General features: G+C 41.1%; 1 protein-coding gene and 1 long non-coding RNA gene across 2 annotated transcripts; one reads left to right on the top strand and one right to left on the bottom strand.

Moving 5' to 3' along the window:
• Positions 1–1,738: 1,738 nt before the first annotated feature.
• On the top strand, positions 1,739–10,544 carry LOC124142076 (putative ankyrin repeat protein RF_0381). The gene is made up of 4 exons (XM_046510343.2): positions 1,739–1,865; positions 6,607–6,735; positions 7,226–7,315; positions 7,780–10,544. The coding sequence occupies exons 1-4, from the start codon at positions 1,862–1,864 to the stop codon at positions 10,443–10,445; spliced, it is 2,889 nt and encodes a 962-aa protein (XP_046366299.2). The 5' UTR covers positions 1,739–1,861; the 3' UTR covers positions 10,446–10,544.
• Positions 10,545–24,553: 14,009 nt separating this feature from the next.
• On the bottom strand, positions 24,554–62,470 carry LOC124142077. The gene is made up of 4 exons (XR_006862127.2): positions 62,405–62,470; positions 56,222–56,351; positions 43,419–44,206; positions 24,554–25,746 (listed from the first exon to the last, which is right to left on the bottom strand). It is a non-coding gene; the product is annotated as an uncharacterized LOC124142077 (long non-coding RNA).
• Between the last annotated feature and the right edge of the window lie 9,619 nt (positions 62,471–72,089).

Genomic DNA, 72,089 nt, shown 5'->3' with positions numbered 1-72,089 from the left:
GTGTTCAATCTCATTAACATCAGACCTTAGTTCTCGCTACCGCGAAACAAAGATCTGAAGACATCCCATTTGGGGTCACGTCAGAACGACCTTTCATCCGACCAATCAGAGCGTCGCTTACCAGATTATGAAAGTGACAGTCGGAATGTGATTTATAATCATGCAACCTCGAAAACTTTTACACGGGGTATTCCGAACGATAGTTACGGGTTTAACGACTGAATCAATACAATCGGGACTATCTATTAGCCATTCCAGAATGTTCTTTTGTTCAGGTTTCAAATTTGTAATCGAGAATTTGTCAAAATATGTTTCGAAGCGTAGTCGACAATTTGAAATAAGTGCCGTAAAGCACAAGAAAACCGCCTTCTGATTGGTCATTTCATTGGTCGGTCAAAGTTAGCCCAAGGTCGGTCTGACGTGACCCGTAATGGGATGTCCTCAGATCTTTGTTTAGCCGTAGCGAGAACTAAGATCTGATTTTAATGAGATTGGGAAGTGTTCACATTCTGATTTGTTGCAATGAAATTCGCAATTTCGGAATCGTCACAGCAGGTTGGCGGAACAGGTATATCACCCCCCTTTAGAGGCACAGGCACAATATTAAAAAAGTCATCTTTGAATAGATCGAACAAACTGTAGTCATCATCAACAAAGGTGGGTGGGAGTAACATGGCCGAAACTGTCTCCGGAGTTCGTTGCATTCGATAGCGAGGTACCTGTTTCATGGAACCATCATCCAGTTTAACGTTGAGTGAGTGAGTGAGTTGGGTTTAAATCCGCTTTTAACAGTATTCCAGTTATATCGAGGCGTCTCAGCTTAATGTGGGAGGAAAGCCCGAAATGATGCAGGTCTCAAACGTTTACCACTTCGGTGAAACCCACAAGCGGGTATGGTGCTGACAAACCTAGAAACATCATCGGGGCGAACCGGGATTCGAACCCACAATCAAGCTTGTTGTAACGGGATCGGTGGTCAGGCTCGCTGACTTGGTTGATGCAAGTCATTGTATCCCAATTGCGTTGATTGATGCCCATGATGTCAATCACTAGATTGTCTGGTCCAGACTCGATTTTTTACAGACAAACGCGTCACACCATGCACGTGTTTCACGATTTGTTTTCCAAGAGAGAATGACCGCCTCCGTGGTCTAGTGGTAGAGCGTCCGCCCGGAGAGCGGAGGATCCGGGGCTCGATTCCCGGCTGCGTCATACCAAAAGACGTTAAAAGATGGTATTTGTTGTTACCCTGTCTGGCGCTCGGCATGAAGGGGCTAAAACAAGGACTGGTCGGCTCGGAGTCAGTATACTGTGTCTGAGTGGGGTATTCATGTTAAACTGCGGCATGGTATCTCAGTGAGCTAGCACTATAAATCGGCATCAGTCCGGACTAGTACAAGCAACCACACAAACACACACACGTGCATGCACGTCGCTATATAAGTGCTATAATCTTGGACGCGACGTTAAACCCCATTTCACCTCACCTCCAAGAGAGAATGAGTCGAAACTGAATGAGTCACACGTAAAAGGTAACCCTTCACTTGGCTGCTAAACCGGTGGCTGTTCTGCAAGACAATATTCAACTAATTCTCATTGATGCGATAGTTGAGGAACATAACAAAGCGCATCCCATCAAAAACAGCCAACTGTATCCTTCGGGGGGAAATACTTACTTTGCTGGTTCGAAACTGCTGATGTAGATGAACCGCCGGGTTTAAACTAAAAATAGATCTTGGGTCTTCCCAGCGACGCATACGTGGCAACTGCGCAATTCGACTTGCTAGTGCTACATTTAGCTGACTTTCGATGGATTATTTCCTTAATTACACCGTGTGATGAACTGAAGGATTAGCTGATTATGGGTAAGTTAACCGTGACAGGGTCCGGTTGGCTTCATGTTATAAGAGGTGTGCAATACGTTAGATCATAGTTACCTCCTTCCTTTAATCATAAGGTATACCTGCCATGTTACATAAAGTTGTTTGTGCATCAATCTCATTAAAATCAGATCTTAGTTCTCGCTACCGCTAAACAAAGATCTGAGGACATCCCATTACGGGTCACGTCAGACCGACCTTGCATGAACTTTGACTGACCAATGGAATGACCAATCAGAAGGCAGCTTTCTCTTGCTTTACGGCACTAATTTCAAATTGTCGACTACGCTTCGAAACATATTTTGACAAATTCTCGATTACAAATTTGAAACCTAAACAAAAGAACATTCTGGAATGGCTAATAGATGGTCTAGATTGTATGGACCCCGTGTAAAAGTTTTCGAGGTTGCATGATTACAAATCACATTCCGACTGTCACTTTCATAATCTGGTAAGCGACGCACTGATTGGTCGGATGAGAGGTCGTTCCGACGTGACCCCTCATGGGATGTCTTCAGATCTTTGTTTCGCGGTAGCGAGAACTAAGGTCTGATTTTAATGAGATTGTGCATTTAATTACTTCTCCAGCAACCCCCCCTTTGATTTAACAAATTAAAGAGCTGTATAAACAATGCTAACAGAGTTAGGACCACTGCACGCAGGCTTGGAGCACTAAAAATAGACAACGGGGCCACTGTAAATATGCATAGGACCATTTCACATACATATAGGATCACTATGGAAACACATAGGACCAATACAAATATACAGTCGACCACTACAGATAAACATTGCACCACTACAGGAAGACATAGGACCACTACAGACATAGGACCACTGCACACAGACATAGGACCACTACACACAGACATAGGACCACTACACACAGACATAGCACCATTGCACATAGACATAGCACACAGACATAGCACCACTGCATAGAGACATAGCACCACTACACACAGACATAGCACCACTACACACAGACATAGGACCACTACACACAGACATAGCACCACTACACATAGACATAGCACCACTGCACACAGACATAGCACCACTGCACACAGACATAGGACCACTGCACACAGACATAGAACCCACTACACATAGACATAGCACCACTACACACAGACATAGCACCACTGCATAGAGACATAGGACCACTACACACAGACATAGCACCACTACACATAGACATAGCACCACTGCACACAGACATAGCACCACTTCACACAGACATAGGACCCACTACACACAGACATAGCACCACTGCACACAGACATAGCACCACTGCACACAGACATAGGACCACTACACACAGACATAGAACCACTACACACAGACATAGGACCACTACACACAGACATAGAACCCACTACACACAGACATAGCACCACTACACACAGACATAGAACCCAGAACCCACTACACACAGACATAGGACCACTGCACACAGACATAGAACCACTACACACAGACATAGGACCACTACACACAGACATAGGACCACTACACACAGACATAGAACCACTACACACAGACATAGGACCCACTACACACAGACATAGCACCACTACACACAGACATAGAACCACTACACACAGACATAACACCACTGCATAGAGACATTGGACCACTACACTACACACAGACATAGGACCACTACACACAGACATAGAACCCACTACACACAGACATAGCACCACTACACACAGACATAGAACCCAGAACCCACTACACACAGACATAGGACCACTGCACACAGACATAGAACCACTACACACAGACATAGGACCACTACACACAGACATAGGACCACTACACACAGACATAGAACCACTACACAAAGACATAGGACCCACTACACACAGACATAGCACCACTACACACAGACATAGAACCACTACACACAGACATAACACCACTGCATAGAGACATTGGACCACTACACTACACACAGACATAGGACCACTGCACACAGACATAGAACCACTACACACAGACATAGCACCACTGCATAGAGACATAGGACCACTGCACACTGACATAGGACCACTACACTACACACAGACATAGGACCCACTACACACAGACATGGGACCACTACAAACGGACATAGGACCACTACACACAGACATAGCACCACTGCACACAGACATAGCACCACTGCATAGAGACATAGGACCACTGCAAACTGACATAGGACCACTACACTTCACACATAGGACCCACTACACACAGACATAGGACCACTACACAAAAACATGGGACCACTGCACACAGACATAGGACCACTACACACAGACATAGAACCAACTACACACAGACATAGAACACCTACACACAGACATAGAACCACTACAGACATAGGACCACTACACACAGACATAGAACCCACTACACACAGACATAGAACACCTACACACAGACATAGAACACCTACACACAGACATAGACCCACTACACACAGACATAGAACCACTACACACAGACATAGAACACCTACACACAGACATAGAACCACTGCACACAGACATAGGACCCACTACACACAGACATAGAACCAGTGCACACAGACATAGGACCACTACACACAGACATAGGACCCACTACACACAGACATAGAACCACTACACACAGACATAGAACACCTACACACAGACATAGGACCCACTACACACAGACATAGAACCACTACACACAGACATAGGACCACTACACACAGACATAGGACCCACTACACACAGACATAGGACCACTGCACACAGACATAGGACCACTGCACACAGACATAGGACCCACTACACACAGACATAGCACAACTGCACACAGACATAGGACCCACTACACACAGACATAGAACCAGTGCACACAGACATAGGATCACTACACACAGACATAGGACCACTGCACACACATACATAGAACACCTACACACAGACATAGAACCACTACACACAGACATAGCACCACTACACACAGACATAGGATCACTACACACAGACATAAGACCACTACACACAGACATAGGACCACTGCACACAAACATAGGACCACTGCACACAGACATAGGACCACAACACACAGACATAGGAACCACTACACACAGACATAGCACCACTACACATAGACATAGCACCACTGTACACAGACATAGCACCACTACAGGAAGACATAGGACCACTACAGACATAGGACCACTGCACACAGACATAGGATCACTACACACAGACATAGAACCACTGCACACAGACATACGATCACTACACACAGACATAGGACCACTGCACACAGACATAGGATCACTACACACAGACATAGGACCCACTACACACAGACATAGGATCACTACACACAGACATAGGACCACTGCACACAGACATAGGACCACTGCACACAGACATAGGACCACTGCACACAGACATAGGACCACTACACACAGACATAGAATCACTACACACAGACATAGGGCCACTACACACAGACATAGGATCACTACACACAGACATAGAACCACTGCACACAGACATAGGACCCACTACACACAGACATAGGGCCACTACACACAGACATAGGACCACTACACACAGACATAGGACCACTACACATAGACATAGGACCACTACACACAGACATAGGACCACTACACACAGACAAAGGACCACTACACATAGACATAGGACCACTACACACAGACATAAAACCACAACACACATACAAAGGATCACTGCACAGACATAGGACCACTGCACACAGACATAGGACCACTAGAGACATAGGATGACTGCACAGAGGTAAGACCACTTCACAGACATAAGACCACTGCACACAGACATAAGACCACTTCACAGACATAGGACCATTGCACAAATATAGGACCATTACAGATATGGGTCCACTGCAGAAAGGACCACTACAGACGTAGGATGACTGCATAGACATAAGACCCATTCAAAGACATAGGACCACTGCACAAATATAGGACCACCACATACATAGGACCACTGCACAAATATAAGACCACCACATACATAGGACCAGCACAGACATAGGACCCACTACACACAGACATAGGACCACTACACAAAGACATGGGACCACTGCACACAGACATAGGACCACTACACACAGACATAGAACCCACTACACACAGACATAGGACCACTGCACACAGACATAGGACCACTGCACACAGACATAGGACCACTACACACAGACATAGCACCACTGCACACAGACATAGCACCACTGCACACAGACATAGGACCACTGCACACAGACATAGGACCACTACACACAGACATAGAACCCACTACACACAGACATAGGACCACTACACACAGACATAGAACCCACTACACACAGACATAGGACCACTGCATAGAGACATAGGACCACTGCACACAGACATAGGACCACTACACACAGACATAGGACCACTACACACAGACATAGGACCACTACACACAGACATAGAACCCACTACACACAGACATAGGACCACTACACACAGACATGGGACCACTACACACAGACATAGAACCACTACACACAGACATAGAACCACTACACACAGACATAGAACACCTACACACAGACATAGAACACCTACACACAGACATAGGACCAGTGCACACAGAGACATAAGACCACCAGACATAGGACCAAGGAGGATTGTTTTAGGATTGCAGCATGCAGCATATAGACAACACTCTCATTGCAGAAAACGATGGCAGAGCAAGACGGAGGCGCCCAAGGCACAGTCAGGTGGGGGCTGGGTACAGGGGGGACAACTTGAACATCGATGCTGAGAACGTCTCTGTGTATGGGACGCAGGTCATCAACACTGAAGGTCTGTAGACTTTGTTGTTGTTTATCACAGTGTCTGACGGTGAATACAAAGTTTTGAAATTTACAAACTTGTCCATATGTTTAAGAGATAGTTACAGAAATAGGCATATAGGAAAATGTTTCCATATTACAAGTCAATGTCTCAAAACATGGTATCATGCAGGACTGTTGGAAGGAATTTGATGGTGGGACACTGATGGTACGGTCTCCTCTTCAAAAACCACTGACCCGAGCAGATCCGGGGTCTTCAGATACCCATGCTTTCCTTAAAAGGCGACTATGGTTCTCGTAAGAAGCGTTTAACGGGATCGGACCATCAGGACTTGATTGATGCATATCATCGTATCCCAATTGCATGGATTGATGCTCATGATGTCAATCACTGGATTGTGTGGTCCAGACTCGATTATTTACGGACCGCCGTCATATAGCTGGAATATTGCTCAGTGCTGCATTAAATAACAAACAATCAAAAACATCTTCTGTTTCAGGCAGTGCACAGCGTGATGAGCTGGATGGCCAGAACGTGTGCTATGGTGGGACACAGATTGTAGTTTCTCCTCTACAAAAACACCAACAAGGTACACAGTACCCTTTTGAGATCTTTTTCGCAAAATATTTTAGTTTTGACCTCATGTTGATAGACTTTCTGCCATCTCTGTCTTTCTGAAATACTGCCAAGGAATGCTCACTTCTATTCTCCATATTATGGTTCATAGTTTTGGTTCAGTTGGTTGTTGGTTGTTTAACGCTGCACTCAGCAATATTCCAGCTATATGACGGTGGTCTGTAAATAATCGAGTCTGGACCAGACAATCCAGTGATTGACATGACCATCGATCCACGCAATTAGGATACGATGATATGTATCAACCAAGTCAGTGTCGCTCTTATATCTAAAGCACCACAGCCCAAAATGATTCTAACAATTTTGAGCAGTACTCAGGAGCCATCTGTGCTGAAAAAATCTGCGTGACTCAGGTATGTTGATAGGTATGCAATACTAAAATCAAATAAATATTCAGTAAAAATATTTACTTTGCAGATCGATGGGACGATGAAGTGAGTACTCATGTGAAGGGTCGCGCGTGGACAAGTGTTTGCACTGCAGCAGACCAGCACCTGCAACTCCACTCCACAGTGGCCATCACTGGGTGCCCTGGAGAAGGCAAGACTACGCTGGGGTACCTGCTGCTACACAACTTGAGGAAGCTCAGTTGGACAGTCTTTGTGCCCAAAACACCAGAAGAGTACTTTGCATGTAAATTCACCAACAATACAGTTGTCATGATCAATGATTTATGGGGCGCGTTTGAGTTTGACGAAAGCACTGTCAGGAAATGGATTCCTGTCCTGGAAGATGTGAAAGCCAGGCTGGACCAGACGAACTCAGAAGCAATGTTTGGCACTGGTGAAGACAGGACGCAAGCCCGGCTTGTGAAACTCGTCTGTGTCAGTCGAGGATATATCTGGAAGGATGCCAGGCCCAAACTTGGCAAATTTGTCAACAACATTTTCAGAAATGATTCCATAATCGACATCTCCAAAGATAAGCAATTGCAACCAAATGACAAATTAGACATTATTAAATCATTCGAACACAAGTACAACCTGACGCTACCAAGGACTGTTTCTCAGAGGATGATTGACATTCACCTTCCTCACGGCTTCCCTCACTGCTGTGAGCTGCTCTTCAACTTGCAGGGTGCTCTGTCTGATCCCGAATCATTTTTCCAGCATCCCATCGCGTTTCTGAACGAAACTCTAGGGCACATTATCCAGGACAAATCAGTGGAAGTTGTCTTTAGCCTTCTACTGAAGCACGATGGGAGGTTTAACATGCATTCGCTTGGCAAGAAGGTTAGCATTGACGAACCCGGACTGCCGACCATCAAAACGAAGAAAATAAGAGACATCTTGAAACGTTTTGAAGGCAGTTACTTCAGGAGAGAAGGGAGATGTGTTATATTTTCTCATCCATCAATATATGAAAGCGTTGCCTCGACTATTGGATCGACAAACCCTGCATTCCTTGTGGAGTTCAGTAGTATGGGTTGTCTGAAGGATTGGTTGGTGATAGGAAGCGACAATTTGCACCCCGAGTTGCAAGGTAAAGTTATTTCTGTGTCGGAGGAAATACTTCCTTTACTCATAAACCGTTTTCTCACAGAAATAAACTCAGGCAATCTATATGAGGTTCTGTCACACAGTATTTTTGGAAACGAGGACTTTGTTGCAAAGTTTCTCGAAAAGACAAACATCAATGACCTCATGAACTCAATTGATTTTCAGTCAGACTTGAAGTTTCTCTTCTTAGTCTCCAGCTGTGGGAAGAATACCTTTCTCAGGAAAATCATCGCAAATAGACATTTATCTTCTGAAGAGTACACTGAATCTTTGTGCGGCTGCTGTCACTATGGAAATGAAGAAGGTGCAAGACTACTGCTGTCACGAAAGTTTATGGGTGTTCATAATGTTAGCTCGAAGAACAGCAAGGGCGACACGCCACTGATCTGTGCAACAAGAGCAGGCAATGTGAGCTTATGTGGACAACTGTTGGAGAAAGGAGCCAATAGGACATCAGTAAATGGAGAAGGAAACAGTGCCCTGCATCTGGCAGTAGAGTCTGGAAATCAGGACCTGACTGAACGGTTGACCACCAGAGAAACGGTAAACTTGAAGAACAAAAAGGGTGAAACGCCTCTTCACAGAGCGGCATCGGTTGGCCATGAAGGAACTGTCGACATCATCTTAAATCATGGCGCTGACTTGAACCTGAAATCAAATGATGGCTTAACTGCTTTGTATATTGCCAGTCAATCCAATTCAGAGAATATTGTGGAGTCACTTCTTCGAAAAGGAGCATCAGTACATTTGGAGAACAAGGCAGGAAACACAGCTCTTTTCCCAGCAGTTGAAGGAGGTCATCGCAGGAATGTCGAAATGCTTCTGCAACATGGATGCGTGGTGAACCACCGAAATATGTATGGAGTTGCACCAGTCTACTACACCTGTAGAAACAATGATGTGAAATTGTTCCATCTGCTGGTTGCCCATGGCGCCAACGTGAATGTTGAGAACAAGCAGGGTGTGACGCCAATCATGGTGGCAGCTCTGTATGGGAACACCAAACTAACAAACGAAATGTTTTCAGAAGGGGTACAGATGATCCATCACACGAACAAGGAGGGATCAAGTGTGTTACATTTTGCAGTGCGCAGTGGCTGTGCTGAAACCGTCAAGTTGATTTTGAACAAAGATTGCAAGGTAGACAGTCAGGAAAAAGGGCAGAAGACACCACTGCACATCGCGTCAGAATTAGGCCAGACGGAGATTGTGTCAGAACTGCTCTTTAGGGGTGCTGATTGTCGCAAGGTAGATTATGACCGCAGAAGTGCGTTACACTTTGCCTGTTTTGGAGGACTCACTGAAATAGCAGAACTGTTGCTTGATGCAGGATCTGATGCTAATGCCGTGGACTTCAAAGGCAATACCGCATTACATATTGCATCGGCTAAGGGGTTTGCCGCCCTTTGTGAATTGCTCCTGGAGAGAGGTGCAGACGCCAACATTCAGGACAAACAAGATCGGACTGCTTTACACTTTACTGATGAAGATTTCCTCCTCTTATTATATGTGTTCGTATTCACACACTATTATTTCTTGAAATTTATCTTCGAATATGGACAACAGATTTCATCAGAAACATAATGAGGTGATCCGTGAATCAAACCAACAACCATACACACTTTGGCCACCCATGCCCCCAGGGTGATAGGCCTTAATATAAACATTAACATTTAAGAATTGACCTTCACTTTGTGTGAGTTCATTGGAGTATGAACCTTCATAGAGTGAGGGCCAAACTGAATGAACGTCGGAATGTGTCCGTCAGTGTTTACATCATTTCAAGAACACTAATGAACGTCAATTTCGCGGTCATGTGACCGACCTCTCATCCAATGGAAAAGCCGTACATCATGTAAACTACAAATTAAAAAAATTATACTTTTTTGTTAGACACAGCCAATTTCATGTTCAACCAATTTCTTAATGCCAAAGACTTAATCCTACTTAAAGCCATGATTATTGACCAAGTTTCATCGTCCAAAGCCTTCTGGTTCTCAAGACTAAGATATTTAAACTAAGACTAAGATATCGTCCAAAGCCTTCTGGTTCTCAAGACTAAGATATTTAAACGTTTAAGGAAGTTTTCTATTGTTTTAGTGAGTGAGTGAGTATGGTTTTACACCGCTTTTAGCAATATTCCAGCAATATCACGGCAGGGAACACCAGAAATGGGCTTCACACATTGTACCCATGTCGGGAATCGAACCCAGGTCTTCGGCGTGACGAGCTAATGCTTTAACCACTAGGCTACCCGACTGCCCCTCTACTGTTTTAAGCCAGGTCATGACATTAGCCTACTTATCTTTCCCTCGGGTGACCAATGTGTTCATCGGGAACATCACCATCAGGTTGTTATCCCCTGCCACCAAGTCCGTCCTTCAACATCTCTATGTGGACAAATTTTCTCAAGTTAGAGGAATGAAATTTTACACACTGATCATTTACTGGTCATGATTTCACATGAGTTAAGGCCCTTACTCTATGCTTTTCAACTTTGTGCATACTGAGTGAAATAGGGACAAGTTTTCTCAGAGACTACTGAAGTTACATGAATGAAACTTTGCCAGCTTATCAGAGATACCGTTAATTTCTTTTTTCCACAGTTACGTGCCTTGCTACATGTTTTTAGAATTTGTGTATTCTGTCTTCCAAGGGGAACTACTACAACAAAGAAAAACCACTATGCCTCATTGTTCAACAATAAATTACAGTGCCATATGACAACATGTATGCTTCAAACAGTGTTTCAATTATGGTTTCTGTGTCCTATTTTGAAACAATCGCATTATATTACATTTTGAAAGTCAGTGTCAAGTTTCTTTTTTTGAAGAGTATATAATTGTATGAAATGATGTATAAGTATTACACTATGATAACTTATAAAACACTTGATCTAATTATTATAGGAAAACTTAGTATAAATGTTATATCATGATAGTTACGTGCATTGCTACATGTTTTTAGAATTTGAGCATTGTCTTCCAAGGGGAACTACTACGAAGAAAAACCACTATGCCTCATCAACAATAAATTACAGTGCCATATAACAACATGTATGCTTCAAAAAGGGTTGTGGTGGGCGTGCAACAGTGGATCCTAACCCTTCCAAAACGGCGAGGTGAAATTGGGTTTTATCCCCTTAATGCTGAGCGACAGGCAGGGTAACAATAACTGCCATCTTTTAACATCGGTTGGAATGACCAGACCGCGGATCAAACCACTGACCTTCAACTCTCTGGCCAGAAGTTCTATCCACGAGACCACGGAGGTGGTCCCTTTCCCAATGACAAGAGTACCAAGTTTAACATCGCTTTTGAAAATATTCAAGCATTTCCCTTCGTCTACCTCATCCTTCCCAGCTCTTTTTCATTTCAACACATGCAAGCTCAGACTTCTGATAAGATCAATTACATAAGTATGTCTGAAACAAGTGAAAATGACAATTTTCCCAATTTAAAAGAATGCTTCCCGAAAACCTTAAAAACAACTCTTTTGACAAATCATCAAGTGTGTTGTATATGAGTCGTGCAGGACTCCCATGTTCAGTTTTTAATTTTCTCGTCTGCGAAGGTTAAATCAGTGACCAGTGGCCAGCATACTTACAACCATTTTATAATTTTGGTATCAAGGGAACTTGCTGTACCCTTACATACGTTCAGTTGTAATAAACATTCTTTCACAAGTGAATTATATATTTTTTTAAATTGTAGACGGGGTTCACTCAAACAACATGACATTCTGCAGGCCAGTTTTATTTAGAAGTTTGGGGGGGCACAGGTGGCCCAGTCGTCTAAAGCACCGCTATTAGCTGTGAAGAGTTGCGTCCCTTGGGCACGCCAGAAACCCATGATTGTGGGTTCGAATCCCGGTTTGCCCCAATTGTGTTTCTAGGTTTGTCAGCCCATGCCCGTGCTTGTTGGTTTCTAAAGTGGTAAACGCCTTAGACCTGCATCACTTTGGGCTTTCCTTCCACATTAAGCCGACACGCTTAAGCTGACAAGTTGCCATGGAAATGTAAACAAGAGTTTGCCACTAAACTCTAACATAGCTATATCCCCCGCCCCTGTTGCAGAATATGACATAATTAAATCTAAACAAACCCACACTTTTTTAACCAAGGTGGAACTTGTCATGGAAATTGTAAACAAAAAGAAGAGTTTGCCACTAACATGGCCAAGTCTCCTTCCCAGCAAATGAAGTGTATATTATGTCAACAATAGTGAAATTTGATCACACAAACACATACATTTGAAAATATTCATAATGTTGTAAGGAGTAAAAGGCAGCAGGGGAGCATCTACTTGATGTAAATGCAAAATATCCTGAGAAACAAAATAAATTGCTGCATAACACAATTTCTATGAAGTTCAAGAAAAATATGAAACCTTCTCCACAAAAACTTGATGGAAGTACAAACTGGCAAAACCAGTAACTACATTTACTACTGAATTCATTAGGGTGGGAGAAAGAAAAAACATTAAAAGTCACATTTTGTTAACATATTTGTTAACATAATGGTATTCGTTTGTGATATGTGACTATGGTCATTACCAGTTCAAACCCAAGATGTTGCTTTGGACATAGTAGATAAAATGCAAAATATTAAGATTCAAAAAGTTCAGTTCATTACCACATTGATTAACATACAAAGACATAATGATAGTCACTTCAATATACTACACCTATTCCGCCACACCCCACACAGGATGATGGTCAGTGTATGGAACTGGAAAGACTCCTGTTGAGATGGGCTCATTACAGAAGATCAAGTCTTGTGAGTGAGTGAGTTAGGTTTTACGCCGCTTTTAGCAACATTCCAACAATATCACGGCAGGGTGGTCACCAGAAATGGGCTTCACACATTGTACCCATGTCGGGAACCGAACCCGGGTCTTCGGCGTGACGAGCGAACGCTTTAACCACTAGGCTACCCGACCGCCCCTCAAGTCTAGTGAACCCCCATAGGTTGTGGGTTGGTTTGTTGATAAACTGGGCCAATGTAAACTGCTCCATGAGTTTGAAAAGTGCATTGTTGTCACGGACAGACTGCTCCATATTGAAGTCCCCAGTGATAACAAACCTATACTGATTGAAAGGCAGCTGCTCCAGCAGACTTCGCAAGTGAATGAGGAAAGTTCTCCAAGATGATGATGTCGTGGCTTTTCAACAATATGGTCATGTGATATTATAAAGTGAAAAAACAAACAAGAAAATATTATAAATATGAATGTTAAATCTCCAAGCCTTCATATCAACATGTGCTGAAAACGGTAAAAAGTTTCATAGAGAAGTATGCCATCTTATTGCACACTCATTTGTCATAATCAATGCAGAAGTATTGATTTTATAATGAAGTCATTAAACGAAAGTTACCCTCAACCATTATTGAGGCACATACTGACAACTTGGTAGAAGGCATGCACGGTTTCCCCAACTATGGGAGACACCTCCAAATGATGACAAACACAAAATGTCGGCACACAAAAAAACTTTATTATCACTTAATAATAACAGGTTAAATGGGTATCAAGTTGAATTTTTTGGCATTTAAAAGAAGAATTCATAAATTTCTAAATGTTCAACTTGTTGCAATGGAAAAATAAAAAAATAAAAATTTCAAAAAGATTTAAATAGCAAAAGGCACCAGTTGAGCATGTACCTGATAAACATGCAAAGTTTCATGAAAAAATATTTAACAATTTCTGAGTTATGCCCGGAAACGAAACGTGACGGACGGACTTCGTTGGGCGGGGGATAAAAATAAAATTTTCTAAAAGTGCTAAATATCAAAAGGCACCAGTTCAGTATGTGCCTGGTAGACATGCAAAGTTTTGTAAGAAAGTATTTAACGGTTTTTGAGTTACGCTCCGGAAACAAACACCACCCTTATAGAACCTAAGTCCAACTTGTTGCCATGGAAACAAAAAAATATAAAAATTTCTAAAATTCCTAAATAGCAAAAGGTACCAGTTCAGCATGAGTCTTGATAGACATGCAAAGTTTCGTAAAGAAATATTTAACGGTTTCTGCGTCATGTTCTGGAAACGATTTCGGGACGCACACACGCACACACGCACACGCACACACACACACGCACACACGCACGCACACACGGAAGGAACCCATTTCTATATCCCCGCCAACTTCTTTGGGGCAGGGGATAAAAATAAATTATGTCATGTAAATTTCTGTTTGCCAATATTTCGTCAATTGTAAATGGAGTATGTTTAAGCCTCAATATTTCACGTCCGGTAAAAGCCTGGTGATGACAGATGGTAGTTCTGCAGGCCGGGACGAGTGCAATTTGATCAAGGAACAAATATTGCAAACATCACGACCTAGACACCTACACACACAGCAACCAGGGCAGCTGTCAAGATGACGACGACGACGACGGTTGTTGATCCTGTTCATTTTCCAACATTTTCCTTCCTAAGTAATTCAACTGACAATATGACTAGCTTCCACATCATTTTAATCCTCCACACTTAGTTCACTGACAATGAAAGTGTAAAATTAAAAGAAGAGTGAAACCTCAGATTGTTTTGTCTTTTGTTCAACGCTGCACTCGGCAATATTCCACTTCCACAACGGCGGTCTGTAAATAATTGAGTCTGGGCCAGACAATCCAGTGATTGACACTATGAGCATTGATTTGCACAACTAGGATAGAATGACATGCATCAAACATGTCAGAGAGCCTGACCACCCGATCCTGTTACTCGCCTCTTACAAAAAGCATGAAAAGCTGAAGACCAATTCGAACCCAGATACAAAGCTCTTAGCAAGATATCGTTGCAGGTGACAAGAGTTTACTCATTGTACCCATGTGGGGAATCAAACCCAAATTCTTGATCTTACAAACACTTAACTATTCATCCTCACGTGAGTTAGTGAGAGTGAATTTGGTTTTACACTGCTTTAAGCAATATTCCAGCAATATCACGGCTGGGGACACCAGAAATGGGCTTCACACATACTCCCCATGGCACAAGAGTGAGTAGTTATCACAAAGAGGTATAGTGAGATATTATTAAAAAGAATGTTGTCCTCAAAGATTCATATCTTTCCCAACAACTCCTCAATCAAGCTCCTTCCCAGCACGTAGCACCCTCCTGGTATTAACGCTGCCACCAGTGTGCACTCATTACAAGAATCTTTAAATTGTCACCTCAAATTCCAAACATAGTGACATGTATATTGTGTGTCTTTCTTCGAGAGTGATAGTATTTGTAGTTTAACGCTGCACTCAGCAATATTCCAGCTGTATGACGGCAGTCTGGAAATAATCAAGTCTGGACCAGACAATCCAGTGATTGACATCACAAGCATCGATCCACGCAATTGGGATGCGATGACATGCAGCAACCAGGTCAGCGAGCCTGACCACTTGATACCTTTTGTCACTTTTTACTGCAAGCATGCGTTGCTGAAGACCTATTCTACCCCGGATCTACACAGGTGGTTGTCTCGGGGAGGGCTCTCATAGTGAATTGGGCAAAGTTTTACAATCAACTTTCTATTTCCCAGACCAATTTACATTTGTTTAATCAGATTGGTTTCCCTAATTCCCTGCTTTCATTCTCACTATAATAATAATTAAATAGCTAAAAAAAAAAGTGCCATGTTCAGGTCTGTTGAGGTCGCTGGGTAGTCGTTTTGAAGTCGCTGGGTAGTCGTTTTGAAGTCGCTGGGTATTCGTTTTGAAGTCTCTGGGTAGTCGTTTTGAAGTCACTGGGTAGTCGTTTTGAAGTTGCTGGGTAGTGGTTTTGAAGTCGCTGGGTAGTCGTTTTGAAGTCTCTGGGTAGTCGTTTTGAAGTCGTTGGGTAGTCGTTTTGAAGTCGCTGGGTAGTCTGTGTTCGCCGTGTTTAGTCGCTGTGTTCAGTCGCCGTGTTCAGTCGCTGTGTTCAGTCGCCGTGTTCAGTCGCCGTGTTCAGTCGCCGTGTTCAGTCGCCGTGTTCAGTCGCCGGGTAGTCATGTTGAGGTCGCCGTGTTCAGTCGCCGTGTTCAGTCGCTGTGTTCAGTCGCCGTGTTCAGTCGCCGTGTTCAGTCGCTGTGTTCAGTCGCTGTGTTCAGTCGCCGTGTTCAGTCGCCGGGTAGTCATGTTGAGGTCGCCGTGTTCAGTCGCCGTGTTCAGTCGCTGTGTTCAGTCGCCGTGTTCAGTCGCTGTGTTCAGTCGCCGTGTTCAGTCGCCGGGTAGTCATGTTGAGGTCGCCGTGTTCAGTCGCCGTGTTCAGTCGCCGTGTTCAGTCGCCGTGTTCAGTCGCCGTGTTCAGTCGCTGTGTTCAGTCGCCGTGTTCAGTCGCTGTGTTCAGTCGCCGTGTTCAGTCGCCGTGTTCAGTCGCTGTGTTCAGTCGCCGTGTTCAGTCGCCGTGTTCAGTCGCCGTGTTCAGTCGCCGTGTTCAGTCGCTGTGTTCAGTCGCTAGGTAGTCATGTTGAGGTCGCTGTGTTCAGTCGCCGTGTTCAGTCGCCGTGTTCAGTCGCCGTGTTCAGTCGCTGTGTTCAGTCGCTAGGTAGTCATGTTTAGTCGCTGTGTTCAGTCGCCGTGTTCAGTCGCCGTGTTCAGTCGCTGTGTTCAGTCGCCGTGTTCAGTCGCTGTGTTCAGTCGCTGTGTTCAGTCGCCGTGTTCAGTCGCCGTGTTCAGTCGCTGGGTGTCTTGAGAGGCAGGCCGGGACCAGTGCAATTTGTTTCAAAACAAAATATTGCACAGGTCACACCTGTCTCTCAACACACAAACTTGTCCATCTCTGGGATCTGGGATCTGGCAAACAGAAAACAGTTATGTATCACACCATGGTGGGACACGACTCCGATGTTAAGGGACCAACCAACCATTCCATATTCAGCCTCGTGGTTTTCATTAAAAAAACCATCTGTTTTTGCAGCTGTTTCTGAAAGAAAAAAACATATCCCGTCTCTATCCCAAATCCCAGAATCCCAGACCCCCACTGCACTGAACTGTTATTATGTGTGAGTTCAGAGAGTGAGTGAGTGAGTGAGTGAGTGAGACAGAACATTTACTAGCAGTTGGAAATATACTTAAATAGCAACGTGCATGCTAGCTTATTATTGCTTATGCTTATATTAGCTGACGTGGAAATTTGTTTCTTGCATTTTCTTGCTTTGTTTAATGTTAGGGTCTGGGACTGTTCATGCTGCAAAAGACTGAAATCAGTTATGCCAGATACTGCAGGACTTTTCATTTTGGTTGGTTGGTTGGTTTTTTAACGCCGCACTCAGCAATATTCCAGCTATATGACGGCGGTCTGTAAATAATCGAGTCTGGACCAGACAATCCAGTGATTAATATCATGAGCATCGATCCACGCAATTGGGATCGATGACATGCATCAACCAAGTCAGCAAGCCTGACCACCCGATCCCGTTAGTCGCCTTTTACGGCAAGCATGGGTTGCTGAAGACCAGTCTACCCCGGATCTTCACTGGTCTTTTCATTTTGGTTGATATGCTCTTAACATAATGTGAGGTGATGTGAAGCTTAACATCAAGTTCAACATTATTGCACTCATAACGATGTGTGCACGTGTGTGGGTGCATGTACTAGTCCAGACTAATGCCGGTTTTATAGTGCAACCAACTGAGATACTGATGTAACCAGTCGACAGTTTAACCTGGCTATACCTTTATACATCATACAATTCCGAGTAGACCAGTCCTTGTTTCATCTCTTTAATGCCAAGAGCCAGGCAGATAAGCAACAAGGAGTGAGTGAGTGAGTGAGTGAGTGAGTGAGTGAGTGAGTGAGTGAGTGAGTGAGTGTTGGGTTTAATGCCGCTTGTAACAGTATTCCAGTTAAATCTGCACAGCAAATTGCGCCGCCTTAGCCGACTGGGCCACAAGGGAGTGAGTGAGTGAGTGAGTGAGTGAGTGAGTGAGTGAGTGAGTGAGTGAGTGAGTGAGTGTTGGGTTTAATGCCGCTTGTAACAGTATTCCAGTTAAATCTGCACAGCAAATTGCGCCGCCTTAGCCGACTGGGCCACAAGGGATTAATTTCAGTATAACCCCTGGATCCATTCCTGTGCTCTCGCGACTGATTTTTGCAATGCTACTCAGTCTAACGGACCAATCTGAACAGGTTTTACAAACCAGCCTCAAGGTTGGGTTGGGGGATCATCTACATGGCAGCCAGTCCGTTTTTCACAAGAGAGTTTGCAAGAAATTCAACACTGAAAACCCACTGCCAGTTTCAGTGACAATTGTCATGTGAAACCCTGTGTACAGATTAAATAGTTAAAAGGTGGAAATGGATGCCAAATTACTGTCAGATGTTTTGGAGGTCACCGAAATGGGAGAAAGTGTCAAAGGTTATCTCCACTTGACCATGGCCTAAATGTACTAATAAAAACTGGAATCAAGTATCAGAGTTATCTCCCTTTGACCATGAAGCAACATTTTGAGCTTTTCCTGCATAAGCAACATGTTTACATTACATCCTCCACAAATGCATTATGGGTTAAATGGTACATCAGTTCATTTTCGGGAGGTTTCACATATACTATACACGATACATGACATATTCTTGATGAAAAAATTACCTACTACTCGTTTGATGACCCTCAGCGTTTTGTCCATCAAATATAGCAAAAGGTAATGTAACTCGCGATCAAGTTCACTACGAAAAACAGCTGCTACAAAAATGTGTCTCTCGCAAACTTTTGAACCTGCTCCGAAACATTAATTGTCAAGAAGTTTCCATGCGATTTGACGAAATATGTGTATCGCTATTTATCATCCAAAACTACATTCTACATTGTAGATATTGCTGCAATGAAATTGCATCACAATGCTTTGCAGACCACAGGGTTAGAATTTAATTTTTTTAGGCACAAGCAAATTTTTGCTTGTGGTTTTAAAAGTTACAAGCAAAATCAAAAATCAACAAGCAATTATTTTTTCTCAACTCAAAACTTCAAAATATATATCACAAGATTGCATGATCGTGATTTATGCTGCATATAAATAATGGCTGATTATGCATGTTATGACATTCAGATAACAAAGTAATTAAATTACACTCATAAAACATTTATCAAAGAAAATATCTGCATGTTTGTAAAACATCTTTGCTAGCACATATTATACACCATTTCAAGTTCCAATCCTGTTGTTTATAAAATATGTTATGTTTATCACATTATTTAGATAATGCATTTACAACTTAATTATGTTCGTTGTAAATAAAGAAAGAAAATGTAAGCTAACACATTCATAACGTCCAGATTAAGGACCAAGGAAGCGCAAAATTGACGATTTTCGCAAACAGAATCTATAAGATTTCATAAAAAACACAATTGGAAAAAAATATTTTAAAAATAATTGTAAATAGATCTGGTATCTGCCATCACCCATTTCCCGATAACAGCGGCTGTTCGTTCAGTAACATGAAGAGATACCTCCGTTTTCATATAACACGGTCGTCGAAGACTGCCATGTGACACATCGCTAGAAAGCTTTGATAAAATTGGTTTCTAATGACTCTGTCTTTGCCAAAATCTGCTACAAGGTTCGTGACTGGTCAAATCTGAGCACGTGACCTAAGTCGGCCAATCAAATTACATCTATGATCTGATAAATTTCAGAATTTGACGAAAGACTTTTGTTAAATCGTGTTATTCTAAAAGTTTTAAGCAGGAAATTGCGATCTATATTAAAAATATGGAACTTCATAGATGTATCGTGCCAGGTTACGAGCTGTGACAAAGATTTTTCATGCTTATATTTTTGCATTAAACATCGTCTCCGAACCGAGGAAATTGAGACGACGAAAGCCGAGATGTCATTTGACTTACATTACACGCGATCGCACGAAAAGATGGAAATAATAACTTAAATGTAAGTCTGACAACTTTAAGATATATTTTTAAAATTTTATCTATTACTTTGTATAATATATAGCTTGAAAAGTCTTTACATTGCTCTTTGACATGTTCGCTGTGGACCCGTTGTCGAAAAGTGTTTTCGAGATTTTATTTTCAAAAACATTGCGGGAATAGTGAATAGTTTTTTAATTCATCGATAAGAAATGATAAATTGAAATGGAATACGTATTTCAGACATTGTGAAATGTGATAGATTAAATAAATGAATCATAGGACAGGTAGGTTAATAAAATTATATACTATTTTGACGTGACTACGGCTTCGTCAGTCAACCGGCCTACGGGTGTCGTCTGGTATTCGAGGATGGCATGTCATCTTAAAATAAGAAACGACCTTGGGTCAATGGAATAAATTACCGATGACATAGTTTTTACGGCATTTGATTGGTCTCCCGAAAATAGACAAACGTCATTTGCATAATATTAAGCTCCGTGCTATATGTTCATTGGTCAAAAAGAGCTCGGAATAGTCCGCGTTCACGAAAGTTGAAAAGAAGTAAAAGGTTTTCCCGGAAACGCGAATGGGGAGGTAACTCTAAATTGGAGGTAAACAAATCAAGGAAAATCTTCGCGAATTTAAATGTTATCACAGTGAATTTAGAAACTTAGGTATTTCTCAACCAATTGTTAAACGGGGAAAAAGCAAGACGCAAAAAATATCGTCTTTATTTTGATTTATAGACGCAAAATCATAAATTAAGACGCATTTTGCGTCTTAGCGTCCCTTAATTTCGAACCCTGGACCATTGTGATGTCATTGGTTACCATGATGCCACAATCAAATGACAACACTAATTGCTCTGCTACAGTACTTTTTACACTAAGACACTGCTAATTACAGTCTACAAACTGAAAAAGTTGGAAGAATGATGTTGTATGATAAATAAAATCTAACTTGGGTGATATCAAAAGACACTCAGGTGAGATTCTCTCTATATATCGTATCGTGACCCATGTGTTGTGTCGTATCAACCTGACTGAGACATTACAGGGAACTGTCTCTACAGGTGGCAGCATTGGACTCCTGACGTTGGCGAGATCTGTGTGCTGGGGATGTGGTGGGGTGTCACAAGCAGGCCGGGACAAGTGCAATTGGAATCTGTATCAACCAAGGATTGCGCAAATCACGACCTGCCCGTGTCCCTCTGCCAGCCAGCAGGATCTGGCTACACACGTCAAACACTTGCAGTGACAAATATAACAACCTTACAGTGACAGAACCTGGCTATATAGTCAAACACTGGCAGTGACAAATACAACCATTCTCCTTGCTAAGTCGACAAAACCTGGCTACACAGATCAAGATGAGAACCAGATAATCTTAGTTGACAAAAATGTAGTCTACGAAATTCAGTTCCCAAAGTCTCCGGACATGACGGCTAACAGAGAAGCAGAATTTCCTTATATCTCAGTCAAGCTTGACAAGTTCACATCATTTCAACAATGAAGACTAAAACTATGTGTTCTCAATTTTACACTTGCCCTGATGGGCCTCGAAACCCAAGACACAATACCCACTTCAAGATCATCAAGACAACTGAAACTGCAATCCCTGACACTGACAAGATACTTCACAAATTTCAATATGGACTGTGTATGCTGGATACAAATCAGGGTTAGATCTAGGTTGTGTTTTTCTAGGTACGGACTCAGTGTATGCAGGAGAAGGAATCGGTGTATGCAGGATAAGGAATCGGTGTATGCAGGATATGGAATCGGTGTATGCAGGATATGGAATCGGTGTATGCAGGATATGGAATCGGTGTATGCTGGATAAGGAATCGATGTATGAAGGATAAGGAATCGGTGTATGCAGGATAAGGAATCGGTGTATGCAGGATAAGGAATCAGTGTATGCAGGATAAGGAATCAGTGTATGCAGGATATGGAATCAGTGTATGCAATCGGTGTAATCTAGATAAGGAATTGATGTATTCTAGATACGGACTCGGTGTATGCTGGCAATGGTCCTGTCAACGGTTGTCTGGGCATCCTATAGCAGGCCGGGACGAGTGCAATTTGGACATATCTTCAAGGTTGCTCCCATCAAGACCTTCCACAGAACACAAAATCGATTGACGCGTCCAGCTGCATATGGTCATGAAAAGTCTTCTAAAGTCCATGTTTGAAGCGAGAAAAGTCCAAATGTCCTTATCATACCAATATTACAACAATAAAAAAAAAATATATTCTGTAGCAGCAAATCCAGGGACTACCACACACAAATACGAACTGGACCGAGATCTTACCACAACTCAACTGTCAGAGCAAAACTATCAGACCACAACTGTCAGTTAAACGTAACGCACATCCTCAGATTTCAACGGTTTTCAACAATTCATACAGCTTCTTTTGCATCTTATTCTCCAAAAAATGTGATATTATTCAAACTGTGAATTTTTTTAATGTTCATATTTTTGTAAATCTTGAGGAATTGTGAAATTCTAAATTCAAATTTGGAAATTTTACTGTCATTTGCCAATGGCTCAAATTAGTTATGTAAAAGATGCACCAGCGCAAACTATTATTGAATAGTGCATGCTAATATTTATAGCTAAATGCACTAAGTGCGGTAAAACAAATTTAAATTTGTGTCCGACTTACCTTTTCTTTTCATCCCAACGATTATTGAACTCACTCAATACCATTAAGCTTTATGTACCCTGCTATACCAGTAATCTTTGTGTTTTATGTAAATGTGGGTACTTCAAGGCTATGAGTACGTTCCTTTCACGTTTTACAGCAATACAACACTAAATTATGAAAAATTGTGATAGTCGTCACATATCTGAGCTTTTATATTTAGACCAGGTTATGCATCTGTGTTTTGACTCATATTTATGTAAAGTTGGGATCAGGATGCATCTTATGTTTTAATGTCAACATGCACCTGGTGCAAGTTTAACCAAGTCCCTCAAATCAAGCCCGGACTTGGCGCACACTTGGGGCCGAATATCAGCCTCTGAAATGGTCTATATAAATCCCTCCTTGACATGGACATAGCAACCATTAACTTCTATCCATGGTTTGATCAGAAGTTAAGAGTTATCTCCCTTTAACCACACTTTGCCAATGCCGAGGAAAAGAAGTGTGCTGCATGCAAATATTATACAAATACAGATATGGAAGAAAGTGACTATCAGTTGTTTTGTTTGTTTGTTTGCTGTTTGATGCCGCACTCAGCAATATTCCAGCTATATGATGGTGGTCTGTAAATAATCTAGTCTGGACCAGACAATCCAGTGATTGATACATGAGCAATTTGGATACGATGACATGATCAACCAAGTCAGCGAGCAGTAGAGGTTTGAACAGTATTTCAGTTATATATAGCTTTATGTGGGATGCGGGATGCGGGATGCGGGACAACCTTCGTCAACTGTATTAAAGTAGTGTTGGTTTCAGGGCGGACAATTCCACCTAATATTGTTCCACTGGTTCTTTTCCAAGTACTTGTAGCAGTGACCTTTGATGCGAGATATTTATATCCAACATCAACGATGAACCACTTTCGGCACATTTCAGAATCATGAACATAAAATATTTCTAATAAAATGAATTAAAAATATTCCCATCATGACTTAATGAGAGATTTGAGTAATATTGCACTCGTCTCGACCTACTTTCCTGATGGAAATGCATGTTGTTTCAAGCCAGTCAGCAGTGTTGACGCTGTATGGCGCTGTTTGTAAATAATCGAAGCTGGACCAGACAATCCAATGATTGAAATCATGAGCATCGACATGCATACCTAGTCAATGAGTCGGACTGCCCGACCCTGTTAGTCGCCTCTTGTGGCAAGTATGGGTTGCTGAAGAGCATATGTACCTGCCCATACAAATTAGTAGCCTTGGGCTAGCAGGCTAGCGTTGATTTCTAACCCTGCTCATAAAGCTGAAACATGCACCTACCTGCTCCCAGCACTAACTGCAGATTTGTTAGGCAGATTTCCTTTGTTAGAACTTAATATTGCAGTACTTGACAAGTGCTTCCAGGGCGTGTAAGTGCTTGGGCTTTTTGCTTGTGTTGTGTATATCCCTGGAGATGGACCTCTGTGATTGGGGAATGCCCAGTGCATTGTATGACTGCCTAGCTCTAGTATGATATGATCATAGCTACCTGCCAAACAGCCACCTCGATGTTGCCTAGCTCAACTCCATGGGCTTCAGTACTGGGACAGAGGGGTTGTGTGAAGGATTTTTCGAATTTGTTCAGCTCTTGATTGATAGAAATTAAAAAAGTGAGTGAGTTCGGTTTAACACTGCTTGGAACAGTATTCCAGTTATATCACGGCTTGATGTTGCCTAGCTCAATACCAAGGGCCTCACTGCTGGGACACGGGTTGTGTAAAGGACTTTTCAAATAAATTCAGCAACTGATAGTAGAAATTAGTTAACTTTCGAATATATCGCCCTGGTCAAATGAGTAAATTATATTTAAAAAAATAGGTTACCAGAGAAACAATTGAGTTCAATCTTAGTGACAAACAGTTATAAGCTTTTACAGTCAATAACTAGTAAAATACAGGACTTTTATGTATCTAACAGTTGGCGACTGAATCTAGAGACATTGCTGGCAGACACGTGGAAGCAAAAATTAATTTCTAACCCTAGTCTCAGCTTGGCCCATGTAACCTTCTGACTCTCTCAGGCTGTCTGTGTTCTGTAGCTATGTTACCTTGGACATGGGACAGACAGCAGGTAGAGGGCACCTGCTAGATGTACCCACAGATCCCCCTGGCTCCTGCTGCCGGACAGGACAGGCACCAGTTTCTAAAACTGGTAACAGGCCTCTACATGTGTCTCAGCTCAACTCTTGCCTCCCAGTCCACCCCTGTGAGAACATGTCCTACAGCCTGGGGCCGGTGGTAATCTGAGCAGTGCTGTATTCAGCCATGAAGCAAACCTGTGTAGCCAGTCATGCCCCACTGCCTCCATTCACACAGGGGCTGAATCACGACACTCACTCCATGTGGCAGCTCAGCTGAAATAGAACAAAGGCTTATTACTCCACAAATTAATACAGTGTGACAGTGAATGCTGGTTCAATCACACAAAGATTTGCTGCTGTTTAACAGGTGCTTGGTCACCGCAGATTATCAAGTTGTAGTCAACTGATCAACAGGTGCTTGGGCTGATAATATAGATCTATGTAACAAGGTATCCTGTTGAACCGGTGCTTGGTCAACAGAGATGTATTAAGTTGTAGTCAACTGTTCAACAGGTGCTTGGCTGATAATATAGTTCTATGTGAAAAGATATCCATTCAATGTACAAGCAACAACAACCTGTTCAATTGCTTATTTCCTGCCTGGTTAATACAGACATCACATAAGTTACAGGCTGCTTGGAGTCGCACCTGTCTGGCAGCTAAAAGCAAATATCACAACAGACAATAACTAACTAAATTTGACTATGCTTAAAAACACTTTCATTCCTTAACAATGACTTCAAATTATCAAGAGAAGTTTTAGAAGAATTCAAGTAAAGACGATAATCATATACATGTTTGTATTTCCTAAAATAATTGATGAATCTTCCCAAATGGACACACAACAACCTTCCTGTATAGTAACAGGTCTACCATGAAGACTGACAGACTGCAGCAAAATAAAACGGTCAAAGGTCCACACTGCACAAAGAATCATCAACAGAAACCAATGAGAACGTAACCAACAACTAAGAAACAGCATCATAACCCTGGAAGCACGTTGCCGAAAACATGGAAACGGCAGCACTAAAGCACACAGACTGAAACCTTTCAAACGAGGCACGCACAGGATTGACAGTCATGTCACGAGCATCAACAAACGGCGAGTAAACTGACATCTTACAGCACTAATATAATAATACTAGAGCTACAGATAAGCCGTGTATTTGTGTAAAATAACCACAAAACATATTTAAAACTTCACTTAACTTACGTACAGAAACGCATGCATTAAATGCATCAAATCAGCGATAGAAACTAACATTTTTTGTCCACTAGTCATTATAATAACATATAGCAAAACCCTTAAAAATGCCAAATTTCTACTAGTCCTTATGAAACCCTTAACTATTGGGCAGTTTGGCAAGGACTACAGGACTAGTGCCAATTTCTAACGCTGCAAATGTATACAAACAGCACGCGTATAAACCCAAAGAAGCTTTTTCAGCAAGCATACAAATGATCATCGATCCATGCAATTGGGATTGATGACATTCATCAACCAAGTCAGCAAGTCTGAAAATATTCGAGTCTGGACCAGACATTCACGTGATTGACATGATCATTGATCCACGCAATTGGGATTGATGACATGCATCAACCAGGTCAGCGAGTCTGATAATATTCAAGTCTGGACCAGACAATCCAGTGATTGACATCATGATCATCGATCCACGCAATTGGGATTGATGACATGCAACAACCAAGTCAGCGAGCCTGACCACCCGATCCCGTTAGTCTCTTACGACAAGAGTCGTCGCTTTTTACGGCAAGCATGGGTTGCTGAACCTGGAGAGATGACTTGGATGAAGAGACAGAGGCTGCTTGGTTTAATGCCAACAGACTGGTCATGGCAGGACCCAATGAAAGTATCACTCATTTCGAGCACTGATGAAGCCGTGCTCCAAGGCTGTACTGAATGATAAGTCTATGGATGTATCATAATTCTATCCTTATAATAGGCAAGTCTAGATAAGCAGACAGTGAGTCTTTTATTGGGACTTTTACTGGGACAACTTGATCTTATTATTTATAAAATCTAAAACAATATGCTTTCAACTAATAATTATTGCCTTAAGTTAGAGATTTGTGCAAGTCTAGCACTGATGATACAAGATAATACACAGCACAGACCCATATGCTTTCGTTAACTTACTGAAGGTGTCAATTATTCTGACATCGACAGGATCTCATAGGTCAGTATGAAGGTTAAACTTTACTTGTACCACGGTCAACGAAATCAACTTCATCATCCCCGTAAAATGATGTTAATAGTCAGAGAGCTGGTTTAACACAGACTGAACAGTATTTCTGGTCTTACAACATTTACCACTTTTGAGGAACCCATGAGCTTGGGTACGATGCTGACAAATTTTGAAAAATAAGCAGAGCCAACTGGGATTCGAAAACACGATCATAGGTTTCAGGTACACCTCCGTAAAGACACTGCACAGTGAATTGCAGACCCTTAAGACTGGGCCACCTGTACCATCCCTAAAGCTGTTAATAACAAATTAGGAATAATCACCAAGGGATCAGTGTTGGGTCCTATTGTCCAACATCAAAAGTTAGTGGTTAAGTGGCCCCTGGCCCTCAAGTAAAGACCCTGTGGACATACCCCGGTGTATCTACTTACTAGTAGTAACAAATAACCAGATTCAAAGTTAGTGCGCCAAACGTAACGTCATAAACTATCCAGAATGACAAGAGGCTAGAGTTACTATCAGCAATATATATACCCTGGTTGGGTGTTATCAGTGATGTATCGCCCTATGAGATGTGTACTATTTATCTTATCTCCTCCACAAGCAGGTCATCCACCCCACCCGCCTCCACCTACATACAGTATGTATATATTTATACACACAGCCAGCCCACTGTCAGTCCACCAGCATCTATACAGTCACACTGCAACAGTGTTAGCTTACAACAGTGTGTGAATTTGTTATATTTCATCACAGCCACCAGTAGAATAACCAGGGACGGAAATTAGCACTAGCCCAGGCCACTGTTGTTGTGTAAAATTTCAGTTATTTTGGGGTAAGTACAGTTTGTCAACACTATTCGGGCTAGTAGACTTCCTTCATTTATCCTAATAACAGAATACACCATAACATATATCAGTAATACACACCACTGAGCCGTGGTATAACGCTCCATAGTTGTCAGGGTCAGACACAGCCACCAGTCCACTAGTGCTTACTGAACACCAAGAAAGGGGTGATTTCTAAAAAAGATCTAATATATCACACACAAAAACTAGTCCAAAATGAACTGTGGACCAGTTAGATTTACCCCTGCATCATAGTGGATTAACATTTCATACCAGGGTTTGAAATCAATTTCATGCATCAACCAAGTCAGCGAGCCTGACCATCCTTTAGTCGCTGCTTACAACAAACTAGTTGCCTTTTACAGCAAGAATGGGTTGCTGAAGACTTATTCTACCCCGGATCTCTAGGGTCTCCAGTCAGCTTGATATGGGAGGAAAGCCTGAAGTGATGCAGGTCTCAGACATTTACCACTTTGGTGAAACCCTCAAGCACGGGTATGGCTTTGACAAACCTGGGAACATAATCGGGACGAACACTGGTAGGGATGCAAACTCATGATCTAAGGTTTTCTGGCATGCCCAAGGGACGCAACTCAGCACAGCAAATTGCACAAGCTCCTTTCTAGCGTGACAATTTTGTTACATTCTCAGTAATATCGCTGCCCAAAAATCTTGAAATTTGCCCTCTAACTCCAAATGTAGTCTTGTTTATATCTTGTTTGGGAAGGCCTTCATAGGGAATTATGAAAAGGTTAACGACTGACTAGATATTACCTTTTCATTTGTTTAATCAAATTGGCTCAAAATTGCAGACAAATGGAAAATCACATAATAGTTGAAAAGATTCAAATATAAACAAAACTAAGAAAATAATTTAGCTGTACTAAAAGTATTCACGTCATGGCAGTTATCGCTTGTTTGTAAAAATAACGGTCAGTCAGCTGCAGCATGGTTGTGGTCACCCATTCAGCCAAGTCTTTATAACGATAACATATAGCAAAACCCTTAAAAGTAGCACATTTCTACTAGTCCTTATGATACCTTAACTATTGGGCAGTATGGCAAGGACTACAGGACTAGTGCCAATTTCTAACGCTGCTATTACAGTGGCAGCGATAGTAGAGCTCTCCACGGACTGGCTATAGTTGTGAATTGCGGTGCCATAGATGACTGGGCCACTCGTGCCCTGTGAACTCTTTCAATTGTATGACCTAGAAACACTTCCACTGTCAACACTAGGAATTTTTTTCCATTCTTCACTAACCCTTGTACACCTCAACATAACACATCAGATTTCTAAATGTTTACAGACACAAACTGCCATTTGCATCGTTTAATGTGTGCTTTTGGACCCATTGCCCGCTGAAATAATTTATTGTTGGACGCCTATTGAATAACAGTCTCATGCATGAATAAACTTCATATTTCACAGGATCTTGAAGTGCAGAGTACGTTACAAACAGCTCAATGCACATATAGTTCACCATTGTAGTATATTCAATTTCCTGCCCAGTTATTTACGACTATCTTGACAGCTGAATGTAAGGACTTTCAACTTCCTTGCTGGTTTCAGCGTCTGATTTATCACTGCAATAGCTCGGTGACATTATCTCAAATGCTAACTGTTCAATGAATAGGAGCGGAAACCTTTACAGATCGAGGCTTTTTACATGTACATCAGACCCAACTCAAGCATGGTCACCTGCACTTCATGGGGTTAGATCAAACGCGATATCGTGTTCATATTTAACACAAGGATTTGACGTACTGTTATATATATAAATACAAATCAGAGTAGAAATTTGACCTGGACATGTGAAAATGTGTTGTTTTTCTTATTCTTATTTTTTTTTTAACGCAGCGATCAACAATATTTCAGCCAGACACAGGCGAACCGTTGAAACAAGTCTCTGCCATGCAACCAGTGGTTGACGTAATGAGCAACAAATTTGACCCAAGCATTCGTCGTTTGGTTGTTCAACGTTCGTTTGTTGCACTCAGTAATATTCCAGCTGTATGTTGCCAGTCTGTAAATTATCCAGTGATTGACATCATGGCCATCAATCCACGCAATTGTAATGCGATGACAAGTATCAACCAAGTCAGCGAGCCTGTCCTACCGATCCCGTTAGTCGCCTCTTACAACAAGAATGGGTTGCTGAAGACCTATTCTACCCCCGATCTTCACGGGTCTGTTGTTCAACGTCGCACTCGGCAATAGTCTAGCCATATGTCATCTCTAAATAATATAAAGTGTGAACCATACAATCCAGTGATTGATATTATGAACATCTCATGCTGTCAGGGTACAATGACACAAGCAACAAAGTAACAAGAGTCCGACCTCCCAATCCATGAAGTCACAAGCACATGTTGCTGGGAACCAGCTCAAACCCTGAACACTGGGATACTGACTGAACTGTAGGCTTTTCAGCATTATTTCTACTAGATCAAAATACAAATCTTTTGGGAAAATTAACTGTACTTGCCGTAAGTAATTTCACCTTTAACAGGGTTAGAAATTGGCACTAGTCCTATAGTCCTTGCCAAACTGCCCAATAGTAAAGGCATCCTAAGGACGAGTAGACATTTGCCCTTTTTAAAGGTTTTGCTATATGTTATCATTATAAGGACTAGTGAACTGAAACCTTTAGTTTCTACCGCTGCTTTAAGAGTAGCATTCTGTATTTGGTAAAGGTTTTTTTGCGAGAAATATAGGATTGACTTTCCCGCCATGTTTCTGCATTTTACAAAATGACACTTCACCAATGCTCACCCACGGAGTGCTTAAGTGGACTGTGTAGTTGTGCCAGTCCTATGCATGTATTATACCTGCCTTGAATGCCTTGAAACCCAAGCACAAGCATAGTAAACACACACAACAATACCAACTTGGCAATCTTTCAAATCTCACCACAATGCACACCGACAGATTTCAGTTTATAACTTCACAACAATCGTCTATCCTGCCTTCACCTCGAACAATCATATATCTGGCCTGCCTTCCCCTCTAACAGTGCCCAGAGAAAGATCATTCAGGGTACTTTGAAAGTACAGCAAGTGAATAATACACAAGTCCTACCTTCCAACGTAACATTGCACGTTTCAGTCAAAAGACAAAGCCGTCCTAACAGAGGCAAAGTTGTGGTCAGTCGCTGACAAACACTACACAGCTAACATTAATAGGGGTGTCATGCTAAATCAAAATATCGATATATTGCTATTGATAAGCACTTAAAGTCAATAAATCGATTGTTAAATCAGTTTCCGATCAATAGTATCGATTTCAGTCGAGAATATCGATAGTTTTGATAGTACATGCAATGCTGTTCAAATTTGTTTTCTTTTGATCATGAGTGGTAGTAATTTACACATGGTAATGTTGAAGTTTCTTTTCTTAAATTATTAGGATAAAGAAAAACCAAGTCAGTCATATCTCAAACTTAATTCCTTTTTTGTTGTGGTTATCACATTCAAAGAAACTTCAGTTCCAACTTTTAATTTAACTCTAAAATCCATCTAAAATGATACACTGTAAACTATTGATATTTATCGCAATGGTTGCTTGCAATATTTCAATGGCAGCACAATCCAGAAAAAGTAAAACATTTCATGTGACTAAACAAATGCGTTAATTATGTTATCTTTACCTATTTGTAACAAACCGGATAGATAGCAACTAGCGTGACAGGTCTCAGTCCAGTTCCACAAAGTGATCCTAGCACCACAACAATCATAAGTCAATGTTAAAGCATGGACGTTCTGACAAACCTAAATCAGTGTTTAAGAATGGGAGACACAGCCGATGATCACTTCCCATGAAGAGGACCATATCAACTTACAACTATAACTTTAGAAATCAGAATATCGGTCCAATACAAGTTCTAGAAGCAGACAGAACCCTATGCAGAAACCAAGTAAATAAATGACAAAATGACCTGAAGTCCACTTGCAAGGAGAACATGTGACATATATTCTTTGCACATGGCAAATCTGTAGTAGATTATTTTGGTGGCCAAGTGAAAATATAAACTAATTCCTAACCCTGATAGAAGTATATCACCAACACCCACTCTGTGCCGGCAATGAATATTAATAAAGTAAACTGAACAACAAAACCTACAAATACTCACAAACATTCCACGCTGAGAGTTGAGGCAAGCCACCCAGGTCAGGGGTAGTGTAACCACCTCCTTCACCAGCACATGGTGTGTGCCTGCCTGCCTGCCTACCTAGCCAAGCGTCCCCACGTGCTTGTCACCCCAGCAACCAGGTTAACAACCGTTAGTGCCAAGACCTGTCCCCCTTCAGTGGCGGTCCACATCCATTAGAAGCGCGTACCTGAACGGGCATATCGGGGACCGTTCAACAGGTTGTCTAACACAAGGCTCTACAGGAATGAATAGGCGGGTATTGTCGGGTCTGCAATATAGCTGGGATTATCTCCTAACCAGGCTATAACTATGTTATTACACCCCACAGTAGAATTGGTATTAGGCCTAGGCAATGTGAAGGATAGGAAAGATTTTGCATTTCAAGGGCATTCCGTACATTATTAAGAAGGATTAGAGGTGCTGTGTTCTTAGGGTTCAGTAATTGCAGTGTGTGGTAGTGTTCGTCCAACAATGGGGACAGCATAGCTCTGTCTTCACAGAAAATCCTGACATGAAGTTTGAGGAACAACGGATGAACATATGATAGCATGATCCTACACATGTAGAATCAAGTTGACACTTGAAACTGGGAGCATCTGCTACACTTATTAAATATTTCCATTTCTTAAGAGAAGGGTCAATATTTTCAATTGTTGCCAGTGTGATGAGTGAATATACATTTTTATCATCATGTCTTGCCTCAGAAAAGAAAACAATGTTGGAGAGTCATGAATGCCTTGTGGAAAAGGTCATGATTTGGGGTCCAAGAAGACAAAGATACCTTAGTGGAAAGCATTAAGGAATATAGGACCCACATACATTGTAACACTAGAAACGAGAAAGAAATCTTTGCTAAAACAGTTACGGCATACACTTTCTATCTGCACATTTAACAGTGTTAGAAACTGGCACTAGTCTGTAGTCCTTGCCATACTGCCCAATAGTTAAGGTATCATAAGGACCAGTAGAAACTTGCCATTTTTATGGGTTTTGCTATATGATATCATTATAAGGACTAGTGGACCAAAACTGTCAGTTTCTAACACTGTTTAAGAGAATCAGGCCAATGGGCTCTTTACACTGGTTTGCCTGCAATAGCTTAATCTTGCCAAACTGTACAATATTATGAGGACTTTTAGAAATTGTCCACTTTAAACGGTATATATTTTAAGGGCAAATGGACTAAAACTGTTAGTTTCTATCGTATTTGACTGTCACATACTTCTCAATAGAAGTACAAGAACACCCTTTGTTTCATATTACAATAGTTAATCTGACATAACATGTTAGAACTGGGTGTTCTTTAACTTCTTTTGGGTATACTGAACAAAGTGGTGACGTCCAAAAAATTAAAATAGTTTGCAGTGGTAAACTAACAGTTTTAGCCCACTAGTCCTTATAATGATAACTTAGCAAACCCCTTAAGAATGGCAAATTTCTACTAGTCCTTAGGATACCTTAACTATCTGGCAGTTTGGCAAGGACTACAGGACTAGTGGCAATTTCTACCGCTGGTTTGTTATGTTTGTTTGCTTTCAGTGTTCATAAGAAATGTGTTCTACAGTACATGCTTCAGTTAGAACTGTGTTAAAAACTTAAATTACATAAACGAGCACAGGTTAGATTAAGATTTTTAAGCCCAATAGTGAGAATACATAGAAAAATAAAACCAACATTAATGATTATTTGAACTTGATTTAGCATTACAATGAAAACTCAACATGAAAGAGCCAAACATAGAGAAAATAAAACCAAACTACATAAATCATCCTATCACACAGAAAATACACTGTATGCTACCCCAACTGTAACAAATCCCTCCAATACATACTGTTATTCACAAGTTCATACTTATTGAAGATGTCATAGCTCAAGCAAACCACACAATCATTAGATGAGGTAACAATTTGAAACCAGCCTGAAAAAAACAAAACAAGCACCTGTTGGAGTAGGTGTGGAGACTTCTCTGTGAGCACACCGGCCTAAAGATCCCAAACCCTGGTGTACATCATCCAAATGTCTACACCTTCCTCACTGTACAAACAGTTGTCAGTAAAGTCCACACCGGTTGCTGGTCCACCCTGTACTGTCATTGCCAAGGCTCAGCTCACCACCTCAGTCAGCCAAGCAACACTACACTACCCTACCTGCTGCCATGTGTTAAAACCTGTATTGCCATGTGCTAAAACTCGTATCGCCATGGCGCGGGATATGCAGTATACACCCGTATTCTCCTCACTCAAGTGTAGCTAGGCTAGCTCATTGACTGGCTGGCTAGTTAGCCTCTGGGCAGGGGTGTTGGATAAGGGAGTCAAAGGCATTGAATACAAACTCTAGGCTAGTCAACACAACAGTTAGTATTCTATTATATCCAGATTAGGACTGGCAAGCCCTCACAATGGCGTTCCCTAGCTCTATTCAATATTGTACAAGGCTCATTACCCTATTGTTGAAATTCAAGACATTGTGTTTTAACACATCGTAACCAGCTTTCCTGGCATTACTTTGAATAAGAGGCAGCTTTTCAATAGCAGTATGAAATAATACCTGTGTGCCTTGCAGACAGGGAAATTAATGTGTTTGTATATGATCAACACAACTTTCCAGAATATAACACCACACATACTCAGCCTGTCATTCTGCAGTGTGTTTGTTGACCAACTGAGAATGACCTAGCAAATCTCTAATGTGAAACATTTTCAAAAATAATTAGTCTTGTCGACACAAAATCACGTTTGAATAAGCAGCTTTGCAAACAGTCACAAAAGGCTTGCTCATTAAGGAAGGACAATGCAAGATCAAACACTTGATGGTTTGTATGAAAGTTAAGCACGACACAACTTAGAGCTCAGATTTAGTTGAGTTCTCCATAAAGTCTACAACCATACATCGGCTTCCAGAATATTGGATACATTTAATCTGAAAAACAGCTAGTTACGTTACATTTTTGACCAGAGAGCGCTGGAAATAACTTAAATAAGAACACTTCACTGGGTTAGAACTTAACACTAGTCCGCTAGTACACATTTCCTAATTTCTCCATTGTTTTAACACAAGGGCTTTTTATCATTAACCAGCAAGTAAAGCTATTGAGTTAGTTCTTACCCTGCTTTAGGAAATATTTCAGGGAGAAAACAAAAACTTCACACATCCTGAAACTTTAGGTCAATCTTTAAGCCTCAATCTATCAAAAGTTGTCTAACTCTAATAAGTGTAAGTATGACACCAGACAGCCAACATGAAAGTACTAACATGTAGCTGTACAACTGTAGAAGGACAGGTTTTGGCGAGTCGACACAAATGTACATTTCAGAGACTTCATTAGATTTCTTTTTGCAAAAGGTGTCTACACATATACTGAAAAAAAAGGCATCAATATTTTTAGGTATTTTGTTTTGTAGCGAAGACTGAGCACACAATTTCATATAATATCACCCAAAATATTCATGATCCCAAACTTTTTTGTTCAGAATATTTCTGCAAAACCAGATTGATTACTACTCAAGACTAACATATAGCAAATATAGGCTCAATGATCACGCTGTAATTATCATAAAACATGCATAAACGCAGGGTTAGGACTTAACTCAAAAGCTTAAAAAGCCCAAGAAAAGATAAAATGCCCTTGTAATGTTAAAACAATGGGGAAATTTGTACCAGCCCCTAGCTAATGTTAATTTCTAAACCTGAAACACTTGGTGGGATGATGAGTTTTTGCTTCTCGACTCAAGTATCGATAACAGTCACACACGAAGTAAACAATATCAATTCTTACCTCAAACATTGATTTAATAATTGTTGTTACACCAAACATTATTTTTGCTTCATTCTTTGTTGTTTAACGCCGCACTTAGCAGTATTCCAGCTATATGATGGCGGGCTGCAAACAATCAAATCTGAACCAAACCATCCAGTGATTGATCTGTCCAATTGGGATACGATGACATGCATCAAACCAGGTCAGCTGGCTTGACCACCCGATCCCCTAAGTCACCTCTTAAAACAAGCATAGTTGCCTCCTATGGCAAGCATGGGATGCTGATGACCTATTCCAACCCGGATCTTCACGGGTAACACCAAACATTAACATTGATTAATTAGTAGTGAAAACGTTAATATTATCATCAATTGCACTGCTGACTGTAAATTGTCATTGGGCCAGGTATTTGGCCATCCTGTCTATGAAGAAGATGGCTTACACAACACAGATAAGATCACATGCATGTATTGTGATATGTATCTGATCGTGAGCAAAGAATCGTGATACGCATGGATACAATACACAGTTGGTGTATTGTCCCAGCACTAATAAACGCTGAAACCAGGGACTTATCTAGACTTTCTCAGAGATCGATAATCGTCCCGAAGTCTGCAGCAAATAATAGTAAAGATCCCCGAAATGGAGATAAAATTCCCAATACATGTTATAATTTTAAGTGGCTTTGTGTTGCATTGAAGAAATGACTTGTATTTCACCGACCAATTTGAGGAAAATAACAATGTTAAAGGCACTTAGTTTGGAATGCTGGAGAAGTCCCGGTGACATATGAACCCAGTCACTCCAGTCTTCGTCTTTAGGTTCTACTACACCAAATCAGAACCAGTTGGGACAGTGCGGTTTTCGTAGGGAGCCTTCAGTGCAGATCGAGAGATATCTGCAGGCTGTGATTGGAGGATATTGTGTAAGATTTTTATGTCTTTTAAATTTACATCCATCCAGTTATTAAAACTGACCATGTTTTTCTATATTTAGTCTTTTTCAACATGATGACTTATGCTGAATGTGACCACAGCTATTTTCAAGGAGGCGACATTTGGTGCGAAACTGGGGGTGGTGTGTTTAGCTTCCTGTACTCGGAAAAGGAGCTGGCTAAGCTAGTCATTTTTTTTGTTTTCATTGCTGCTCTACGCCAAACTCTGCACACACGTACAGGTAATAGCTGTTGAATGTTTAGTTATTTTTTAAAAATATATAACGTTACTATAGAAATCTATGGGAAAACATTTGGTTGTGTGTAGCATGTGCAACTAGTCCAAGTCAGTGAAGGAAAATTCTTGTAGACTCATTCACATAAATCTATTGATACCATGATCTACTGTAAATGATGCGAAAACATGCTGAATTAGTCTGAAGCCAGTCTAGTAAAATTTCATTTTGGAAAACTTGGCGCTAAGCATCATTTTCAGTAGAATTTAGTGTCATGGTGACTGATGAGCTGAGCCGACAAGACCAAACAGAATTTTCTAGACTCTGGCTTCGAACAAGGGTCTAAAGTCACAGATTGTTTTGGTCGAGTAGCTCACCTCATAACAAGCCATATATCAACCTAAAAAGCTCTTAAAAATATCCACGGAAAATAGCACCCTTAAAAGTTTTGGCAGCCGCTGATCATATATCTGAGGGTTTTTTTTAGTTTTGACATCCATAAAAATCTGAGTATTGATATGAACCGATTCCTCCTCAACTGGCAAGTTTCGACTTAATCTGCTGACGAGCAGGTCAATAAATCTTTATCTATTCATGACTATCACAACTGCACACAAACTGCAGAACGAGGCTTCAAAGAGAAGACAGTAAATTAGGAGTGTTTAAACCCACGATAATGAGGGTATCACTACCGAGGCAAGCCAGTATTTGTACAGCCGGGTCAGAGGTGACTGCGCCATGGTAAGGTAATTTATCTGAGCATAATGTACCCGTCCTGCAACCTGTTTATGTAAACAAGCCCTGCAACAGGGAAAGAAGTTTGAATAGGGCAAAAACTCTGTGAATGTCTCATAGAAAGTTTGATTTGCACAGCATTCTTCGGATTTGTAGGTAAGCATAGGTCCTCAAAGCAAGTTCACAGCATTATAAAGCAGAAATCAGGGTTCAGAATTAACATAGGATTGCCAGTACGAAGAGTAAATTTCAGGAAGGACACATGACATTTCCTTGTGGACTACCTTTTATGTTTAGGTAGACAGCAACACTGGAGCAGAACTTTTCTGTGAACAGAAACTTTATTTTCAATTTCATGAACATTTACATAACATTGACAGAACTGTCAGAATATCAAATTCTACCCCTATTGTGACAAATGTCATTCTTGATTGATGCCCATGACTAAGGTAGAATTCTATAATATTTCAATGGTTAAGCTGGTCTTTATCTGTGCCCAGCTTTTCAGTCATGACCCTGGTCTTCTTGCTCAGCCGGCTTCCTCGTCCTCAGCTGGTGATGCAATGTTTATCTACATGATCTAGTTATCTCCCTTGATGGTACATGTTGGTCTGATGACTGTCACACCACCCATAGGCCGGGACGAGTGCAATACAGCTTCGTATCACATGCACTGTACCCATCTCGGACTACAGGTGATGCGAGGTGTTACTCCAGGGCTCCGAGTGCAATACAGCTTCGTATCACATGCACTGTACCCATCTCGGACTACAGGTGATGCGAGGTGTTACTCCAGGCCTCCATTGTCGATGTTGTCAAATTGTACCAGGCGGGTACTTACTTCTGAAATTGTTCATTTTTCCCCCCAATTATCACTTGAGGCGTTTATTCAACTCCTCTGATATGACTCAGTCAACACTGTTGTGTTATAATTGGTTGGTTTGCTGTTTAACGCCGCACTCAGCAATATTACAGCTATATGACAGCGGTCTGTAAATAATCGAGTCTGGACCAGACAATCCAGTGATTGATATGAGCATCGATCCACGCAATTGGGATCAATGACATGTATCAACCAAGTCAGCGAGCCTGACCACCCGATCCCGTTAGTCGCCTTTTACGACAAGCATAGTCACCTTTTACGGCAAGCATGGGTTGCTGAAGACCTATTCTACCCCGGAATCTTCACGGGTCTGTTGTGTTATCAGGCTGATGAACTTACACTGATGTAGCCTTCAACTCCATAACAGTCAATCTCTGTCAAGTACAAAACTAGAGCTACTGGCCCCTAATACAGGCTATTCAGCGATGGTAACTAATACCGTATTCGACGTAATAAGCACCCACGGCGATATTTGCTAATATATTGGCTAGTGAACAATTCAAATTAGCACCCCTTCCGATTGATCAGTGTACTCAAGACCTATTTATTCGTGTATAATACGCCCTCATGTGATATATGCACCCTTAATTATGGAAAAATATATGTCGTACATAAACATTTCAGGCTGTCAGCATAAACCACAAAATTTATATTTCAACTGTTTTTCCCGCCAAAATAATATTCTAATAAGAGCCTCTTATTTGTAATTTTGAGAGCGCCCTGGGCGTTCTTATAATGACCAACACCCTTCAAAATGACAAATGTACTAGTCCTTATGATACCTTTACTATTAGGCAGTTTGGAAAGGACGACATGACTTAGCACCAATATCTAACACTGCGATTGTCGAAGCCCATGAAGACATGTATTTTCAAGTGCATATGCAGACTGCGACTTCAACCACTGTCTAAAGCCCGAGTCCAGAAATATTCTGTTTGGTCTAGTGAGCTCAGCAAATAATAATCAATGCAACAACTCTATTCTACTGAAAATTATGCTGAGAGCCATGTTTGTGCTCGTGTTCTCAAAAAGTTCTGGCACTGACCTCCGAGATATGTAAATGTAAACTCTCCCCAGCATGAGCCAATGGAGAGTCCTAAAAAAAGATTTATCTAACAGGTTAAATCTGGAATTCATTTTTCAAGACAAATTGATCAGTGTTTGAAATAAAGGGTGAGGTCTGCCCCTCCTTTATTTGAATCTAGGGACCCAGTAGGTCTAACTTCTTGCATCAGGGCAAAGACAAGGGCCCTTGACGTCCATGCTAAGTTCTTTCACAGTTGATTCTTTGTCAGATATCTACAGGTAAAACTTAAGTAGTTCTTGCAGGCAGACCTTTCATGTACAAGTTCAGGCTGGTACTTCACAGTTAATGCAGACTTCTTACATACACACTACTCAAACAAGGGTAAGGACAACCCGATTCTCTCATATTACCGTATTCGACGTAATAAGTGCCCAGGGCGCTCTCAAAATTAGAAATAGGGGGCTCTTATTAGAATATTATTTTGAGTTGAAAGATCGTAAATTTCGTGGTTTATGCCGACAGCCTAAAATGTGTATATACGACAGATATATTTTTCCAGAATTTAATTGCCCATAATTAAGGGTGCATATAACATACGAGTGCGTATTATACACAAATAAATAAGTCTTGTGTACATTAATTTATCTAAAATTACACAAATAATTTTGAAATTACTTTATAAACACAAATATACAAAAACAATTAGATCACATGCTGACAGTTTGTTTCTGTGAGCCTATGCAACTATGTAAATTTCTGCTGAGTATTTTACCGCCTTCGCAGAAGGTTGGTTGGTTTGTTGTTACGCCAAACTCAGCAATATTCCAGCTATATGACTGCGGTCTGTAAATAATCGAGTCTGGACCAGACAATCCAGTGATTAATATCATGAGCATCGGTCTGCGCAATTGGGATCAATGACATGCATCAACCAAGTCAGTGAGCCTGACCACCCGATCCCGTTAGTCGCCTTTTACGGCAAGCATGGGTTGCTGAAGACCTATTTTACCCCGGATCTTGATACGTATCATATCACGCATGTAATATCGTCCTTCATATGGTACACAAAATACCCTGATAAGCATGGTTTGTGACTCCCTGTGTCGTGAAAGCCTGATCATATTCCACTAATACACGTCGACCAAAAAGTCAAACCTTCGACAAACACTAAGTGTTCTCCCATACCAACTCTGGAGATGGCACCGGGAGAACAACAAAGGACTAACTACTTCTTTTCAGTGAGCAGTCAAGTGGCTGAGAGTTTGTATTGGGCCTTCTCTCCGCGACTCGGCGAAACATGACCCCACAAGCCTGAGGAGCTGGGGCCAGCATTGACTTGGAACATGTATACACACTGACTGAAGGAGGGAATTCCTTCTTCATAGCAACTGGTGTTTCTGGGCTACAGTGGCAGTACATTATCATATTAATGGGGGAAGAGCGAGACCCGCGAACACCGTACTGGGATTTGGGTAGGGTCACATGGCAATAGGGCATTTTCATGATTGTAACAGGGGTAGAAACTAACAGCTTTTGTCCACTAGTCCTTATAATGATAACATATAACAAAACCCCTTAAAATGGGCTAATTTCTACTAGTCCTTAGGATACCTTTGCTATTGGGCAGTCTGGTAAGGACTATAGGACTGGTGCCAATTTCTAACGCTGTTGTAACTTTTCAGAAGACATTCTTTCATGAACTAATTTGAATATATTTTTGTTTACGTTTTGGATGACATTCAGTCAATGTCCTTGAATGTTCTGTTTGTTGTTTAACGCCACTCTCCACAATATCCCAGTTTTATCCCTGTAAATAATTGAGTCTGGGCTAGACAAACAAGTGATTGATATTTAGAGCAATGACACACAATCAACCACGCAACGAAGTCGCCTCTTGGTCCAAGCACAGGTTGCTGTGGGCACCAGTACAAACTAGGAACCTTCACAATGTTCAAACAATTTCTGTGTCATCAGTCTTCTGTTACAGGGTTTCAGAAAGGTTCATTTTCAAGGACTGACTTTCATAAAATATATGTTGATATTATTCAAATTTGGAAATGAAAAAGAAGAATGTCCCTTAAAGTTTTTTTTAAACAAAATCAAGAAAATTCCTTTTGTCTCCAGCAAAATCTGTATTGCAATACAGGGTTAGAAACTAACAGTTTTTGCCCACTAGTCCTTATAATGATAACATATGGCAAAACCCTTAAAATGGGCCAATTTCTACTAGTCCTTAGGATACCTTTACTATTGGGCAGTTTGGTAAGGACTACAGGACTAGTGCCAATTTCTAACACTGCAATACATGACCCAACAATATACTTCAATCCTGAGTGAGTGAGTTTGGTTTTACGCCGCTTTAGCACTATTCCAGCAATATCACGGAGGACACCAGAACAATCCTGACAAGGAACATTGCAATGCACCAAACATTCAGTGAAATCGTTACAGCCCAGCTAGAACTACATTTCAAGGCAGAGTTCTCAGAAGGAACATTAAGTGGTCAATCTATCATCTGAAGAACACCAGCTGACACTCCACCCGACACTCGCCAGGACTTGACCTGGTGAAACGTCAAATACAGGGGCGGTAGAAACCAACTCATTCTTCAACAGTCGACCCATGTTTGAAAATAAGCATGAAAGGAGACTCTAGAAAACAGGGTTAGAAATTGGCACTAGTCCTATAGTCCTTGCCCAACTGCCCAATAGTAAAGGTATCCTAAGGACTAGTAGAATTTTGACACTTTAAAAGGTGTTGCTATATGCTATCATTATAAGGGCTAGTGGACTGAAACTGTTAGTTTCTACCGCTGGAAAAGCTGCGTATAATACACAAAATAAATCACCATTACCCAATTATTTTGAGTTGCTTGTGTTGTGTGCTAATTATACATGAAAAAAATAAGAAATAGCAAAACAGCGAGTAATTACCCAATGTATCCATTTCCACTTGTATACCCATATTCAAGGTTGATGCTAGGAATTTCTGACATGGGGCCTTTATGTAAAAAAATTCAAATATTCGAGAGGTACACCCACACTTGCCCATACAGCACAATGTTAAAATGTCCCACTGTATTTGAAAATGTGGGCCTTTTTTTTCAAATGTAGGGCAAGCACAAGACCCCACCCTAGAATTATCGCTGAAAACCACTGTGCACTTACTTCATGTCTTGGCTCAGGAACATCTCCAATGGAATCCCCATCACCAGAAGCAGTTGCCTCCCCTTCCTTGCTCAAGGCTGCCAGTCAGCCGTGTTGAGGCTTCCACAGCCTCCTGCAGCAGCCCTCTCTCCTCAAGGCTCACTCTCTGAAAAGTTACCATTCCTCGCCAATAAGATGATTTTAAACTCTCCGAACATGCATTGTTCTGTTGATGGCTGTATCGAACTTCTGCATGACAGACTAGTCCACTTGTTTCAGAATAGTTGTCCATATTTTTTCGCACGGCTATCCTCAGTTGGGGTACAATACCCTAACAACAAATGGTATATACAATACTGTGACTCCGGGTTGGCAATAAAGTCATCTTAAAGGCTACTTCAAGGCACAGACAAGGAACAGCTTCCTTTAAAGCACCCCTGATGTAAAGATCCGAGGCACAGACACGGAACAGCTCCCTCTCAAGGACCCCCTGAGGTACAGATATGGAACTGGTTCATCGCAGGACTTGCTTATCTAGTTTTGAAGCAGAGACATAGAACAGTTTTATCGCATGTAGGCTTCAGGGTTTCTCCAACAAGCAGATATATGTAACATCTTCGTCCAAGCACCTGCTGATGTAGAGTTTGAGGACGATGTTTCTTCAAGGCAGAATATTTGCGCTCACTTCAGTGGAGTATCTAAGCGTGTTGAGGCAAAGACGTGGCCAAGCTTGGACGTAGTACTGCTTGATCAAAGCCTGTGGTGGTCGCAGCTACTCTACCAGGGTAGGCCCGGAGTTGACTCAAGTCCTGCAATATATACACAACACTCGTCAGGCAATGTCAACCCTATCAGCGCTCCACTAAACAGTGCCAGTCATTCATGGCCATTGCTCCCTTTATTTGCCTATTAATTCACATTCTGATAGACAAATATCAGTTTCCACCCCAGTGGACTTCAGCAGGGAGGTCTGTTACCGTGTTTCACCCAATGAGGAACTTGGGGGGAATTCGATATTAGACATGATCCAGCATGTTCAACAGCGATACAAACTATGTTTTCGTCTACTAGTGGAGTAGTCCTTAGAATGTAACATATAGCAAAACCCTTAAAAATGGCAATTTTCTACTAGTCCTTATGATACCTTTACCATTGGGCAGTTTGGCAAGGACTATAGGACTAGTGCCAATTTCTAACCCTGCTAGTCCTTAGAATGTAACATATAGGAAAACCCTTAAAAAGGGCAAATTTCTACTCGTCCTTATGATACCTTCACTATTGGGCAGTTTGGCAAGCACTGTAGGACCAGTGCCAATTTCTAACCCTGCTAGTCCTTAGAATGTAACATATAGGAAAACCCTTAAAAAGGGCAAATTTCTACTCGTCCTTATGATACCTTCACTATTGGGCAGTTTGGCAAGCACTATAGGACCAGTGCCAATTTCTAATGTTGTTCAATGCTCACGTGACTATGGAGACATTGGAGGACCGAATGGTTGGTTGGTTGGTTTGTTGTTTAACGCCGCACTCAGCAATATTCCAGCAATATGACGGGGGTCTGAGAAATAATCGAGTCTGGACCAGACAATCCAGTGATTGTCATCATGAGCATCGATCCACGCAAATGGGATCGATGACATGCATCAACCAAGTCAGCGAGCCTGACCACCCGATCCCAGTAGTCACCTTTTACGACAAGCATAGTCACCTTTTACGGCAAGCATGGGTTGCTGAAGACCTATTCTACCCCGGATCTTCACGGGTCGGAGGACCGAATGAGAGCCATCCATTGTCCTGCAACACCTGGACAATACTTGAACTCGGCCAATAATTTCACAGTTCAAAGACCCATATATATAAAAATTATTCTGACCCCCTGTAGCCTGTTAATCATGAAGTCAGTGACTTTGCACGACAATGGTATTAGGGCATTTCCAAATTTTTGACAACAATCTTCTAATGATTACCAAATTTCCAAACAAAAACATTTGTATGATAATCGGTCAATGTCCCGAAAGATGAACCCATCCGAAACCCTGTGTTCTCAGCAAGTCTAAAACCTCAACAAACTGACAGCAGAGATCTACACAGAATGTTTGTTTGTTTGTTTGTTTGTTGTTTAACGCCTCACTCAACAATAATCCAGCCATATGACGGTGGTCTGTAAATAATTGAGTGGACCATATTTGAGCATCGATCCACGCAATTGGAATACGATGACATGCATCAGTGAGCCTGACCACCCGATCCCGCTAGTTGCCTCTTACAAGCATAGTCGCCTCTTGAGGCAAGCATGGGTTGCTGAAGATCTATTCTAGCCCAGATCTTCATAAGTCTTGGCACAGAACGACACAAGCAGCATGGTCCTACAAAGCAAGGACGATTTGGTAATGAAATCATGTTTTCTCTCAACAACCTCACTATTCTGGATTAAAACAGCCCCTATCCTCCCATATCATTCACTTTCGCTTTGAAATTTGAGAATCGGTTAATGAGTAGCTTATAACAAAAACATATAGTAAAGTTTCAAGGCCTGCTGTAACACACTGTTTGTTTATATCTTCAACAGACAGTTGACAAGTTTGCCTTCTATTTATGATATAAGTGAGAAGTATTTTGTTATTGTTATTACAAATGTACGAGACATGAAAACTATCCTGCATATTTTATTGAAAACAATCTCATTAAACTCAGGACATCCCATTACGGGTTACGTTAGAACGACCTTTCGTGAATTTTGACCGACCAATGAAATGACTGACAAGAAATCGACATTAGCCAATCAGAAGGCAACTTTCTCGAGCTTTACGACACTAGTTTCAAACTGGCGACTACGCTTCGAAACATATTTCGACGTATTCTCGATTTAAAAATATAAAACTGATAAGAAGAACATTCTGGAATGGCTTATAGATGGCCTAGATTGTATGGATATAATCATAAAACCTGTAACTGTCGTTCGGAATACCCCGTGTTAAATATTTCGTGGTTGTATGATTAGAAAACACATTCCGACTGTCACTTTCATGATCTGGTGAGCAACGCTCTGATTGGTTGGATGTAGGTCGTTCTTACGTGACCCGTAATGGGATATCCTCAAATCTTTGTTTAGCTATAGGTGAGAACTAAGATCTGATTTTAATGAGATTGTATTGAAAACAATAAGAGATGAATCGATACGACTTGAATAAATGGACTCGCCGATCAAAGATGTTTTGCGGGTCCACGGGATGCAACTCCGCACAACAAATTGCGGTGCCTTAGATGACCAGGCCACCCTACATTTTAAGTTTTCACAGAAACACCTGCTTTCAACAAATCCACTAAAATCAGTCTGCAAATACCACCCTGCCTTATCCCAGGAGTGTTGACCACTGCCTAGCAGGTGCCCCCTCCTCCAGAAACAGGGGGTATAGAGTAAATCCCCAGGACGTCCCCCAGCACACGGCACTGGTTATCTCAAGTGTGACAGAGTCAAACTCTCGTTATTTATGATCTGCATAAAAACAACCCTATCGTGACATGCCAGGCAGCCGATAGGTACCGCAATGGCAACTATGTCACCCACATACACTACTTCTCGATCCAACTTGATAAGGGCAAGTTCACGAACACAACCGACAGAAGCAGTTTCCGAGTGCATGCTGTACCAGCGATAACTAGGACCACTATCAACAGCATTGATATGGCACAATTTTCACCTTGTGATTCTTATCAAACAAATTGTTTTACAAATATACATTCTGGCAGTGTTTGTGTTCATTGTTTGACCTCGACCGAGGGGACAGAGTTATGCCCTGGCTATTTACTACACCCCTGTCCTGCCATTACTTACTCAGGGCCATTAATCCTGGGGTCGGGTTAATCATGATTGCAGATTTGCTTGTATACCGGTAGGTCTGTTTTATTTTGGATGCATGAAACTACACGTTCAGACGAGGTGTTTTCGGGAATCGAAATGAAATTTTATTTGCCCTTGTCAGTAGAACTATTTTGCTTCAGTGTTGCGATCAACCTAATGGAAAAGGTGGTGGTCCACGAGGAGATGCCGACAGTCCTTGCTGAATATTACTTGCCTCAGACACTCTACCACAACTTTTAACCCTGGTTGTAGTGACACTCCAACTTTTATCACAATTATTGCAATATGTGACAATGTTTGAAATTAAGCATGAATATCATGGGGGTTCAAACGGAGAGGGAATGGAGAGGTGAGGAGAGGCAGAGATCCTGGGCTATTGATGCTACAATATTTGAATTTAGGGATCCCCTAAATCTCCGTGACATTAGGGTTGTGATAAGTACTCCCTGACTTCCATTTCCAACACAGTACATCAACAAGACCACCAGCTTGAAACAACTAAACCCAACAAGACAGTCGGGCTGGTGACCAGTCAGTGTTGCCTTCCCATCTTCAAGTTACCTGCCTGCATTCAGACTTTATAAACTTTGAAAAAGAGCAAAAACTAAAAGGCATCTTCATTCAATTGAAGTGATACAATCAATGACTTGAGAATCTACGAGGAATAATAATATAACTAAATATGCAAGTTGTCTTAAAATTGACTGTCAGATAGTCGGGCAGGTGAAGGAAAATTTCATGCAGCCCAACAGAATAGTTACCAGTCACAGGCAGGCAGACAGGCAGTTATTTCAGCCACTGGGACCAGTGATGAGTTGGGAGTGAGTCTTGAGTAGTAAGTTTTGAGTAGTAAGTCTTGAGTAGTAAGTCTTGAGTAGTAAGTTTTGAGTAGTAAGTTTTGAGTAGTAAGTTGTTAGCAGTGCATCTTCCCTAGGCAAGGGACCAGACAGACCAGTTTCCACCCTTGCCGAACTAGGCTTGAATTTCTGGGTTTGGTCGTACCACCACCATTGACTTATGAGTTCTGTCTCTTCTATGTCCCTCCTATTGACCAATCAGATTCCACTTCTCAAAACACTTGCATTGCTTCAAACAAAGTGGCAGTGCCCAGACAGGGTGATCTGATCACTAATCAAGATCTGTATTGTAATAATGTGTCTTTACTTCGCAAAGAGCATCAGATCATGCGAGAACATGAAGACATTTGGAACATCTGTTGGCGCCAAGTTGACGGTATACATGCTTTGCATATCCTGCGATCGACTGAAATCTGTATGGTATTCTACGAACTGGATGTCGATTTCGTTACGTGATTTGGATTGGACTTTAAAAAGACTTGTTAGTCCAGGCCAAATATTACTCCATAATTCCAGCCTAGTTCGGCAAGGGTAGAAATTAGACTTTCATAGTCAGTTAACTCGCTTGTTTCGGTAAGATGTGAGTAGTAAGTGAGTCGTGAGTATTGTTTTTACGTTACTTGGACTATTTTTATTTTTTTTGTTCCCACATTCAGCAATATTCCAGTTATATGACGACGGTCTGTAAATAATCGAGTCTGGACCAGACATTACAGTGATTGATGTCATGAGCATCGATCCACGCAATTGGGACACGATGACATGCATCAACCAAGTCAGTGAGTCTGACCACACCATTCCGGTAGTCGCCTCTTACAAAAGCAGTCGCCTTTTACGGCAAGTATAGGTAGCTGAAGACCTATTCTACCCCGGATCTTCACGGGTCACTTGGACCAGTATTTCAGTTGCACCACAGTGTGTGAGCTTCAAGTGGAAGTAAAATCTGCCGTGATTCAGTTCTTAAAAGTTGGAAGAAACCCATAAACAAGCCCTTTCCACAAACCCACAGTCGTGACCAGGCAATCACGGGATCATAGCAACTCGGCTCACCCCCTTGATAAGTTGTATGGAGGAGCTGACTTGCCGACACGAGAGTGTTACAGCACAATATTCAAACTACTAGTAACAGCTTTACCGGTGACTTTAGGCACCAGTGCGATCCTGTACCTAGTAAATAGTAGGGGTGGAAAACTTGTAGGGACATTTTGAAAAATATATATACATGACATGATTATTTACAATTCCAATTGTATTTCCCGTTTGGTAGGTTACCTGTAACAGTCTCATAATATAAGCCAGAAATAGATATCAGCAATACACGCACGGTAGAAATTGGCACTAGTCCTGTAGTCCTTGCTAAAATGCCCAATAGTTAAGGTATCATAAGGACTAGTAGAAATTTGCCATTTTTAAGGGTTTTGCTATATGTTATTATAATGACTAGTGGACAAAAAAATGTTAGTTTCTATCGCTGATTTGATGCATTTAATGCATGCGTTTCTGTACTGATCATAACCAAATGTAAGCCTAAGAACTTTTAATCAGAAAAAAATCATATCTGAAATTTATTCTACCAGGAATAATATATTCTAATATCCAATTTTTCCTTGCAGATTTTACAATTTCTATATCTAAAATGTAAATAATAAGGCAATTTAGCAATTAGCAGCTTAGCATAGTGACGGTTATTTTTTACTCATGAAATATCCGTGAAGTCACTGTTTGAGAGCAACTGATCAGAGTGCTTGCTATTTCAATAATGAAAATATATTGACATACAATAGCCAAATGTCAGTGTTTGCAATAATGCTTGAACAATATCCCCGAGGAAGACATGGTAGAGCTAATGCATACTGCAGAAAATACATAAATTACTACTTATGTGAAACGTCTTGCCAATAACGACAACGGTAAAAGTTCCTAAATCCAAAAGGTTATCTGTTTCACACAAAAGTAACAAATGAAAGGCAAGCAACATATCACATACTATTCAGTTTCAAATCTGGCAATATCAAATGTTCATTTTTCTTTCAAGGGAATACGAAGTCTTATCAGCCACTGATCCTACTTCAAGGGTATCCTAGCAACAGTGAAAGCAGGGTATAAATAGGGCTGGATTTTGACAGTAGGGTATACGACTTTGTATTATAGCTAGATATGGCAGGGGCCAAACATAATCCCTGTTGTACCCCTGTTAGTTATCACCAATCAGCAACCAATCAAAAGCGATGTGTGCATATATATCATGGGTAATTGTGACTAGAATGCCAATACCACCTGATTGATTGTGTAGCCTGTGCTAGGCATGTTGAGGCGTGAAATCTTTGCTGATTCTTTTAATGACATGCTAGTTAAACACCAATACCACTTCATTATACGAATCAACATGAACATAAAATGTACCTCGCTAATATTGGTTTCTTATACAGACTTTTGAACATTGAATAACCTAGTAGGACACTCAAGTTTTAGTTGCAATGAGTAATATGTGGGTCCAATATAGTTATATACTGCAGTCTCAATTCCAAAATCAACAGGTGAAGATTGTCACAAAGCAACTTACCATAAGCTGTTTAGGCCAATTAATGTTTCTGAAAACATGGTGATTCTAATTACATGAGACATAAAAATACACTTTTTCGAAATATTTTTCTGTTTTTAGTTTTCTTTTCAATCGTACGAAATAAATCATATGCTTATGGCTGTAATACTGACTCAAAATCATAAATTAGGGGTTAAAAATACCTATTTGACAATCGTAAAACAGTATTAAAGGTGTAGATATGTTTTGGACAAATGTCCTGAAGAAACGTTTAAGCACCTGAGCATGCTGAGGTGAGGTGAAATGGAGTTTAACGTCGCTTCCAAGATCATTGCACTTATAAAGCAATGTGCGTGTGGCTGCTTGTACTAGTCCAGGCTGATGCCGATTCATAATGCTAGCCAACTGAGAACTGATGCTAGCCAACTGAGAACCTAGCCGCAGTTTAACAAAATTAAAAAAATATTGTATTTATTTTTTACCGCAAAATACAGCTGATACATTAATGATCTGTGTGGTGGAGGGTAACTGTGTGGTGGAGGGTAACTGTGTGGTGGAGGGTAAGAGGTAAGAGGCAACAGGCAACAGCTGTAACGATTCATCGATACTTAGGTACACCCGATACTTGAATTGTCAGTTTCCAATACACATGGCAACACTGATGATATGGGTGGTGGAGGGCAAGGGGCAACCTGTAGCCAGGATATATAACATATATATCCAATACACATGGCAACACTGATGATATGGGTGGTGGAGGGCAAGGGGCTTCCTGTAGCCAGGATATATAACATATATATCCAATACACATGGCAACACTGATGATATGGGTGGTGGAGGGCAAGGGGCTTCCTGTAGCCTGGATATATAACATATATATCCAATACACATGGCAACACTGATGATATGGGTGGTGGAGGGCAAGGGGCTTCCTGTAGCCTGGATATATAACATATATATCCAATACACATGGCAACACTGATGATATGGGTGGTGGAGGGCAAGGGGCTTCCTGTAGCCAGGATATATAACATATATATCCAATACACATGGCAACACTGATGATATGGGTGGTTGAGGGCAAGGGGCTACCTGTAGCCAGGATATATAACATATATATCCAATACACATGGCAACACTGATGATATGGGGGGTGGAGGGCAAGGGGCAGTAGGAAATGCCTGATTTACCAGGGTAACGACCACACCCTGGATAGCAGGGCTCCCTACAGCTACAATATTTGGGACATCGGCTTTCTCAGCTTAAGCTCCGTAATACAAAATCAATGACAAGTTGACATTGCCAGATTGTATCACCGGAAACTGATCCCAGTATTAAATATATAATGATGTTTATCTAGAAATCGATGAACATACTACCAAAATAATTGGTACTGTTTGTTTCAATTAAACTGCAGTCCTTGCACGCCAAAATTTAATTGTGTGAATTGGCTTTGTAATCCATAGTCATACATAATTGTACAGAGTTAAATGTTAAGGACAAAATTATGGAAAAGACTTCAATCATGTTTTTATTTTGCTAACTTTTGATTTATTGGACAATAAACAAAATATGACATGCAGTTTCAAAGAAAATAGGAGGCCTTCCAGTGTGCTGCTATAGTATTGGAATCTAGGGATGTACTACATTTATGTACTACAATTTCACAGAAATGTCAACTCGGTGCAGAAATGTTCCAAAGAAGGCTGGTCAAAAAGTTCTAAGCCTGACTAACTATCAACTATGGGCCATAACAAAGTGAACTGGTCATGTAGTACATTGTTTGAGTAGTTCATTGCAAGTGTATTTGGTCTGTTGAGGCCGTTTGTATATTAGTGACAGCCAGTTGAAAGTGATAGGGTGTGGTTTGTTTGTTGTTTAACGCCGCACTCAGCAATATTCCAGCTAGATGTCGGCAGTCTGTAACTAATCAAGTCTGGACCAGACAATCCAGTGATTGACATCATAAGCATCGATCCACGCAATTGGGATACGATGACATGTATCAACCAAGTCAGCGAGCCTGACCACCCTATCCCGTTAGTCGCCTTTTACGACAAGCATAGTCACCTTTTACGGCAAGCAGGGGTTGCTGAAGACCTATTCTGTCCCGGATCTCCAGGCAGCTGACCTCACCTAATGATCAAAATATACTCAAAACACCAATATCTCACATTACATTACAGCACATGCATCAACTAAGCCTGACCACCCGATCATGTTAGTCACCCCTTATGACAAGCATGGGTTGCTGAAGACCTATCCACCCCGGATCTTTACGAGTTTGATAGGGGTCCAAATGCCCACAGAAATGGAAAAGAACAAGTACCGAGCAGTCAAGCTGTATGTCACAAGTGTGTGGGTGTAAGTGCCCCAGCTATTCCACTGTTAAACGTTGGGCAGCTCTGTTTAAGGCTGGGAGAACAAGTCTTGATGATGACCTGTAGTCTGGACGCTCCTCAACTTCCATCAATGGTGATTTCAGTCAAGGAAATAGAAAAATTTATACCGTCAGATAGACGTATTAGCATTGCTGAACTTAAGGATGACAAAGGTTTAAGCCATGGATCGATTGAAACTATTATTCATGGAGATGTAAAGATGAATAAGATATCTGATCGTTGGGTGCCAAAGTTTCTAAAATCTGATCTTAACTCTTTCAACACCGTATGCTGGTAGACCAGCCAAGCATCGATCCCCCAAACACCATAGGCCGGTCTACCGGCAAAGCCGTAGTCACGTCAAAATAGTATATAACTTTATAAACCTACCTGTCATATTATTATTTATTAAATCTATCACATTCCACAATGTCTAAAATACGTATTCCATTCCAGTTTATCATTTTTTATCGATAGATTCACCATTTCCCGCAATGTTATTGAAAATAAAATTCTCGGACACACTTCCGCAACAGGTCCACATCGAATATGTCAAAGAACAAAATAAAGACGTTTCAAGCAAATCTTTAAATATAGTATGTATACCAAGTAATAAATAAAATCAACAAAAACATATATAAAAGTTGTCACACTTAAGGCTAAGTTATTATTTCCATCGTGTGTAACTGTACATTAGATACCTCTTATTTTGATTTGGAACTGAGTGTTGGTATGTGTTCAGTGTTAGAAACTAACAGTTTCAGTCCACTGGTCTTTATAATGATAAAATATAGCCAAACCCAGGAATGTGAGATCCTCGCGGAAATGCGGAAAATCTTGTTTTTTTAAAACAGTAGTAGTGAAAAAATAATCTTCTTCGTAAAAATAAATTCATAGATTTTTAAAAAAGGTGTTTCCGGACAACCGTCACGGATTGTCCTGTTTTCGATCAGAGCTTTCAGCATCATATATGCCTTTATAATTAATCATGACTAGGGCTGCAACAAATACACTGAGATAAATATGATACTCATCACAAATATAGGGTAATGAATAGAGCTGTTACGATTCACTCGCGTATTCGGGGAATCGAACCATATCCATTCATGAATTGAATTCGTTATTCGTGGCCACTAGAATCGAATATATACTAATATGCAGTCATGTGCATTTACATAACCTGTACCTAAAATTATCCATAAGAACATATGATATGCATAGATTTCTTAAAAGAGAACACTCATATATTTAATATTTAATTTGACAGTATTGTGGTCACTGGTCATTTCAGCATTTGAGCAGATACTAAGACTAAGTACCTGGATAAGTGCAGTATATGAATGTTAATATATTAATAACAAGAGTTTGCCACTAATGTGGCTATATCCCCCGCCCCTGTTGCAGAATTTATGACATAATTAAATCCAAACAAACCCTAACCTTTTTTAACCGAGGTGGAACTTGTCATGGAAAGTGTAAAAAAAAGATGAGTTTGGAACCTAAGTCCATCTTGTTGCCATGGAAAGGTAAAAAATAAAAATTTCTAAAATTTCTAAATAGCAAAAGGCACCAGTTCAGCATGTCCTTGACAGACTTGCAAAGTTTCATGAAAAAATATTGAACGGTTTATGAGTTATGCTCCGGAAAGGAACCCTACCCTCACAGAACCTAAGTCCATCTTGTTGCCATGGAAATGTAAAAAATAAAAATTTCTAAAATTTCTAAATAGCAAAAGACACCAGTTCAGCATGTCCTTGACAGACCTGCAAAGTTTCATGAAAAAATATTGAACGATTTCTGAGTTATTCTCCGGAAACGATTTCGGGATGCACAACGCACACACGGACTGAGCCAATTTCTATATCCCCCGCCAACTTCATTGGGGCGGGGGATAAAAAGTAAAGTTTGAGATATGACTGATTTGTTTTTTCTTTACCCTAATAATTTAAGAAAAGGAAACTTCATGTGTAAATTACTAAAACAAATTTGTACAGCATTGCATGTGGTTAGTCACGGCCATTTTGTAGTCAAGCATACAGGGAGATAACAAAGTTGACAGAAAAATCACTTTCCGTATTTCCGCCACTTTGTGGATCCAATTCAAAGGGAAATACACTTTGTGAATGAACATCTGTGTAGATCTTTTGTTAAAGGAAACAAATAAAACTTGTTTCATAATTTTCACCCCACATACCAGAAGCAATGTTCCTGTTTACCGGTAATTACTACACACCAGTAGCAATGTTCCTGTTTACCAGTAATTACTACCGGTTTTCTACTGGTAAAATTAGGCTCGGTTCGGTGATTAATGTGACTGCCAGTCCCTGTGGACCAGCAAATAAAATACCTTATAATTTTTAGTTGAACAAAACATTGGCGATATTCATGTAAGCATATTTTTCTGAACTACCATCAGGGTTTCCCGTTGTCTATTTTTAGTGCAAGGAAATAACATTTCGCTTTGCTTTGAGGTTAAATATATATCTATAGCAACTTAGTCTCAAAATATTTTTAAAAAGGGGGAAAATTGCAACTGAACTTTGTGTGAATGACGTGCAGATCTAAGTTACTTCTGAGATGACGTCATTGCATTGAAAAATGATGTTGAAAGGATTACAACCAGGAAATTTTCATATGTTTTATTATTTGTTGCAAGTTGGGGGGGGTTGAGAGTTGCCAGACTGCTGGGGGACTGGCAGTTTCAAAAGCCAGCAGGAACACTTAGAATATTACAAAACTTATCGTTTGAAAAGTGTATTGCAGCATACCGGTAATACTGTGTGGTTCTACTGTCCTAATGAGTCGGGTAATGACACTTGTCTCCAGCAAAACTACTGAAAACTATGTGAAAAAAGAAAAGCTTGAGCTTGTAGACTTCTGTTTTGGGCACCAACTGACAAGTTGGTTTGTTGGTTTAAGCCGCACTCAGCAATATTCCAGCTATATGACGACGGTCTGTAAATAATCAAGTCTGGACCAGACAATCCAGTGATTGACATCATGAGCATCGATTCACGCAATTGGGATCGAAGACATGCATCAACCAAGTCAGCGAGCCTGACCAACCGATCCCGTTAGTCGCCTTTTACGACAAGCATAGTCGGCTTTAACGGCAAGCATGGGGTGCTGAAGACCTATTCTACCCCGGATCTTCACGGGTCTAACTGACAAGTTATTGTTACCTTGTATAAACACACAGAGTCCTCATGAAAAGCCGCCATCTAGGACCTGTCAGGATTCCAGCTCCGTTCCATGAGTTCCAGCAGGTAGAACACGACCAGGTAGAACACGACCAAGCAGCTCACAGCGACTCTGTAGAGATGAGATCATATCAAACATTAGCTTTCCATGCTTCATCGAGCCAGACCACAAAGACTCTGGCAGACCTGTTCAGACAGGTGCCCTGTGCATATACACCCAGAATGTAGATATATTAAATTTCTGATAGTTCAGAAAACTCCCAAGGCTAGCCTGTACGGGTAGGTAACAAAAGCTGACTGTGTAAGCCATTACCCGTCAGGTTCTGCGATCTGCAACTATCATGTTCACAAATCTACAACAGTTTTTCAAACATGTGTAATTATTAGAAATAGTTCTAACCTCCCGATGAAAGAGGTTGAAATTATCTGCAATTTATGTATACAATACTTTAGGGAAGTATGATATGGGCATTATTTTTAATCTGTGTTTGTGTGTGACCTTTATGTAGTTAGGATTTTTTCAATAGAATTGGTCAGGCAGGTTCAATAATTATGATTTACTGTTGGAGATCGAATGTATGGTCTGATTAGCAGCACAAGATTTGGTTGGTTTGTTGTTTAACGCCGCACTCAGCAATATTACAGCTATATGACGGCGGTCTGTAAATAATCGAGTCTGGACCAGACAATCCAGTGATTAATATCAATTATCATGAGCATCGATCCACGCAATTGGGATCAATGACATGCATCAACCAAGTCAGCGTGCCTGACCACCCGATCCCGTTAGTCGCCTTTTACGACAAGCATAGTCGCCTTTTACGGCAAGCATGGGTTGCTGAAGACATATTCTACCTTGGAATCTTCACGGGTGTTAGCTACTAAAACGTCATATAAATTGTACTAACAATTATCCTTGGAGCCAAGTTCTTGCAAGTTTGTTGGAGACTGGTTCAGCCGATTTTAGCAGATATTTTTAGTAGTGAACTTGAAACGCTAGTAACAACACATTTTGCGATATTTGGCAGACAAAAAGACTGGGGTGGTCATTAAATGAATGGTAAGTAATGATAAGAACTTAATCTGAAAAAAAATTTAGGACATGTCACATATCTGGATGTCAGGCAACCAACAAACGTCTTAGACGTCAGGACCAATCTGAACCCCTTTCTTGTATGAATTTTAGCCATGATATAACTTAAATACAGCCGTGATATAACTGGAATACTGTTCCAAGGAGTGTTAAACCTAACTCACTCACTTTTTGAATTTCCATAAATCAAAAGCTGAACAAATTCGAAAAATCCTTCACACAACCCCTCTGTCCCAGTACTGAAGCCCATGGAGTTGAGCTAGGCAACATCGAGGTGGCTGTTTGGCAGGTAGCTATGATCATATCATACAAGACCTAGGCAGTCATACAATGCACGGGGCATTCCCCAATCACAGAGGTCCATCTCCAGGGATATACACAACACAAGCAAAAAGCCCAAGCACTTACACGCCCTGGAAGCACTTGTCAAGTACTGCAATATTAAGTTCTAACAAAGGTAATCTGTCTAACAAATCTTCAGCTAGTGCTGGAAGCCTGTAGGTGCATGTTTCAGCATTATGAGCAGGGTTAGAAATCAACGCTAGCCTGCTAGCCCAGGACTAGTAGAAATTTGTGTGGGCAAGTACACATTTCCAAATTTCCCATTGTTTAACATTACAAGGGCATTTTATCTTTACTCGGGCTAGTGAAGCTTTTGAGTTAAGTTCTAACCCTGTATCATCTTCCCGAGGCAAGGGAGTTAACTGACTTTAAAAGTCCAGTTTCCACCCTTGCCGAAATAGGCTGGATGGAATTCCTGGGCTCGATCGTAGCGCCACCAGTGGCTATTACCAGTTATGTCCCTTCTAAGCCTCTCCTATGGACCAATCAGATTCCACCTCTCGATATCACTGCATTGCTTCAAACAAAACTTGTGGTGCCTCGTGAAGGTGATCTGATCGATAATCAAGATCCATATTGTGATAAAACGAGTCTTACATCGCGAAGTGCATCAAATCACGTGAGCACCTTGATTAAAAACATGAAAAGATATCGAAAATATTTGTTGACAACGAGTTAGCGGTGCACATGCTTTGCAAATCCTGCAGTTGACCGAACTATGCATGACACTTTACGAACCTGATTTCGATTTCGGTGGGCGATTTTGATTGGACTATGCACAGTAATATCGTACAATTAAGTTTATCAAATTCTAAACAAGAAAAATAAATATTCTATAATTAAAGTAATTATAACATTTTACAATACAGTACACCATTTCAACACTTTATGGGACCCATGAAGACCAAAGGTAGAATAGGTCTTTAGTAACCCATGCTTGTTGTAAAAGGTGACTATCAGCATCGGTCAGATTCATGTATGATATTGTATCCCAATTATGTGCATCAATGCTCATGATGTCAATCACTAGATTGTCTGGTCCAGACTCGATTATTCACAGACTGCAGTCATGCAGCTGGAATATTTCTGAGTGCGGCGTAAAACAACAAACAAACAATACTTAAGGGACCCTCATTTTTCTGCAAGGAAATTTGTAACTGCGACGTCTTCCGAACCGCTAGTTTTGTAAGTCAAGGTAAAGCCAGTGTTCCCGCTGTCTTTTGAAACTGCCAGTTCTGGTGGACTGGCAACTCTTAAAATTACCGGTCCCCTCTTATTTTTGTCAGTCCCGACTTTCAATAAATCAAAAACTGCATGAAACTTCTTTTTTTTAAAATTACATGGATTTAATTCTATCAACATCAGGTTTAAAGCCATGACATCATATCTGAAGTAACTCAGATAGATCTACATGTCATTCACACAAAGTTCAGTAACAATTTTCTCTCCTTTTTTGAATATTTGGTGTCTAAGTTGCAAGAAATAAGATTTAATTTCGAGGCAAAATGAATGTTATTTCCTTGCAGTGAAAACAGACGGGAAATCTTGATGGGCAGACAAGCTGACTTTGTTCAAAAATATACTAATATGAATATCGCCAATGTTTTGTTCAACAACAGTGAGTGAGTGAGTATGGTTTTACGCCGCTTTTAGCAATATTCCAACAATATCACAGCAGGGGACACCAGAAATGGGCTTCACACATTGTACCCATGTTGGGAATCGAACCCGGGTCTTCGGCGTGATGAGCGAACGCTTTAACCACCAGGCTACCCGACCGCCCCCTGTTCAACAACAAAGATTTATGGGGTACTTATTGGCCGGTCCACAAGGACTCTGGCAGTCACATGAATTACCAGTACAAGCCTAATTTTACCAGTAAAAAACTGGTAATTACTGGTAAACGGGGTGACTATGCTTGTCGTAAGAGGCGACTAACGGGATGGGGTGGTCAGGCTCGCTGACTTGGTTGATGCATGGGGGGGTGGGGGGGGGAAAGAAGTATTGCAATATGTCATCACTATTCAGGCCAGTAGATCAAAACCTACGAGTGCTGAGTCCATGATATATTCCCTTACCCTTTAGACAAATGTTATTATCAACTCCGTCATTTAAATTTTGTGACTTGAGCCACTAGTCCGAAGCCATAGTGTAGAGGAAGATTGCAAATCCCCCTCCCCCCCAAAAGTTCTCATAAAAGGAAAAGGCACCACTTCAGCCCCTGGTTAATACCAGTGTTCGAAATACCTGCCTGCCCGACCGTCCGAGACGGGTTGATTTCAACTCGGGCTGCCAGATTTTCAAATCCCCCTGCCCGACGGTCGGGTTATATTTCATATGTGACAATATTCTAAATATTTCCCGATGATAATCATTATTTCACATGTAAATATGAATGATTAAATGTAACCAAAAAGAAATCCTGTTAGCTTATCCTGAGAAACATATGATTATAGTGGGCAGGCAGGTTTTGGTCAGGGCTGGCAAGTATTTCAGCTAGCCAGTCCTGTGGTCTGGCTGAAATTTTTGGGAGTTTCATACCCTGTTAATACACGTACCAAGTTTGGATAAACAATCTTGAATAGTATTTTAGTTCTGCTCCGGAAATGAAGTATGTACAGAGAGACAGACCACACGATGACTATCGCCTGTATTACATGCTGGGGGGGGAATAAGGTCTGTTCAGCAGAGGAAGCTCAGGTAATATTCGACCATATAACATAGAGATAGGTACAAATGTCCGACTGGAAATAGTTGGACTGTAGCCCTGGCAAAATGTATTTCGATACTCATATAAAACAATCTGGTCATGCAAACACTGAAGTTGACTGATGTTTTATTTCTATTCAAGCATATAAAGTCAGAAGGAATGGGTGCATAGTCAGAAAGAAATGCAAACATTAGTCTCTTATAGTGTAACCATGGAAGTTCTAGATAATTTTTGCCATTAAACAATATTTCACGTGACTAACCACGGGTCCGGGAAGTCCTGTGGGTATCCAGGTCCTACTCACGAACCACCCGACCCGAGTACCCGAGTACCCGAGTACCCGAGTACCCCGTCCCAGCCCTGGGGAAGGCATTATTTTGGACACTGCTTTATACAGTGTTCCAAATGTTGACAGGGATGCCACTTGGTACTAGCCAGAGTCAGTAAAATGAGTTTATCTAATGTTAATATGATAAAGGCATCCCTAGGGCTGGAAGGTTTTTCCGGGATGTCATATTTTAACCCTTTTGAGGCAAGGAGATGTCTCCTGTTGAGTTGCATTCCTGGTATATTAAGTCAAGTCAAGTCATTATTTGAAATTGCTTCAAGTCATCTAGTCCCTGCAAACTGGTGTCGTGTGGGTTCGAGAGCTTTATAGGATTCAAAAATACCACAACTTCCACACGAAAGTGTGATGGCAAATGATCATGATGTAACTGTGATCGTGGAGTTTGGCAAGGTTGACAGAATGCCCGTTTATAATTTCAAAATAAGATGCTGATTTGTTAATCGAATACGCAGGGTTACTTCACAATATTTTGATGATACACACAAGTTTTATTTCTGTACCGTATCTGTAATGTTCGTTGCGTATTTGATACGCTTGGATTTTATTTTACTGCGTATTTCTGCATTTCTGATGCGTATTTTACGCAGATACGCAGCTTATCCGGAGCTCTGAACAACACTAAAATCTGCAGAAAATAATGTCAAGAACTCAGGCTTGTAGTCTCAAAGTGCTAGCACAGACTGAATTTCATAAAGTTTAATTCATTGCAAATTTGCATAACTTTTTATGCCTTGTTTCATTAAAGATCACATCCCCATTGAAATTACCTCCCTTTGATGATGTAAATGAACATCTTTCTATCTCATAGTCAAATCAACACATGAAACGCTGAGAAAGATTTGAATACAATGTTTGTTTTATCCAAAATAAAACACTTGTGCTCTAGGCCTACCCCACTTGAACAAAGCCATGGTCCATCGCAGTAAACAATGCCAACAATGGGTCACACAACTAAATCTCATCAAGTCAGCGAAAATCCTCTATGAACACCCTACTGCGCTTTTGCCACAATTAATCCAATTAATCAACTAAGTAGTTGGGATCAGAGGTTACATCCCGTTAGCAACATAAACAATGGCTAACATTAGCCCAGCAAGTGTCCGTTCGTCACATTCATGATTTTGCCGAGCAAGGGGATTTCTTTGGAAAGTGATCTGTAAACATTTTCAAAAGTACATTGTGAACGTATCCATGAACATATGTAATAAATATAGACCACTGGGACAACTTAGCAACGCACCTCACGAAGAGAATGATATTCAATATGCGTATCACAACACTGATGACAAAGCGAAGCCGATTCGAGGCACAGGCCATGTCACGAATGTCCCATATCCTTGTCTGGACTCCATCGGAATTTTATGATTATTTTTAGCAATAAAATGAAAGCATATTACCATATATATTAAAATTTTAATGTACATTTCATTAAATACCCCTTCACTCGAAATGTCATACGACGAAACCATCTTTGTCGCCGTGTCAACTGAGAAATCTCGCCTTCATTCTCACGTCTGCCACTGAGTGTGGCCTACTTACCCATCCGAGCGCCGAGTGATTGTTAATAATTCCCTTTCCCTTTGTCCAAAAGTTATCAAACTTAACAGAGTGTTTACATAATCGTTGAGGAGTTAATACGTACATAATTTTCTCAAAGCCATGCATACATACCTGTTCAGTAGCAGAAGTCATAACTTTCCCGCGAAACTTTACAACTCCCGTAATGGCGGCTGTGACATGTGGGGGGACCTATCCCAAGATTCCTTGCGACATTCACCTGTGCACGATGGCGGGCGAATGTCCGTGACAAGCTTTGTTGACATAAGCTTATATGGCCGAGCAATAAAAACTGTGTCCGATTTAGTTTTACGCGTTTAATTTGATTTATAACCACCATTGATAAGAGAAGTAATAGCGAGGCCATGGTACAATATTACCCGATATCGGAAAATCAAACAAAATCCCCGTTTACTTGCGCACCTGTTTCAAAGTATTACAAAACCCTTTCCATAAAAACCTATTCCCCCAATAAAAATATTTTTGCTCACACTCAAAATGTCAAGTTTATTTTCTCTTCCCTTTGTTTACAATTTCGAAATTTTCTCATAACATACATATAGCTCAACACACGGGGATTTCGTACTTTATATACAGCGATTATTTGTAACACGTACTTGGATAATTCATTACTAGAAAACCTGTGGCGAACATTTTTTTTCTTCAAAACTAAGTATTACACTTTTTTATCAACACTTAGTTCGTTCGGTGTGAGATATGATAAAGATAAGATATGAATGGGTTTTCTTTAAAGATTGTGTCTAAATTAGCCCCCACAAAGCAATATTTTACATGATCGGCAATAATTAATAGACAAATTCCGTTTTTTATTATTTTCATTATTGGCGTTGTATTTGTTTTGTTTATTTTTTACGTTATGTTTTTTTACGAAGATATACTGGGTGGCGAGATATTTAGCCTACAGGATACAGGAGAACGTGTAAAATAATATGTACAAATTTAAAGCGTCACATAAGTATACGAGGTGAGTGAGTATGATTTTACGCCGTTTTTAGCAATTGTTCATCATTGCCACGGTGGGTCAGCAGAAACGATCTTCTCACATCGTCCCCATGGATATGGGAATCGAACCCGGGCCTTCGGTGTTACGAGCAAACGCTTTAACCTCCGCCCCACCATCCACCGCTTATAAACAACCGGGCAAAATATAATGTAGGCCTTCACTTGAAAATTGGATCTGACTCAGAATTATCAAAACCTGCTAACTTAATGTCCAAACCGGAAGTACAGAGGCGAGGTGAAATGGGGTTTAACGTCGCGTCAAAGAAGCACGTACATATAGCGACGTGCATGCACGTGTATGTGTGTGTGTGGCTGCTTGTACTAGTCCGGACTGATGCCGATTTATAGTGCTAGCTCACTGAGATACCATGCCGCAGTTTAACATGAATACCTCACTCAGACACAGTATACTGACTCCGAGCCGACCAGTCCTTGTTTTAGCCCCTTAATGCCGAGCGCCAGACAGGGTAACAACAAGTACCATCTTTTAACGTCTTTTGGTATGACGCGGCCCGGGATCGAACCCCGGACCTTCCGCTCTCCGGGCGGACGCTCTACCATTAGACCACGGAGGCGGTCCAGAAGTACAGATGCTGCCCGCGTCAACTACATCACCATCGACGGGGAATAACCATTTCTTGTTTGTTACATATTTACTCATCATCAAACATGGCGTGTATTTTCTTTTCCCCGGCTGTTTATCTGCATTGCTTTACAATCCCATACTTTTGTTTGTTTGTTTGTTTGTTGTTTAACGCCGCACTCTGCAATATTCCAGCTTCATGACGGCGGTCTGTAAATAATCGAGCCTGGACCAGACAATCCAGTGATTCATATCATGAGCATCGATCCACGCAAATGAGATCGATGACATGCATCAACCAAGTCAGCGAGCCTGACCACCCGATCCCGTTAGTCGCCCCTTAAGACAAGCATATAGTCACCTTTTACGGAAAGCATAGTCGCCTTTTACGGCAAGCATGGGTTGCTGAAGACCTGTTCTTGCCCGGGTAACAATCCAATACTACATAAATATGACAGCATATATATATATATATACACACACACACACACACACACACACACACACACACACACACACACACACACACACACACATAAATACAATATATATATATATATATATATATATATATATATATATATATATATTAGGGGTGAAAAAAAACAACTTCAGCATTACCATGTGTAAATTACTACCACTCATGATCAAAAGAAAAACAAATTTGAACAGCAGTACATGTATTTTATTGATATGGTAAATACAATCGAAACTATCGATTTTCCTTACTGAAATAGATACTATTGATCGGAAACTGATTTAACAATCGATTTATTGATTTGTGCTTACCAATAGCAATATATCGATATTTCGATTTATCGAGACACCCCTAATATATATATATATATATATATATCCGTCATATAGGCTTATATGAGGCACACTGTTCATTTTATATAGAACATTACACTATATGCATGCTTTGTACCGATATATACACGCGCACACGCACGCACGCACACATGATTCAAATATACTGTAGTATTACTTATAACATATATATTTATGTGTCGGATTACTTTTGTTTCTGGGGGGCACGGGTGGCCCAGTCGTCTAAGGCGCCGCGATTCGCTGTGCAGAGTTGCGTCCCTTGGCCACGCCAGAGACCTATGATTGTGGGTGCGAATCCCGGTTCGCCCCGATTATGTTTCTAGGTTTGTCAGCACCATACCCGTGCTCGCGGGTTTCACCGAAGTGGTAAACGTCTGAGACCTGCATCACTTCGGGCTTTCCTCCCACATTAAGCTGACACGCCGTGATATAAATGGAATACTGTTGTTAAAAGCGGCGTTAAACCCAACTCACTCACTCACTCACATAGTTACATTTACTGTTACGTTCATTTGAATCTCAGACCTCTAACAGGTCCAGATTTTTCAAAGATCACTCATGTCCGCCAATCCTTTGATTTTAACGTTTTGCTAGTCTTGTGTAAACAGTGAAGTTTATAGCGCTTTAGCATTTACTCTCTTTCAATGTAATTTTAGGGGCGGTGAGATAGCCGCGTTGTTGAAGCGTTCGCTCGTCATGCTGAAAACACGTGTACCGTACCCCTCACTAGTACGATGGGTGAAGCCCATTTCTGGCGTCTCCCGACATTATATTGCTGGAAATTTCTTAAAGGTGGCGTAAAACCATACTCACTCACTCAATCAATCTAATATAAGTTTTTGCTTCTTTAAAGTTTAATAAAGTATTAGTTTTGCGCGTTGTTTTAAGATTTTGTAAAGTTTGTACGACCGCCTTGGCCAAAAAAAGCATCCGCCTCGTGAAGATCCGGGGTAGAATAGGTCTTCAGCAACCCATACTTGCCGTAAAAGGTGACTATGCTTGTCGTAAAAGGCGACTAACGGGATCGGGTGGTCAGGCTCGCTGACTTGGTTGATTCATGTCATCGATCCCAATTGCGTAGATCGATGCTCATGATATCAATCATTGGATTGTCTGATCCCGACTCGATCATTTACAGACCCCCGTCATATAGCTGGAATATTGCTGAGTGCGGCGTTAAACAAAAAAACAAACAAACAAACAAACAAACAAACGTTTACTTCTTGCAATGGAGTGAGAAAGAGTGAAGAATGAGGCACAGTGTCTTGTTTGAAATATAAAGTGCTGAAGTAAGTAAATCAATTAGTGTTCCTATTAAGTGTGATCTGCAGCTTAACGGAACTTAACCTTGAAAAACAGCCAGCTGAAGCTAAGTGATTGATTTCGATTATCGATCGATTGGGAAGCTCCAATCATCAATCATGCTGCTACAATCGATTCCCACCAGTGCATGTGAGGCATCCCCTCTTTCATATATACGATAATCACAACGTAATTTGCGATGGGCGGATATATACTGAGAGGCAAAAGAAACTATACCTCTCAGTTGATTTAATCACCTGTTTGATGTAGCTATAATTATTATTATTTTTAAAAAAGGAACTGTACTGGAGCTTAGTTAGCATGTACACAAAAAAATACTCCTACATGATTTTGTTTTTTAAAATTATAATTTGATTTAAAACTTTAAAAAAATATTTTCTGACATTTAAAACACGGTAGTGGTCACGTGGTTGCACGTTCATTTCTTACCTAAGTCTTCATTGAACGAATATTTTTAATCAAAATGACCCAAGCAAAGATTACATTAAAAATCTGGTTCAAGAATGAGTGACGGTTAAATAAACAGAATCAAATTTAATAACAGTTCTTTGATTTTTCGGTTACAGTACATCATCTTATCCAGTATACTTTCTTTTGCCCCTAAGTATAAGACTCATTTCATCATCACGTGCTGTACGGCTTTCCTCACAAAACCAAATGCGATTCGTGGTCGAAATTAGATTTTGAAAAAAGATAAAATATAAACAACATATTTCTTAAATTCTTTATATGCCAAAGTGATCTCATTCAAAAGTGTAGGATAAAAAAAAAGAAAATAAACATAAAATTTATTACCATTTAGAGAGTTATATTTTGCTTCCTACTTTTACAGATTTTATTAAGTGGCCATTTCACTTGTTTCACTCAACACAATATATCTAAGGGCCGGTCGGGTAGCCTAGTGGTTAAAGCGTTCGCTCGTCACGCCGAAGACCCGGGTTCGATTCCCGACATGGGTACAATGTGTGAAGCCCATATCTGGTGTCCCCGCCGTGATATTGCTGGAATACTGCTAAAAGCGGCGTAAAACCTCACTCACTCACTCCATATATCTAGGAAGATCCAGTGGACATGTTGTGTATCAAAAATCTGCATGAGGCAAATTTATGTTTTCACATATTTTCTAAATTGTGTTTTAGTTGCACAAACAGAGTTCCTTGAAAGTGCGGTCTTGTTGAGAGGGGGAAGGTGAAAGGCGTTTAACCTGGCGTTCAAAATTCTTGCACTTAAAGGACCCGTCGCACGGTGAAGATCCGGGGTAGAATCATTCGTGACCAACTTGTATTATTCCGGGACAAGCCGAATAGCGACTCGTGCCCCCCTCGTGACCATTTTTGCGACCGAGTTCCGTCTTAGCGCAAACGGGCAAACCTAAAACAATTGTCAACTCGTTGCGTAATGCATGGTTTACACGTTTTCCCCATATTTTTTATATATATTTTTCAGATGCAATTAAAAGCATATCGGGACGTGCGGAATTTTACAGTATGATTGAACACATTTAACTGTGTCTTGGGTATATTTTTAGATGCAAGATATATGTAAATCAATTATTTCTGAGGGATTCTTTGAGGAAGAACTTGAAATCATATGCGCACTCTGATTGTCGTTTTTTCGCACATAAACATTCATCGAGAGGGGGACGAGTCATTCGTCACCACTCGCCCCTTTCCGTAACTCGCTATTCGGGTTGTCCCGGAATAACACGAGTTGCTCACGAATGGGGAACGAGGCTTCTTGCAGGTGACGGAAAGGGTCGAGTGGTGACGAAGGGGAGAGAATAGCTCTAAACCTATGCTTGACGTGCCGTAGCAGGTATAGAAAACATTAATCCTTGTGAAGGTTAACTTGAAAAAGAAATGAATAATCTTATTTGATAGACATCATGAACATCGATCCACGCAATTGGGATTGATGACATGGATCAACCAAGTCAGCGAGCCTGACCACCCGATCCCGTTAGTCGCCTTTTACGACAAGCAAGAGTTGCTGAAGACCTATTCTACCCCGGATCTTCACGTCTTATGCGGTCGGAGCATTCGTGACCAACTCGCCCAATTCCGGGACAAGCCGAATGTAGACTCGTGCCCCTCCGGAAGGTTTTCATATTGGCGTATGAAACACACAAGAATGATAACTCAATAACGCAATTTACAAATTATTCATTTCTAAATAAGATATTAAAATTAGATGAAGAAAGCTGACAAGATGAACATTGTTTTCGGATTTAAGTAATTTCAACAATGAATTTCTCAGACATATTCAGTTAAGGTGGTCAATTTGACCTTGTATTTTCAATGCTTGAAACGGCACTTTTCATATTCATTTAATTCACGACACATTTTACATCTGAATTAATTCTAATAAATTTTTGAAGGAATGCCAAATCAACCATGTCTAAGAGATGTATAGAAGTATTTCTAAACACATACAAGCAACATAGTGAGACCATGTTAATATTCATATAGCTGTACGCTTTTTTCATTACTGTATGTAATATTCCTTATCTGCAGAATGGCTTGCTTTCACTTTACAAGTATTCGCAATCATGCACCTATATCTTCGTTGATTATTTCAATGGTCGAGGAATGTAGGCGTATGTCAGTTTAATTGTGCTAGCCTACTAGTTTAACATGAACACCCCACTCAGTATACTGATTCTGAACCGACGAGTACTTGTTTTAGCCCCTTAATGCCGAGCGCCAGGCAGGGTAACATCAAGTGCCATCTTTTAAAGTCTTTATGACCTGTAACTATCCGAGCAGACGCTCTACTAGACTAACATTCAGTCTATGAAATCTTATATTACACAATACCCTTCTCGACTCTAAAAATACATAAAATTATTTCCCAATGCTGATTTCATGTGGAATAGAGCTCGCTGGAGCTGGCTAGACTCGCTTTTTTATACGTTTCTGGATTGTTTTTTCCTTTTTCATAAAATAAATATATTCCACATTCATGGTGCAGGACTAACGCTCTACTACTAGACCACGGAGGCGGCCCAGACGGAGAGAAAGCCGGATTTACGGACACACTGGATGCATTTGGGGCAGAAAACACGATGTTTGAGCATTATACCTCCTTTAATACAGATAGACAACCAACCCAAGCATTTAAGTTTCAACCATTGCCCGTCACTTAATATCTTCACTTATGATTGCGTCATGGTTGGAGAAATCATGCAGAGATAATGTATCTGCAATATTTAACATTTGAAAACTGCCATTTCTCCGACTCCAGACTATATACTAATTTGTTTGTGTCAATGCTGAATTCTGTATTTGTTTGTGTCTATACTGAATTCTACATTTGTTTGTGTCCATATTGAATTATATATTTGTTTGTGTCTCAAATTCCTCATTCCTCGTGACTACCCAGTCACGTGATAATAGAACTTGGCAACGTCATGCTTTGACGATTTTGAAAATTGGGCGAGAAACAGGAAAGTAAAACTTGAGTGAACTGAGTGAGTGGGTTAAAATTCAACGTCCCATCGGCAAATTTTCAGCCATGTAGCGACTTGAGTGAACTGAGTGTTGTTCTACGCTTTATGTTTGTGATTGAGTGAGCCTTACGCCGTTTTTTAGTAACATTTAGCTATATCACGGCAGAAATGGGCTGTTGTTCCCAGGTGGGGAATCGAACCCAGGACTTCGGTATTGAGAGCGAACGTTTTAGCCTCAAGGATCCGCATGCACACAAGAAATAACGTCCCTAATGGAAGAGGCGGTTGGCGTTAACGTTTTTAGTGGAACCCACAAAACCTCGATTAATTTGTTCAGGGTACTACACCCCCCTTGTTTAAGGATACAGCTGCGGAACCATCAGCTAGCGTTTTGGAAAGTGACGACATCGTCTTAATCTCTCAGTAACCTCCCACAGAATTTCTATCGCTTGTGAATGTGATGTGATTGAGCGGCTGTTTACTATGGGTAACGCTTGAATAGGCGCCACAACGAAGCTATTGTTGAGAATCGGTTGAGCGAGCTCAATAATAATCAGAGTGAGTGAGTGAGTGAGTGAGTGAGTGAGTATGGTTTAACGTCGCTTTTAGCAATATTCCAGCAATATCACGACGGGGGACACCAGAAATGGGCTTCACACATTGTACCCATGTCAGGAATCGAACCCGGGTCTTCGGCGTGACGAGCGAACGCTTTAACCACCAGGCTACCCGACCGCCCAATAATAATCAGAATAAAATAACATTAGAAAACTTAATGTGAAAAACCATGTGTGTGTGTGAGAGAGAGCGAGAGAGAGAGAGAGAGAGAGAGAGAGAGAGGGAGAGAGAGAGAGAGAGAGAGAGAGGGAGAGAGAGAGAGAGAGAGAGATCAGACGCAGTGTACAGTCTAACACGCCCGCATTCCTATCGCAGAGATATATGTCAGACGCGGTCTCCAGTCTAACACGCCTGCATTCCTATCGCAGAGATACATATCAGACGCGGTGTCCAGTCTAACACGCTCACATTCCTATCACACGGAGAGAGATATCAGTCGCGGTGTCAAGCTTAACACGCCCGCATTCCTATCACAGAGATATATATCAGACGCGGTGTCCAGTCTAATACGCCTGCATTCCTATCACAGAGATATATATCAGACGCGGTGTCCAGCCTAACATGCCCGCATTCCTATCACAGAGATATATATCAGACGCGGTCTCCAGTCTAACACGCCCGCATTCCTATTACAGAGAGATATATCAGACGCGGTGTCCAGCCTAACACGCCCGCATTCCTATCACAGAGAGAGATATCAGACGCGGTGTCCAGTCTAATACGCCCGCATTCCTATCGCAGAGAGAGAGAGACCAGTCGCAGTGTCCAGTCTAATACGCCCGCATTCCTATCGCAGAGAGAGAGGGAGAGAGAGAGAGAGAGAGAGAGAGAGAGAGAGAGAGAGAGAGAGAGAGAGAGAGAGAGAGACAGAGAGAGAGAGAGAGACCAGTCGCAGTGTCCAGTCTAATACACCCGCATTTCTATCACACGGAGAGAGATATCAGTCGCGGTGTCCAGTCTAATACGCCTGCATTCCTATCACAGAGATATATATCAGACGCGGTGTCCAGCCTAACATGCCCGCATTCCTATCACAGAGATATATATCAGACGCGGTGTCCAGTCTAATACGCCTGCATTCCTATCACAGAGATATATATCAGACGCGGTGTCCAGCCTAACATGCCCGCATTCCTATCACAGAGATATATATCAGACGCGGTGTCCAGCCTAACACGCCCGCATTCCTATCACAGAGATATATATCAGACGCGGTGTCCAGCCTAACACGCCCGCATTCCTATCACAGAGATATATATCAGTCGCAGTGTCCAGTCTAATACGCCCGCATTCCTATTACAGAGATATATATCAGACCCGGTGTCCAGCCTAACACGCCCGCATTCCTATCACAGAGATATATATCAGTCGCAGTGTCCAGTCTAATACGCCCGCATTCCTATTACAGAGATATATATCAGACGCGGTGTCCAGTCTAACACGCCCGCATTTCTATCACACAGAGAGAGATATCAGTCGCGGTGTCCAGCCTAACACGCCCACATTCCTATCACAGAGAGAGATATCAGACGCGGTGTCCAGTCTAATACGCCCGCATTCCTATCGCAGAGAGAGAGAGACCAGTCGCAGTGTCCAGTCTAATACGCCCGCATTCCTATCGCAGAGAGAGAGGGAGAGAGAGAGAGAGAGAGAGAGAGAGAGAGAGAGAGAGAGAGAGAGAGAGAGAGACAGAGAGAGAGAGAGAGACCAGTCGCAGTGTCCAGTCTAATACACCCGCATTTCTATCACACGGAGAGAGATATCAGTCGCGGTGTCCAGTCTAATACGCCTGCATTCCTATCACAGAGATATATATCAGACGCGGTGTCCAGCCTAACATGCCCGCATTCCTATCACAGAGATATATATCAGACGCGGTGTCCAGTCTAATACGCCTGCATTCCTATCACAGAGATATATATCAGACGCGGTGTCCAGCCTAACATGCCCGCATTCCTATCACAGAGATATAT

This window comes from Haliotis rufescens, unplaced genomic scaffold, assembly GCF_023055435.1.
Source record: "Haliotis rufescens isolate VD_foot unplaced genomic scaffold, xgHalRufe1.0.p SCAF_14, whole genome shotgun sequence".
NCBI classification, from domain to species: domain Eukaryota; kingdom Metazoa; phylum Mollusca; class Gastropoda; order Lepetellida; family Haliotidae; genus Haliotis; species Haliotis rufescens.
Note: the sequence above shows the minus strand (reverse complement) of the source record. Positions and strands in the feature narration are given on the sequence as shown.

Bases quoted from the DNA above. Each gene is read 5' to 3' on its own strand.
- LOC124142076 (XM_046510343.2), top strand. The intron at 6,736-7,225 runs GTCTGTAGACTT...CTTCTGTTTCAG, and splicing joins GCAGGTCATCAACACTGAAG to GCAGTGCACAGCGTGATGAG. The intron at 7,316-7,779 runs GTACACAGTACC...TTTACTTTGCAG, and splicing joins TCTACAAAAACACCAACAAG to ATCGATGGGACGATGAAGTG.